This window comes from Solanum stenotomum, chromosome 3 (genome assembly GCF_019186545.1).
Source record: "Solanum stenotomum isolate F172 chromosome 3, ASM1918654v1, whole genome shotgun sequence".
Classification (NCBI taxonomy): Eukaryota; Viridiplantae; Streptophyta; class Magnoliopsida; order Solanales; family Solanaceae; genus Solanum; species Solanum stenotomum.
In genome coordinates, this window is record NC_064284.1 from 3,152,757 (window position 1) to 3,224,845 (window position 72,089).

A 72,089-nucleotide genomic window follows, 5' to 3' on the forward strand; every position below is an offset into this window, starting at 1 on the left:
ATTTTAGATGATAAATTTTTTTAAAAAAAATTGTATCAAGGTAAATAATACTACATAAATTAAAACGGGGAGAGTATCGTGTTTCAGTTAGTGGCCAAGATATGCAGATCGACAGTTGAAAATCATTAGCATCAAAGGGCTATAATTGCCCATCCAATTACAATTGTATCATAGTTGAAAATCAATTCATTATGGACCCACGTAAATTATAGTTATACCATTGTTGGATAAGATCTTCTTCTTTATTTTTAAATAGGATCTTTTCAATTGACACTTCTCTTAATAAATAAAAATAGTATATATATATATTTCAATTTACACGGCCAACACACCTGAGTGGACCTCCATGAATTATATTGAAAAAATCAGGTACAAATTTTAATGGTTGAGACACATGAAGTCAATGAGTATATATCATTATTAGAACCAATTAGAGACGCTAGTGCTTACAAAAAGTGTAAAATGTCATTTCCATTTATAAGTCAAAGAAACAGTTTCACAACCACCATATTGTTGTATGTTGAAAATATAGACTATAGTATAGCCCACAATATTTAAGTTAGAAAAAGGTCACAATTTTAGCCCACTTACCCTTTAACCACTCAACACCCTCACAAGAAAACATCCACATACATTAATCTTTGTACAACCACTACATTTGATATTAGGGTGTGTTTAGTATGATACAAGTAATTCTCGAAAAAAAAAGTCCTTTTTTTTGGGTGAGAGGCAGTCCGATGTACTAAAGCTTCCGCTATGCGCTGGGTTTGGGGAAGAATCTAATCACAAGGGCCTATTAATAGGTAGCCTTATAACAATATTAGGCAAACTTGATAGAGTTTCGATAAAATATTTAGTAATACAGATCGCAATAGTAATGTTTAAGAGTTCATTAAGAATTAAGATAATATAATTGTGAAGAAAATGACTTTCGGTGAATAGTTGGAAGTTACTTTTCCTATTTAATTTGGGGTAAATGTATTGAGGAAACTATTTCATGTCAATCTAACATTATATTAGAGAGAACTTGATTATTGAAAAAGATAATTTAGAAAATATTTTCTATATTACCAAATACACCATCAATCGTCAAATATATTGAATAGGGTAAAACTAAAGCATTTATGAATGGTGTTTGAATTATGATCACTAGAAGACAAGTATGTAACTTTACATACAAACTAAACCAAATAAATACTAATTAATTATCAATCAAATGAGACCGTATGATCTTGAGACCAGTTGCATGCTTTATGGATCATTTGGTGTATGTTTGCAATCAAATACTATTCATGATCTCATCATAAACTAACCAAAATAGTAGAAGGAAAGGGAAAAAAGGAAGCATTTAAAAAATAATGAAAGCGAAAAGGAGGAGTCTAACATTATTAATTTACAAAATCAAATTACAAAAAACCAAAAACAAATGGAGTCTAGTATTATTAGTACTTACCCTGAATTCGGACATATAATCTTTTAGGTTTTCGAAAAATAATTTATATCCACCCACTCTCTGTCAGATTATTTGACTCATGTTAACTTGACATAATGCTTAATTTTTTTTTTATTAAAAATGTATTTTACCAAACTAATCTTATTAATGATACATTAAAACTCAAAGTGAACAAATAAAAAATAAATGAAATATTTTTAATATAGCCATCAAGTAAAATGAAACAGAGAAAATACATAAAAAGTATCAGAAATCACAAGAAATAACAATTTAAAATATGTAAAAAGCATACGAATAAATTGCTATCAATTTTTTTCTATTCAACTTTAAATCAAAATCTGAACTATATCATATAAATTGAGATGAAATAATAATAGTAGAATAAATGTCACAAAGTCAACCACACTTTCTAAGCATGTCTTTGGTTATATATCTGTATCTAGTAATTTCAAGTTTCCCATCATAACCCACCACCCTCACACACAAAATAATAATAATATAATGACAACACATTGTACATACCAGTTGTAGTGCCATCATTTCTCAACCCCTAACTTGCCGTGCCGTCACAAACAGACTAATTTTAACATCCCAATGACAATTAATATAATTATATTTATCACCCTTTCCATGATTTTCCATGATCCAAAGTTTTTATTAATCATATTAATAAAAAGAATGATTAGTGCTAACAATTTCAGAGCAAAACAGCTAGCTAGCTAGACCAGCATTAATCCACATGAAAGTCTGATCAATATATCGAAAACTATGAAATAAATCAAATAATTTGAAGATGAAAAAAAGAAAATTGATATGATCTGGAACTTTTCTCATATAATACAAAAATTATGCGTCGTCGTGCTTGGTACTTAACAACAGATTACAAATTGTACTGATGATGAATATATTATAAATGCACGGACTATAAAATTAAACCTCAATGGTGAAGCGGATTTGGGCCCGTAGGAACTAGGCGTTTTTCGACACCGTAAACCGGATCGATCTCAGTTTCAGGCGACGGAGACAGGTGTTTCCGGTGATGATGACGTGGCATAAAAGGCGTGAAATCAAATTTGGTTGCAATCAATTCTCTTCTGCTGCTCAAAATCACATTATCGGAGTAATTACACCATCCATGAATAAGACAGAAGACGATAGCAATCGAAAGAATGAGACACTTCTTAGTAACAATTTTGAATATTACTGCCATAATAATAACGGGAGAGAAAAGGGAGCATGGAGATCAGAAAGCATATGACAGTATATAGAAGAAAAAGTAGTATTAATATGGGAATTTTAGATCTTGAAGTTGAAGTTGAAGAGTGAAAGAAGCAATTAGAAATAGAGTTGTTGTTACATAAGCTGCAGGTTGACATGGGAGCAATGTTTTTGCTTCCATGAGACTTTACTTGATCACCAAAACTAATTAAGCTTTGATCATCAAATTCAACTTTTCTATTTTGTTTATATATATAGTAACTAATTGCTTACACCGTTCAACAATAGTTGTCCACTATTAACTTGACACATGAATTAAAAAACAATAAATGATAGGGATAACTTTACCAAACCACGCTTGCTTATTAAATATAAGTCATCATGATAAATTATTTATTGATTTTATAAATTAGATAATTATTATTGCATATTCTAAAATAATATAATGCATAAGTAAAAATGGACGAAGAAAATAATATAGTGCATAAGTAAAAATGGAGAGAGAAAAAGAGAGAAATGGAGGTCCAAATAATACGGAGAGGGAGGCAAAGTTTGTCGACATTTAATTTTCCTCCAATAAAAACTTGCTTTGCGTTCACGTTAGAGTGGCCATTAAAGTTTCTTAGTCAAACCTTATATTATTTTCATTTTAATTAATGGAAAATGCATGGCCCCTATTATTTAACTTTGAAAAATAAGAAACCTATATAATTAGTTAATTATACATTGACACGAAACATAAAAAAAAAATTGACACGGTAAAGTGATCATTAAATTCAATAGGAAGTACTTTAATTAAGTTTGTTTTTTTTTCATGAAGGAAACGTAGATAAATTCAAGAGTCGCACTTTATAAAATTCTAGCTTAAAAATTTACAACCTATTCGACTTATTGTGTTTGAAATTGAAATTTATTCTTATATATTTGATTAATGTTTCAAGTCATATATAAGTTTGAGCTAAAGTTGTGAATTGGATGAACGAGTTCGACTATATTTGGATTCGTGTAGGGTTTTATTTGGGAGGAAGCGCTCTCGATCAAGAATTTTTTCATTCACAACATTTGAATCCGTTTGATTAAGGTAGGAACAACTCCATCCTCCACACTACATTCTTTGGTGGTCCTATTTTCCAAGTTACTAACTCCTTATCATAATCAAGTAATCAACTATATCTAGCTAGTCGTTTTTTAAGATGATCTGATAATCATAAATTTAGTTATTTTTTAATACTGACAATATATATAACTTACATTGTTACTTTAGAAAAATGATACTACGAATGTACGAAGTGTAACCTATAGTAGCATGGTTCGAAATTACTATACGAAGAATAGTGAAGAAGCCCATTGCACATCATGACTCTTCATTTGAGCCATTGAATATACATGTAGCAAACAAGACAAGAAAGAGCCATTGAACTAATTCCTTATTGAAATATTTTTGGACTTTCTTCTTATTTTTGCTCTTTATTGTAATTCATATTTATTTACTTATTTAATCACGGAAGAAAGAAAATTAAAATCTAGTAGAATCTACTAAAACCTTTTTATCAAAGGCTCAAAGCAGAAATCATTGATTTATTCTTGCTTACTATACAAATTGATCAATTACTAGTGAAACTCAAGATTAGTGTATTTATTTTTAAGTTAATTTTATTCTTTTTAATTTTCATGTGCAATTTCTTTTTACAGAGTCAACAAAAATCATTACAAAATGGAGGAGAATATTTTGGTCAAGATGTGCTAGAAATTAACAATATCAACTTTAATTACCACTAATTAAAGAGAGAACATTAATTCTCTGATAATTTTCCATTTTAGAAGTGAGGTCCATGGACAATGAGCACTTTTTTTTTATTATTCTTTTGTAATATAAATAGTTTTATTATTAATTAAATGCAATTTCTTAGTGCAAGATCCCCATTTATCTCCCCAAAATTACTATAGTCAAAGGTTAGGTATTTCAACTTTCAAGTAGTACAATGAAAGGAAGTTAAATTTAATTTTGGACTTTGATGCGCGTGCTGTAGTCCAGTTATGTTCAAGCACTTTGTATTCTAGAAAATACCTTTTATTATAGGAATTCACTTTTGAACAATATAAATAATCAAAACTTTTATGATTTATCTCATTATAACAAGTCATCACTCTAATTTTAGGTCGTTACCATATATGACTTGATAGAAAGTGTTACTTAACGTAGGCCAACGTTATTTCAACATACAATTTTACTTTCGTACATTAATAAAGTATTCTTCAATATGTATTACAATTTGTTGTTTTATTTGTCTTGTGCCTGACTATTTTGTTGTCATGTGATTTCTTTTTTTTGGGTCATTCTGCTTCAAAAATTTCTCTTTTGATCTGAGTATCTATAAGAAATAATCTTTCTACTTATAAAGGTTGGGAAACAAATCTCATTTGTGAAGGACTACACTGAACATATTATTGTAGATGTTCATTAATAGCACGAAAATTAAAGTGATGAGAGAATAGGGGACAAACCTTCTTTCCTATTGTGTTAGGAGCAGGTGAAGACAATAGACCTCAGCGGCTTGAGGCCTTTTCTTTCGGAAGTGGCAATCGACTTTGAATTTTTTTGAATGCCTTAATATAACTACTATAATGTAATAACTCTTGTCGGTTTCACCTTAATTTCATCGACCCTATTACTATGTTTTTTTCCAAAAAACATCGATTCTCCATAAATTTATGTGGTTTATACAACAATTAGTCATTTGAAAGTAGTAGGTGAAATTTGGACAATCATCCAGCTTGCTAGTAGTGGAGTTGTGTTTTTTCTTGCCTCAAAAATTGGCTAGCATGAGTGAGTTGTGTGCGCGCAAAAATAAAGTCTCATATTGATAGTTGAAAAGAAAAAGAAGTCTTATGTGATGAATACTTTGAATGAATATTTTGTAAATTATATCACTCTTATTATTAAAAACTAGTATAAGTGTCCACGCGTTGCGTTGCGTAGATAATTTAAAATGTGATAATTTTATAATTAAAAATAACTAATCACGTGGTTTTTTGTGATGCATGTAGATTTTTAATTAATATTTAATATTTAATTTTTTTATTTTATTAGTATAATATTTTTGAAAAAAACACAAACTTAATTGATAATACTTTTATTTAAATCTCTCAACTTTCACTCAGAAAACTAATATCGAACCACTGATTTGGCAGGATAAGTATGAAGATGGTGGAGTGTGGCATGAGGCTCGGGTTAGTGTATTTGCCTGTCTATGGGCCAGTTTACGACATTTGCCCCTAGCTTTGAAGATTGTTCGTCACATTGGAGGTGTTCAATATACTTAATGGTATGAGATCTTTTAGGAAAAATTTGATCCTAAGTGGATAATATCACGTTATATTAAGAGTATTCTTGAACCGTTTTAGCCCAATAGAGTCTTCTGATCCATTCCTTGGTACTAAATTTATCAATCTCTTCTCAACCCCTTTTGAACCTCCTATGAAGAGGCCATCATATGACAACGTTTTAATCAAATACTAAACCAAATAATTGTTCTTTGGACTATTTAAGACGCACAATCTAGGCTAATATCTCCAACACATATTTTCATATCATGTTGCTTATTTGTTCCATTAAATTCAATAACTTATCGAATGAACCTTAAACTTTATTAACATACTCATTGATACATATATCTTGTCATTACAACATAAATATTAATTCACATTTATCTAACCTGTAGAACTAGTCAAGTTATAGAGTTGATCTGGTCTTTGAGTTCACCAGAAATCTTTTTAAAAAATTGTGTTTCCTAGTGACTAATTGCCATTTGTTGCATTGAATGTATATAAGGGGCAACAGAATGTCTACAATATCCAAATTATATTGATCACATCATTCTGAAAACAACATATACATTTGGAGGCGTCTGCATTAGCACATAGTACAACTATATAAAATCGTCCATGTCTTGCCATAATTCGTTCATATTTTATGATTTTCAGTCGATAGAACCAACATGGCCTGCAACAATCATTCTGTGTTTATAATTTTATATACAGAGGAATATCATTTTCCTCTAGTCCATTTGTGACAATTCAAAGATACCTTCTCCATTTTATACCTTCAGCAGTTCAAGACACCAAGCTTAGAGACAGACTACCTTACCATGAACTTTTGATTCCAATTTCAACCAAACATATTCAATAATGAAGCCACCAGCACCTCAGCCAAGTGACGGTATTAGAACACGAAGAAAACCATCATCAAGGGGCCATCCAAGATTTGTTGGTGTTCGCCAAAGGCCATCAGGAAGATGGGTTGCAGAGATCAAAGATTCTTTACAAAAGGTGAGGCTATGGCTTGGTACTTTTGACACTGCTGAGGATGCTGCAAGGGCATATGATCAAGCTGCTCGAACATTAAGAGGGGCTAATGCTCGTACTAATTTTGAACTACCCGCGTCTGATTCCCACCAAGGTAGTAGTATTCTTGAAAATTCTGAGTCTTTTAACTTTGAAGAAGCCTGCAGAACAGAGGAAACTGAAAATAGTCTTGTTGGTGCACTTAAAGCTAAACTCTTTAACAGCAAGAATTCAAGATCTTTCATTCAAGCTTATGCCTCTAATTCAACTTCTCAATTAGCATCCAAAGTTAAACCATCACTACCTTGTATTGAAATCAAGAAAACATCCTCACAAACTGAGAAATTACCTAAAATTGACAATTATTCTGATGACTTGTTCAGGGGAAATCACAATCTTGATTACATAAGCCTCTTGACGAACGATTATCAGCCCATAATCTCATCCTCACAATGTCAAGATAACCAGTGGTATAGTGGGACAAATTCAGCGATAATGTGGGCTAACGAGCAAGGACGATTACCATGGGGAGAACCACAAATGAGTCGAGTCCAAGACGAGGTTTCATTTAGTACAACTATAAATAATAACATTAACACTAACATTTTTGGTGGTGGTAATAGTACTACTTCTACTTGTACATGGCCAGTTTCAGTTAGTGAACCAATGGTTGATTTGTCTACATTTGGGGAAGTAGATGTTTTAAATGGGTCAATAATGATGCCCGATATGAATGGATTAACACAAATAGCTTCAGTTCCAACTGAACAACAGTTCCTGCAGTTTGAAAATGGGCTTTGGGGTGCTGGTGACAATGCAGTTTGGGATCCCTTCCTTTTATCATCTGTGTGAGAAGAGTTTCAGATTTATGCTTTGATAGACATCAGAGTTGATAGTATTCTTTATTCTTTTTAGAGTTCTTTTATGTCGTCTTCTTCTTTTTCACCTCTCCCACTCTTGTTGCTCCATTGGAGAGTCAAACCCAAAAACGTCAGGTTGGAGGCGGAGAGTGTTTATCATCCAAGCAACCCCTCTTGTCGCTTCTTTAATGTCTCGTTTTGTTACTATTTTATGATATTACTTATTACCAATAACAAAGCCTCACAGAGACTTATGGGATGATTTGTGTTTAATGCTTTCTTACTGTATTTCTCTGGACTTTAAAATTAAATCAATGCTCCCACTAAAAATATTGTTGAAACTTGAAAGTGGAAACAAGGTAGATATAGAGAGTGTTATGGGAGGATTTATGTGTACCTGAGTCCTAAAGTGAGCATTACATTGCTAACGCCTAAATCCATCATATATTATAAACTATACCTGATATAATATGGAATAACAATACATAGGTTAAACATCAAAAGACAAAATCACTCCATCTTTTCCTCAAATCCATCATCAGTACTCTTTAAATTCTATTAAATTTAAAAAAGTAAACCCAAATTTTGAATTTTACCTTGTATATCCCATTTCTAGTGCCAAAAAAAAACACTCAATAAAAATAATGCGTTATTAGTCCTTGTATTACACAATTCCTACATAGCTTAGTTTCTTTTAACCAAACGACCCCCATGTCAGGATGAAGATGGTACTCTCTTCACGAAGCTACAAACATGCATGCAGACTTCAGGCAGTCTGCATTTTTATTTTGCAGCTTAAAAATTACTTTGACCATCAACCTTCTTCCCAGTCTATGTCATCTTCTTCATCGTTGTCATCTTCAGAAGCATCTGCTTGAACATTCAAGTCTACCTTGAGATTTCCAGTTGTAGTATTACCTGAAAACATACCCAATGTGAACATGATAGTTGAACTTCAAAACTAAGCAAATCAAACACGACCTATAAATTGAAAGTGAAAATGAAGAAGCAGGACTCGGGAGAAAAGGAAAGAAGAATCAGAGCCTAAAGAATTGGGAGAAGACAAAATTTAGCAGTGATCATCACCTATAAAACTCTAATCAAGCAAGCAGAACAAAGTAACACATCATACTAACTATAAGAAGTTAGAAGATCCTCTCTAACTGGTCGCTAAGTTTCACCTACACACCTGAACTGAACTTCGTGGGAAAATCATTACACCTTCTCCTTATCCAAAGTGTATCTACTGCCACTCTTAATAGTCTAAGACTACTACTTCCTAGGAAGTGCGAAGTGCACGACACATGTTGCTCAGTTTACAGGCCCAACTTCTATAAACTATGCAGAGATTGCATGGCATTTGCAATCGATTTCTGTTATTGAGTAACAAGACTTTGAAAGACCATTACATTCTAGAAAGTCAAGGCTCGAGTAACTCTGGAACCTTAAGTATTCTCAAACAGAATTATCCATATCTCTCCTCTCTTGCATGGATTCCCACATGGCCATATATTTCAGTTCTCAGCTTTCGTAGACTAGTTGTTTTATTCAAACAGGACAGAAAATTGTGTATGTAATCACTTTCTTGGCATCTCTATGATATATAAGTGTATAAATTGAGTATGTTATTCAGAACTATAGGTGCTGTGCGTATGTGCCTAAGCTCTTTCAGATTAATTCGTGAAAGATGTGAAGAGTTGTTAGCATACTTTGACAAGTTGCATTTTCTTCAATGTTCTAGATGTTCCTTTTATTTTTAAAAATCTTTGGATACCCAAAAAATCTCCCTTGTGTTAGCTTGTCCCAACCCCAGTGTGTCCAAAGGTTCAGAATATTGGCCAACCCCTCTACCCTGCTCCCTTTTAAATACCACAGTTTGTGTTAGCGGTAATTTTTCAGAATAATATTTAACAATTAGGAGAAGAAGTGTTGTCCTCGCAGTTAAAGTAGACATAGAGGAGGAAACTTTGGAATTTGCGGGAAACCAAAAAAAAAATGGCCAACACTTAAAGCAGCTAAACCCCAGAGGTTCTGATCAGCACAAAGTATATCATTTTGATCCATTTGTTCCATTTATGGTCTCTCTCCATTTTATAAGGACTCAAGAAAGAATTTGCATAATAGTATCTTTTTTACGGTTGCACCATGAATGGCTCATAGCAAAGCAGTACACAGTTGACAGTACAACACCAGCAACTCCCATCAACAAACAAGGTAAGGAGCTGAACCTCATGATGTAGCAAGCTAATAACTTCAATCACTAGCACCTCCATTATCAACTTCTTTGAACAGTCCTCCTATCCTCAACCACTTAAGAGATTGAAGTATATGAACAATATAAAATTACCTGCAGGTGGGGCCTCCTCCCATTCAACATCCTCTCCTTCGTCCTCCTCTTCACGTTTGGATTTCATGCCAACTTGGCGCTCAGTAGAGGTGTTATACACTCCATCTGTAGTTGATGTTTCCGGTAATATTTTGGTAGCTTCTTCTTGCTCTTTTTGCCGCTTGAATAGTGCCTCATAATATGCCTTAATATATTCATCCTACCAAAACCAAGAAGAAAAAAAGGCATTAAAGCATCAATATACAGCATATGGAGAACTCAAGCAAGAAAGGACAGGGCAGAATAAGAGAAGGGCAGGAAGAGGTAATGAACCATACAAAAGGCAATGACCTTAACCTGTATATTTTTAACATCTTCAAATCCTATGGACTTCTTGTCATCAGATAATCCTGCTGCAGCAGAAGTACCCTCCATATTTGATTCTTGCTTGACCTCTCCACGCTGCTCTTTTGTAAGATTCATTCCCTCCTTTATCATCCATGGAGGCAAAACTTTCATTGGTGTAACTGAAACATCAGATTTGATATCTCCTTTTTCTTCAAGACCAGAGAAAGCAACTTCAACCTGCAATCAACAGCAAAAAGTGGTTTAAATTCATGACACGATAGTTTCAGGGTGTATTTCACTCAATCAACATCTTACATAACTTGGGCACTATTATCTCCATCAAATTCATAAGGAAAGACAGAGATATTTTATTGAAAGCATTCAGAGCAATTGCTACATAATGTATTATTGAGAAAAAACAGTTGCTAAAGGATAAATATAGACTCAAGTTATCAGTGAGAAAGGAAACAGAAGTTTGTATATAGAATAAACAAATAACCAAGATGTTCACAGGTACAAAAGGGAGAAAACTTCCAATGTTGCAATAAAAGGAGGGGGGTTAAAATGGTTGTTTTCAAGATTTGATCAGAAGACTACCTAACACAGAGCAAAAGCTATGTTGTGCAACCTCATTGTATGGACTAGTGCATTAAAATCCAGTTCAGATGTGTGATTGTGTGTTGGAAAAATTCATGTACATGCAAGTCGCAACTAAGATGCATGAGCATGAATATACACCAAAATCACTGCATTGCATTTCCAAGAAGCATCAGAAGCAACTAGAAACACATAATGATGAGCTTCCAAGTAAAAGACTGTAACAACAGTATTTCTTTTTTCCTTTTCCAGTTGGGCAAAAGAACCTTTGTCTCCCCTACAAACGGCATCGGTGTTCCACCAAATCCAAGCCCTTGTCCTGACTTTGAGTCATTTGCATTATCTCCATTTGCACCACGGGCCACAGCATTGGCTCGCACTTCCCATGCTTGAAGGCTTCCAAACTCGGGAGCAGGTAAATCTTTTACTCTGGCAAGTTGATCCATCAGTGGTTTGAGTTGTGCCTACAATTCTTTTAGTTCTCAGTAAACTGACCCAGATGCACAGGAAAGAGATGGTAACAAGTCAACTGTTCTCAGATATCCAGGGTTACAATAAAATAAAAAGGAAAGGAGGAAAAGGTTTTTTATAATTCACCAATTGTTATAGAGATCAAAACAACAAGGGGCTATAGCTCATCCAAAAGAAAATTAAATAATCCAAGAGAAGTAGTAATACTAAAATAGACGCTGTCAAAATTGTCCCAACTAGTTCACAGATTGAGGAATAGTTCATTGATTTCGTAGTAGAAAATCTCTTTTCAAACTAGATGACAAGACACGATCTCTCCTTAAAAAATTCAGCCTATACAAGTTAAAGAAATTCTTTCAAAGCTACCCAAAAAATCATGCTCTATTAAACTGAAAGATAAAATCGAATTCCTTCAGGCCAAAAGAAAGATATAGAGAAGCATGCAATTTGGCAGATACAGAAAGGGAGAAACAGAGAGGGACTCCACCAATTTTCAACCAAAACGAGAACAGAACTTCATAGATTTGTCTTATGACACTCTCTTTTCTACCAAGTAATCAGATTATATACTTTTTTTAATCAAGTAAAGTAATCAGATTACATACTTTAAAAAAGAGCACAAAATGCCCTTATCTCATTTAGAACAAAGAAGCATGATCGTATTAAAATTTAAGCATGAAGTTTACCTAAAATACAAAGCAACTATAGGTCTTGGTCAAGTCAATCTTACAACACCCAATCTTCAATGCTTCTAGAGTTCTAGAGATTTCATGGGTGCACCAAAAAGAGATAAGGGAAAAGAGGCGGTGTATATAAATCCCTCCACTAACAGTGATAGCAAAAAGAATAGATAGCTTCAAATTGCACTCACTCCAAAAAAAAATTAATGAAGTAGAGTGATTTCATTAAAATAGGAAAGTCTCCTGTATGCAGGTACACCAAAAGAAAAAAGTAGAGAACCTACACAACAATATGGTGTTCTATCTCATTTTTCTATCCCAGTGATCTCATGGGTGCACCAAGGCTTTAAGAAAGAAAAACGTTTGACACATACCAACCGTACACTTAAAAAACTTTTTGATAAAGAAAAAGTACATTTCAAACATCCCATGCCATTAAGCATGCCATTAAGGGTAGAATTAGAAGTTTTAAGTTAAAAGAGTTCCCAATTATGGAAAGTGCCATTTTTTAACAAACTAAAGAAGCACTGAGTGCCATATAAAATGGAACATCGGGAGTATATCATAATTGTGAGAACAAAATTGGTTTTTTGACATGGGAAACAGCAAGCACAATTCTTTGTTCAAAAGAAGTTCAGAATCAAAGAGAACACATCTATTGATGTAGTTAGTAATAGGTGTGCCAAAAAATTGAGTAGAGAGGATACCCCTGAACGGGAGAATATCCATTAGGAATCAATATGCAGGTCAAACTCCCATATTATATACCTAAGGACTCTCTGTTACCAACCAAACAAAGAATATAAAAAGCTGAAAGCTGATGTTTTAAGTCAACATATAAATTATTAAGTCCACATTGATCTTGAAAACATGCAAGACAACAAAACAATTAACATATTTAAATGAAAAGTGTAAGATGAACATAAGTTTCTTTAAGATAAACATAAGCTTTTTATAGATGAACATAAGTTAAAGCAAACAGCATAATTTAGTAACTGTGGACATTGAAAATGTATGAAGTAAATAGAGCAAACTAGAAAAGATGTATAGATTCAAATGCCAAAACAGTTCACTGTCTTCTTTTTGTGTATATGTGTATATATCCACCTAAGGACCTGGAGCAATAAGACGCTTAAAAACCCACTGCACTATAGAGTTCGTTGTAGCTGCTCTCTCAGTCTCGCTCTTGCTCTTGCTTCATTTATCACGTTCTGAACACTAAACACCCCAACCCAAGAGCCAGCAGTATGACATGACCAAATGAGATGAATATAATTTAAAAGAGAGAGCACCTTAAATATCAACCTCCAACGAGAAAAAAAATAGAACACCCTAAAACATAACACAGAAAGAAGACAAACCTCCACCCTATGAAGCATGTCTTCCAACTTTTCCCGGCGGCGTCTCCTATCATTGTCATCCCCATCGGTGGTCCCTTGAGAAGCTAGCTTGTCGCTCTCTGCCACTAGTTCCCCATTGCAACTTTCACAGTGGAAGTACTCATCCACAGGAGAGATCAGCCGCAACGCATCCAACGCAGTATATCTGAATTCGCATATTTAAGGTAAATCCTGAGTTTGTCATGAGATGCATACCTATCAAAACGCCAAAATCTAGCAGCAGTATTGAAGGCAGAACCTTTTCCCACAGTTGGGACAAATATACTCCTGCACTGTGTTTTTGTTATCCAGCTCATCTCTTAACTTTTTCTTCATTCGGTGCAGTCTGTACCTCACGACATCATATATCTGCAAAATTTGAAATGCCCCTTGAATCTTTAACTTCCATGAAAGTACCAATTTAGTTAAATATCAATGATACAAGATGAATGAGAAGTTATCCCTGCTCAACAATCAATGCTTGTGCTAGTACCATAATAAGCAAAAGTGTTTGTTACTATAGATTACTTAAGTCTCTCATGTCTCTTGGTTGTTTGTCTATCAGTCAAGTTGGGAAATGCTATGACTAGAAGTATCAGAATACTTCAATAAATCTACACGAAGTTGGTAAATAAGGGATTTGGGGTGGGAACCTGTGCATAGTCCAGGCAGCAATAAGAATGAGTATGCATCTTTATTTTGTCATCTCCTTCTTTCCCATTCTGCAGGCCATCAACAGTAGCTGCAACTGCAGAATTGTATACTTTAGCACCCTTTGCTCCCTGTAACAGAAGATTGTTAAAGAACGAATGACAGATTATTTAGCACAGAAATTGCAGGCAAAATCTGATGTTAGTAGTCTGTGATAATAACAGACGAATATACAATTGAATCGCCCCCTTCTCACCCATCAGTTTTTGGCACAGAAGGAGGGTATACTTGGTTGCACATTAGCAACTAGTTAATAAGGGCAGGCAGGGGGGCAGGGAGAATATGCTGCCAAATCACCCCCTTCCACCCACCATCTTTTGTAAAAGGAGGAGGATATGTAAGCATTCATTAAAACGCCATTAGTTTGTCCCACAATACAATTAAGTTAATGAGGGCTGAGGTTAAAAAAATATGAGCACACACAGAAGACAAAATGCTGCTACTTTGTATTTGTAACTGAAAACTTTCCTATTCCTTGTTGTCATAATGCATTTGCCTAACAGGTCTCAATGTTTTGAACCATGGACCATGGTACCAAAGAAGAAATAGAATTTCCTAGAAAAATCAACTTGAAAGAGTATTCTCATGTAGAAGAACGTACTAATGCATAAGGTAATTACAAAATAGGATTCATCTTTTTAATGGTTCATAATAACAAAATGTGAATTTTTTTTTGGCTAGATTAAGCAAATAGATGAGCTACGTAAGACTGAGCTTCACCCTTGGTTTCCTTATTGTTTGTTTGTGTTGGTAGGTAACCAAAGAAAATTATGTAACAATTTCATATTTTTTAGATAAGATATTGTTTGAATTAATTACATCAAAGATCTACCATATTTTCAAAATGGAATAAAGAGACACAGCTTAGTGTGCACCTTACAGCCATGTGGTTACCAAACAGCAAATTTCTCACATCTTCCTCTTTACTTAGGAGGAATTTGTATAAAAGGGAGCCAATTGCTAAGTTAAGGAAACAGATGAAGCTGCTTCAGATATCTAAAGACTGGAACACTCTCGATGTTGAAACTAAACCTTCTTAAAGTTAGCAAGAGAGCTAAATCTTCCAAAATAATATCCTAGGTAAATGAACAAGGGCAGCGGGTATCATCTTTATGCAATAGAGCATAAAACCAACCTCCTTCCTATGGTCCCGTGTGATGAGCTTTTCTTCTTCAAAGAACCGCAAGGTGCGGCGTAATTGTTTCGTGTGCAACTTCAAGTCCTTTGCCAAGTCTTCTTCCCTCACCCATTGCCGCCTGAAATAATGATTTTTAAGCATGCAATTCTTGAAAATACAATGAAGTTTGTGGGTGTGTTAGTGAATTGTGAACAAACTACGCATGCAATATTTTTTGAAAATACAATGCAGTTTGTGGGTGTGTGGGTGAATTGTGCACAAACTAAGCAAGCAATTCTTGAAAATACAATGCAGTTTGTGGGTGTGTGGGAATTTTTCATGAACTAAACATGCAATTCTTGAAATACAATGCAGTTTGTGGGTGTGTGGGTGAATTGTGCACAAACTATGCATGCAATTCTTGAAAATATCTAAATAAAGTTTCTAAGTTAAAAACAGACTGAAGAAGTAAGAAATAACTACACAAATAAACTATGCAATTTTTTTTAAAATACAATGCAATTTGTGGGTGTGTAGGTGAATTGTGCACAAACTAAGCAAGCAATTCTTGAAAATACAATGCAGTTTGTGGTGTGTGGGTGAATTGTTCATGAACTAAACATGCAATTCTTGAAATACAATGCAGTTTGTTTGTGTGTGGGTGAATTGTGCACAAACTAAGCAAGCAACTCTTGAAAATACAACGCAGTTTGTGGGTATGTGGGTGAATTGTTCATGAACTAAACATGCAATTTTTGAAAATACAATGCAGTTTGTGGGTTTGTGGGTGAATTGTGCACAAACTAAGCAAGCAATTCTTGAAAATACAATGCAGTTTGTGGGTGTGTGGGTGAATTGTTCATGAACTAAACATGCAAGTCTTGAAATACAATGCAGTTTGTGGGTGTGGGTGAATTGTGCACAACTAAGCAAGCAACTCTTGAAAATACAATGCAGTTTGTGGGTGTGTGGGTGAATTGTTCATGAACTAAACATGCAATTTTTGAAAATACAATGCAGTTTGTGGGTGTGTGGGTGAATTGTGCACAAACTAAGCAAGCAAATCTTGAAAATACAATGCAGTTTGTGGGTGTGTGGGTGAATTGTTCATGAACTAAACATGCAATTCTTGAAATACAATGAGGTTGTGGATGTGTGGGTGAATTGTGCACAAACTATGCATGTAATTCTTGAAAATATCTAAATAAAGTTTCTAAGTTAAAAACAGACTGAAGAAGTAAGAAATAACTACACAAATAACATCGTATCTTTTCCTCTGATAACCTTGTGAGTGCGTCAAGAATCACCACTGCAATTCCTCGATTGTCACTTCTGCCAGACTTGGGCTGATTGTCGCCTTTAGTTGTAATGTCATCATAGAAAGCTCTTGCCGCAAGTTTCACCAACCTATCCAATAAATAAATCCACATAACAAGAAACCGAAAATGAACAAATAGGGAAGACAATGAAAAACTTCAGATGCATCTTGCTACACTCATGCAACAACAACAGCAGATTTCAATAAGTCAAAATACACATGTATATATACTTATTTAGAATATATAAATGAATTTAGAACTATTCAAATGTATAATTTAAGTATATATTGTTTAATTTTGTTGAGATAGTTGAATTTAAGTATATATTGTTTAATTTTGTTGAGATAGTTGAAGCAAAGTCTGATAAAGAAAAAATAGTTCCAGGAAAATTCTTGGAATTAGGTCGAAGTGGTGACGAACTATCTAGTAATTCCCATTCTTCATCAGAAGAAGAAAGAACAGTTTCTAAATCACCTCGTAATCGCAACAATATTGAAGTTACCCCAGGCATAATACGAAGTTTACCTATTGAATGGCTCAATACTCATCTGGCTGAATTAAATCCGAACTTTCATACAGTGAGACGTGAAAATTTGATCCTCGAATCCCTAAATTATCGCCAAGATTTGTACGTGAAAATTAGTGCGGATGAGATCGGCGCCGGAGAGAGGAGATGGTGGAATGCTGTAAAATCCATCTTTGGGGGGATTTGGTGTAGTATTTATAAAGATTGCCGAACCCCCAATTATTTCCCTCTATCTCCGCGTGCCCTGACCCGATTTCCAAATTTTCACTTCTCACCCTAATTTCTTTCTTTTCGAGTAGTGATTTTGTATAACGTTTAATATATTTAAGTAAAATACTATAATAAAAACGAGTATTGATTTTGTTTATGGTTAAAAATTTATATTATATATAATTACTATGCATAATTACAAAAATATTCATAATTAATCTAGTAGAAAATGATTCATAATATGCCTTGTCTATTAGTATACGAAGTTTTCAACACAAGACACTCAAATTTTCACAACTCTATTTCTAGATAACAAAATTCAAGAAAATATAAGTATACTATAAATTACAAACTCGAATAACAAGAAAAGAATTAAAAAAATATAGACATAATTTGAGTGTATAAGTAGAAATTCAAAATTTTTAAAAAGAAAATAAGTTAGTTGGCTTAGAACGATCAAAATGAATTGTACTTGTTCTCTTATCATACTTATATACTAGAGTTTAACGCGCTTTTTTAAAAACTAATAGTAATTGTTTTCTCTTTTTTTTTTACAGAAAAGAATTATAAGAAATGTTTCGCCTTCTACTTCTACCTTCATATATGCTTAATTTTAAAGAAATAATTCTAAAAATGTCAATATATATATATATATATATATATATATTCAAAACTAGAATCCTTTTGTATGGCTCACTTTCTAATTAGACTTCTCGCTATGATAAGAAATGTGCAAGGTCTAACATATATAAAATAAAAATAAAAGAAAGTATTGATTTTATTTTTTGGAAGTAACAGCAACAAGCTAAAATAAACATAAAAAGTAGTAGTAGCAGCAGCAAGCTTTGTGATAAAACATAGGAAATAACAGCAAGAAGTTAAAATGTGATTTTTATTTTTTTATTTTTAAAAAAAAAAACTACCCGAACTCGCAAAGTCGAAAAGATTTGGCAGAATCTTGATCCCACTTTATCATTGAACCAAGCCTTTAACTTATGTTGAGGGGGTCATTGTTAAACATATACACATAAATCAATAAATCGATCTTATATATACAATGTAATTTTTCGACAAAGGGGTTCGAACATGAGCTTCATGTAGCCCTCCCAATTGAAGTCCGATTAAATTTGAATTCACGTTGAAAAAATCTATATTGTGGTAAAACCTTCTTAACAAATGCCAAGAAGATTTGAACCAAAGACATATGGTTAAAGATGAAAGAGTACTTACCATTCCACCACAATCATTATTAGTAAAAGTGATTTGATTTTGTATGTCTCTTTCTAACGAGTCTATACCGCTACGGACTACGATAAGAAGTGTGCAAAGTCTAATTTATATAAATTGTAAATAAAAGAAAGTGTTGATTTTATATTTGGTTTAAAATATATATTATATATACTTAATAACCATAATCACAAAAAAGCAATAAAATTATACTACATGTCATAATTAATCTAGCAAAAAAAAAAACTCATAATATGCCTTGTGCATTGATATTAATTTCTAGTTATACAATAAAGTTTTCAACACAAGACACTCAATTCATACAACTTTATTCATAGTTGACAAAATTTAAGAAAATACAAGTATGTTATAAATTACAAACTCGAATAACAAGAAGAAAAAAAAGAGTTGAAAAACATAGACATAATTTGGTGTATAAGTAAAAATTCAAAACGTGAAATAAGAAGAAAGAAAATTACTTCGCTTAGAATGAACAAAGTGAACTGTACTTGTTCTCGTTACCACACTTATATACTAGAGTTTGACGCGTTTTTTTTTAAAAAATTAGTTACTTTTTGCTCCTTTTCATATTGGAAAGAATGTTTTACCCTGTACCTCTATATTTACTGATTTTTTTTCTTCTAAAATTATATAATTAAAACTAAAATCCTTCAAAATGTGAAATAAGAAGAAAGAAAGTTCCGTCGCTTAGAATGACAAAGTGAATTGTACTTGTTCTAGTTACCACACTTATATACTAGAGTTTGACGCGCTTTTTTTATTTTATAAATTAGTTATTTTTTTCTCCTTTTCATACCAAAAAAGAATATTTTACCTTGTACCTCTATATTTACCGAAAAAAAATACTAAAACTACGTAGTTAAAACTTAAAACTAAAATCCTTGTGAGTCCATGCTCTCTCGCAATCATAGATTTTCTTACTTTTTCAAGGTAAAGATGGAATCTAACGGTAAATAGATGAAGGCAATATAACGCGGACGGCCAAGATTAAAAATTAGAATCTAGGGCACGGATCCGACCAAAGAGAGAGAGCTCCTCTTCTCCGATTTCAGCTCTATAAATCGGCCCTTGTCAAGTCTCTGTGTTGTTCGCTTAAGCCCAATTAAGTGAAGAAAGCAGTAGGTTTATGTGTGTTGAAGAATGGCGAAGGCTCGCAAAGGGAAGAGCGAAGAACAGAAAGGGGATAATTCTGAAGCAGTCGTTCGTCATCAGAAACTATGTCTCTCAATTGACATGGACAAGCGTCGAATTTACGGGTAGATTTCAAGAAAACATCAAAGATTTTAAAGATGTTTTGAAATTTCTTGAAAAATACCCATTCCAGTAAATTTCTTGAAAAAATATCCACTCTTGTTGAAACCTACTATGTCCCAACTGTTTCCCACCCAATGTAAAATTTCAAGAAATTATGAATTTTAGAAAGATACAAGGATTAGATTGTGATTATTTACCCCAGCTGATTCATGCTAGAGACTCACTTGGTTTTCTTGGAAAATCAAAGTTAGGGCTTCAAACCTGAAGTGAAATTCTGTTTTTGTTTATAGTTTTTCTTAATTACCGTGTCATTTTCGGTATCAGGATTGTTCTTAGCACTCTGGATATCAATACTAACGCGGGTGTTTAATTTTTGGCTTTTCAGTTACACAGAGCTTGATGTAGTTGTACCAGAAAATGGAATTTTGGGCTTGCACGCGGATAATTTGGTGATAGACAGTGTTACAGTTGATGGGGAGCCTACAGAATTTGAAGTTTTTCCGCACTATTTAGCATTGGAAAATGGGGATAGATGGTGCTCTGTATCATCAGCTACTTCAGCTGCTGATGCGGCTGGTTCAGTTTACTTGTCACATCTAGATAGAGAATTGCTATCAAATTTGCTGATCATGTGCAAAAAACCCGCGGAGCATGATATTGAAAGACAGGAAATGCATTTAGAGAATGGAGTGAACTCTTCAGCTGAAAACAATCAGGTTTTTGAGTATTGCTTTAGTGCTACTGCCTATATCTTTGATTCATAGGTGTTGTGAATGGTATTGCACGCGGTTGCATGTTTGTGATGGAAAATGACTTATTGGGAAGAGAACATTTTCCTGTATTTAGTTAACCTGGAATTTGGGTAATGTTTTCTCCATGGATATATTTTCAAGCAAAGGTGAAAATGAGTTTTGTCACTGACGAATGGAAGTCATTCTTCTGTTTTGAAAAACTTTTCTTCTGAGGAAGAATTTTCCTTCACATGGTGAAAATGAGTTGCATCAATTATGGGCTGAGATCAATTGTCTTTAGAAGAATCTCTACATAAAATATTTGGGTCTGGAGGAAATTGTTTCTCTAGAAAAGTAGGTGAGAATATAGTATCATCATTTTGTGTGGAAAATGATATCAGTCATCGTTCAGTGTTTGGTTGGGTATAAACATAGGTGAGATTAGTAATCCTACAAGGCATAGGATAGGATGGGTCTGAGCATAGTGTTCTATTGTTCCTATTGGGTATTAAAGGTTGATAACAATACCAAGTGTTTAAATGTTAACTAGTGCAAGTGAGATCAAATAAGAATTGAAATATTTGTGAAGGATAAAGATGTCGTCATTTTGGGGGAAAACATTTTTCAGGTCTCCTTGAGCATAACATTTTCCATTATACCAAGTAAACCCTATTTCATATCACTTGCTTCATTCATTATTTAGACAGGTTTGTCTGGTATTGAGAAATGTTTTCCATGGAAAATATTTTACCTTGTGAGGTCATTTCTAGTGTTTTGTCGGGTATAAAGTAGGTGAAATATGATAAATACTAGAAGAAGTATAGTTTATAAGGATAACAATTTGGTGATGATTTAAAAGTTGGTTATGGTGTGTAAATGTTGATTGAAGTATGCATCTTCTCTTCCCATCTATGAATGCACCTATTTCACATGAGAGCAAACGAACCCGAAAATATTATTCCAGAACTTTCGGCTCATCCACAATATCAAAACTTTAGTCACATAATTTTCAAATGAGTTGGCTTGAAATGTAAAATCTTTGTCCACACATGAATTTAACTTTCTTCCAGCAAAACTGATTCGTTGCCTTACTGTGCAAAAAAAGTATTTCTCTAAAATTTAAGAACCATTATCAGGTTGAACTTTGCTAATTTGGCACGTCTTGACAATATTATACTCGAAAGGAAATTTTCTCTCAAAATTAAAGGGTCCTGGTCAGATTAGAAGTGCTATATAATTGAAGAAAAATTGCCTATGGCTACTGTAATCTATGTAGAGATTTTTCTGTCTTATAACTTTGATCAGATTTCATTTAGGATATTTAAGTAATGAGGTTTACACTTCTGTGACTTATGTAGGTTATGTTGGATGCAGAATGTTAAGAAGGTCCGTATTGATTATTGGGTAGAGAAAGCTGAAACTGGAATCCACTTTGATGGTGATGTTTTACATACTGACAGCCAAATTCGGCGTGCACGATGTTGGTTTCCCTGCATGGATGACAATCTACAATGTTGTTGGTAAGAGCAAGACTTGTTGAACTTGGTTGCTGTTTGAATTCAAGTTTACTATTTTCATTTTTGTTGCTCCTTCTGCAGCTATGATTTGGAATTTACAGTGGCCAGTAATCTTGTGGCTGTTAGTACTGGAAGCTTACTTTATCAGGTTGGTGGATAAGTTACATCTCTTCTGCTGAGCTATCTAGTGAGGTGAAAATCATGGTGAGGAAATGAGGGGTTCTCATAGAGGTTTTCATGGATTGTAGAGTATACTAACATTAAAATCAGTGAGCTTTTGATCCTTATAAGTCCATTAGACGTTACCTCTATGATGACAAGAATGAGTATCAGTTGGTTATTTGATGACAGCTATATTGATGATTTTTAAGTAGCTGTTTTTTCTTGATAAATATATTCTTGATAACTATTTAGTAAAATGGTAATTCCTGCATCCTTGGTTACAAATTTCTAATCTAATTTTGTTGCAAAATCTCAACTTCTAAAGGCTTCTTCTAGCTGTTTCTGGAAACTTTCCCTGCATAGAACAGTTGCTTTAGTTTCCAGTTCCTTTGTGAGGAGTGAAAACCAAGAGTTGGACTAACAGGTAAAAGATGATGCCTCTCAATAGTTGTTTCATTACTAGTTATCTTTTAGTAAAATTATAGTTTGTTAGCTAGTGAGGTTGTATATAACAGGTCAATTACTATAAAATGTGATGTCTGCTTCAATTTGGAACGAAGGGACAGCTCCACGGTAAAAACGGTGCTTAAAATTAAAGTAAGTTCTTGGCCTGATACAATATGTCTTCAGGAAAAGTTTTGGGAAAAGAAGATGTAGTTTTCATGCCTTATTATTGTGCTGGTTGTGATTTTCTTCTTGCCAGAATGCCATAAGAAATTCCTCGGTGAGCTAATGTTGTCAAACTGCTAGGTCTTTCTTTGTCTGAGGTTTTCTGCTGAGCTGGTCATGGCGTAAGAGCAACTCTTTCACCCCTTTTATAATCTCCCCCTTTGTGTGAAGGGATGTTTTTTGGATGGATCATGAATCTATGAATCAACTAGATTTTTTGTTCAATGATGGTAAAGAGAGAAATGTGAAAGAGCGAGACATGATTGTTTTTATTTTAACATTGTGCAGTTTAAAATTCCTTCTAGAGTAACCTTGAATTCATTTTTGTCTTTGTTTGCTTTTCTTTTTCCCAATGAGTTGTCCAGACTCCAGAGATGCAGGATCAAATTTAGGGAGCTGACATCTAACTCCGTTTTCCTTTTCTTTCTTTTCCCCTGTCAGATCTGGACCAAGGATGTTCCTGCACGTAAAACTTTTGTCTACAGACTAAGTACTCCTGTTAATGCTAGATGGATATCCTTGGCAGTCGCACCATTTGAAATTCTTCCCGACTCCAATATTACTCATCTCTCACATATTTGTCTACCTGCTGACTTAACAAAGCTGCGGCACACTGTAGGATTTTTTCACAGTGCTTTTAGGTATGTAACGACTCCTCATGGAATCATCATTAATTAGGCTTCTTTCCGTTTGTCCTCCCTGCCCAACCCCCATTGTTACTCATATTCAATCTGTGGACCTCAATGTAAATCTCTTCATTGGTTTTGAACAGCTACTATGAGGACTACCTTTCTGCATCATTTCCATTTGGGTCATACACACAAGTTTTTATTCCTCCTGAGATAGCAATATCCTCAGCGAGTATAGGAGCCTCCTTGAGCATCTTCAGCTCTCAATTCCTATTCGATGGGAAGGTCATTAATAAGGTATGCTTGTATAATGAATTGGGAAAGTAATATACTGTAAATTTTGGATTTTGACCTTCAAAAATGGAGAAAAAGCAAGCAAACAGTCAAAAGAAAATATACAGCAGTTTCTTGTGCTTTCCTCTGCTTCAAATTTTGCCATCTCTTTTGCTCCCATTCAGGCTTACCTATTATTCTGTTGCCCTTTGGTGTTCTGGTCCCCAAAAGGATGTAGGTGATTAGTGTCTTGCATTAACAATTGGTTGTCAAGAGAATATCTTGGTCATTTTACCTTCCTTGTTATTTATTTTGATCGGTTCAGATTTATTTAACAGACCATAGATACAAGGATTAAACTTGCTTATGCCCTTGCAAGACAATGGTTTGGAGTGTATATCACCCCAGAAGCGCCAAATGATGGTAAGCTCAATTGCTTGATATGGAATACGATCAACTCTAAATGTTGGACAAGTTAACATTTGATAATATATAACTTGTGTATCTTAACTATGCGTCATTGATGATCTCAGATTGGTTGTTGGATGGTCTTGCTGGTTTCTTGACTGATATGTTCATCAAGAGATTCCTTGGCAATAATGAAGCACGCTATAGGAGATACAAGGTTTGCTTCTGCTTTATGGTCTTACTTTTTTTTCCTTTTCTAAATGATGGTGTTCAAGCTAGTTTGCACGCACCTCGATTATCCTCCTATGAACACTGGTACTGAGTAACTCTGCCATCTATGCTTAGGTAGATGAGAAGAAATCACCTATGTTTTTGTCTTAAAAGCCAGGCGTTGAACTTGAGATATCACGGTTAATCCTCCCATTTCATTGATCACTAGACCACACTCTTCTATTTTATGGGTCTGCCTGCGCAAGCAACAAGTCTATTTTTGCATTTTATTTATTGTTCCATCAGCTATCTATAGATGGAAGCTTGCAGCTCTTTTAGGCTCATTATGTCACAGTGCCTATTCATGTGTCAAGGCAGAGTAGGTACATGATAGAAGTAAGAATGAAGTTTTTAGGTTCATCAGTTGTATTAATTTTTTTTAATTTTTTTTCGATAGCCATGGTGTCCAGGCCAGTTTCGCACATGTGTGTGTGTATTTAAGTATCTCTGTGTGCAAGTGTGTTCTTCTTTCTTGATCTTACTTTCCCCATGATTTGCAGGCTAATATTGCTGTTTGCAGAGCAGATGATAGCGGTGCAACTGCCTTAAGTGCTGTTGCTGCTTCAAAGAATTTGTATGGCACCCAGTGCATTGGTTTATTTGGAAAAATAAGATCTTGGAAGTCTGTAAGTGATATGTTGCCCTTCATTGTAGTTAAAAAATATAGTGTACCCATCAGTCTGATCTTGGAAGTCTGTATTTGTCTTAATAGGTTGCGATTCTCCAAATGTTAGAAAAACAGATGGGACCTGAGTCATTTCGCAAGGTATGGGCCTCATAGCAACTTACCACTTTTATTCTCGGAAAATACATCTTATCTTATGGCTTCTCTATTTTATTTCTGATAAATTAGCTTAGCTTAGGTGAATATTGTATAAACGATATTTTAGTAAAAGACATACACATTTGTATATCCTTTCTGGCTGATACAATCCTAAATCTCAGGTTCCTTCCACGTATAGATGAAAAGTATACCAACCAAATTATAGCTCATCAGCTCGTCAATCTGATCAAAAAGTTATTACAGTTCATCAACTCCTCAGCTATTCAATAATATTTGCTTTAGAAAAGAGTATGAGACCCCCCATTTGATCAGTACCAGGTTTTCCATTGATTCATCTATGACAGTGAAGTTTCTTGTGTCTTAATAAAAAATAAAATATTTCCAGTGTACTAGAAGTTGTATTAGAAAAGGAGATGTTTGGGGTATGGAAGAACAGATCTTAAGTACTCAAATTATTAGCTGGGTCTGCTATAATTTATGAAGTACATATGCTTGTGACAACAAACAAAATGCTATTTGAATTTTTTAGAACTAAATATTATAAAGTGAATTGTGATACACAAGTCAAATTAACTTTGTAAAATCTGTACCTGGTAAAATGATGTCACTTGAAGTAGGATGGATAGTATATGAACTTCGGTGGTTCTGCGGTTTTCAATTACTAGAAAAATGATTTTGACTTTTTTGATAATTGCTTCATTGGGTTGCCTATTGTAATCCCCATCTTTCTAAAAAATGCTGGTTACGTAGCTGACATTTCGTTTGCCCATTCCTTTCTACCGGTCTGAATATGCATATGGATAGAAGAAAAGTAATGACTATAGAGCTACAACACCACTTGCATTCTTGCTCTCTTGTAACTCGTCCACGGTCTCACTCCTTTTCGTTGTTTGGAATCAGTTCTATCTCCATTCGCTATGCATCCCTTGTTGCAGCTTCAATTTTATTGGAGTTATTGCATAAGATTCGTTGATGCAGTTGCAATGATGCATAGTAACTTCCCGAATCAATCGTGTTAAGGGGGACACAGTATTTTGTTTTTCTGTTGTGTTGGGGAATGTGATGTTCAAAGCTTTGTTCGGTGGTATTATGATCTTTCCCGGGCACTTGCGCTCCTGTTTGGTAGTAAAGGAAATGCTAGGGATGCAAATATTTTCAAGGTTGTTCTGTATGTATTTATTGGTAAGAGAGAACCTTAACTGAAGAATATGATAATACTACTGACATAATACGTTGCTGTTTAAATTACAGAAAATTTGTCATGGACCGTCTTTGTATAATTTCTTTTATGGAATAAACATCATCATTAATGGGCATCATAAGATGCAAATAGTGCAGAGCTATTACAAAAGACACCAAGTACAAAAGTGAATCTGTAACTCCATACCTTAAAGCCTATGCTAAGGATAGGTATTAACAAAACCCAAGGTGTCAGTAGGGTCTTTTGTATGTTTATAGTAGTAGTATTTAATGATTCTACTTTCTTATCCTTGATTTTTGCAGATTCTTCAGCAAATTGTTTCCAGGGCTCAAGATGTAAATCGATTGTTGAGAACCCTTAGCACAAAAGAGGTTTTTCTTTCTCTAATTCGGTTCTTGAAACCATTTTGGAATAGTTTCTCTCTATCTAACAAAGTAAGAAATCAGCTATTAGATACAGTTTCCTGAATTTCACATGAAGCATGCGCCTTCAAGCAGTTATCTGCCAAAATGCATTCAGGACCAATTCAGTGATTGTGCTAACTTTGCCTAACCGTTGATGTCATGTTCATTATTTTTTAGTGCTAGTAATGCTAATTAAGTGGACCACATTTGCATCTTCATCACCTTTTGACATTAGTGTGACTTTTCTGATCTGATTTTGCACTACAATTGCAGTTCCGGCACCTTGCCAACAAGGTTGGTAATCTTGAGCGCCCATTTCTTAAAGAATTCTTTCCACGTTGGGTCGGATCATGTGGCTGTCCGGTGCTGAAGTACGATTTCTCCTGAATGCTTTTGTGCATACTTTGAGTTAGGCATTGAATTGTTTAACTGACATCTGTTTGGTCTTTTGTCTTTGGTGCCTGAACAAGGATGGGATTCTCCTATAACAAAAGAAAGAATATGGTCGAGTTAGCAATATTGAGGGAATGCACAGCTAGATTCGACTCAAGTGATACTATGAGTAATGGTAAGCCTGATTCGGAAAAGCAAGAAGGTGATGGATGGCCTGGCATGATGAGCATACGGGTGCATGAGCTTGATGGCATGTATGACCATCCAATTCTGCCTATGACTGGAGAACCCTGGCAGCTGCTTGAATTTCAGTGTCATTCTAGACTTGCAGCAAAACGGTTTCAAAAAACCAAAAAGAGTTCTAAACCGGATGGTTCAGATGATAATGGTGACACTGTGGCTAATGTAGATATGCGTGCAACGTATGTTTGATTATTTATGTCTTACATTCTCTTCTCTTTAATCGTGAACATTTTTTTGTTTCTTCAGCATTTAGTGTATCTGGAAATTTATTCTTACTGTGGATTTACAGCTCTGATTCCCCATTGCTGTGGCTCCGGGCAGATCCTGAATTGGAGTATCTTGCTGAAATTCATTTAAATCAACCGGTCCAGATGTGGGTAAGTATAAACCTGTCTTTTTCATGAAGTGCTGTTTGTATTTTAATGTTCCCAGCTTAAATTTTCATTTTTTATGTTTTAAAAAAGTTAATCCTTATGACAACTTTTCGATTATTCCAAAGATAAATCAGTTGGAGAAGGACAGAGATGTGGTCGCTCAGGTGCAGGCTATAGCAACATTAGAAGCATTACCACATCTTTCTTTTTCAGTTGTTAATGCTCTCAACAACTTCCTTGGTGACTCTAAGGTGTGCTTTCATCATTAGCCACTACTGAAAAGCTAACATCTCTCCCCCGGCCTTGTTTCCCCATGCTTTTATGCTAAGCCTGGTAAAATCATTATTTACCTTCTATTTTGTTTTCTAATACTTGGGGATGGCTCAGGCCTTTTGGAGGAATCGAATAGAGGCGGCGTTTGCTTTGGCCGGTACAGCATCAGAGGTAAAGGTCTTTTCTCTTATTTATTGAGACTAGTAGTTTACTTTTCAACAAGAGCAGTTTCAGTCTTTTCGGCTACCATGTTGTCTTCTTTTTTTTCAGTACCCTTCTAAGCACTGTGTTCATTGATGCTTCTGATTTTGTGTTGCTATTGGATATTTGGATTATAAGATCTCTCTGTTCTCTCTACCTGCAAACCACGATTGCTCCATTTGTTATGAAATGTGAAATTTATGTATTCTGAATCATAATATTAGTGTGATCTAACTGACTTGAGACTTCATTTACATGACTTTGAATTCTGGTACATTAGTTGACCTTGATATAGATATCTAAATGAAGAAGGGGAAGTAAACAGTAAACACTACATCATTTCTTCATGATATTTCTTTTCATATGGTAAACCCAGCCCTCAAAAAAAAACTCTCCCATACACTGATGTCTGACAGTGGCACGTTCTCGCTTTTGCTCCCTTGGTGATTTGAATCCCTTAACTTTTTGGTTGAAGGTGGGCAGTTCTTAACACTCAGTTATCCCCTTTTTTTCATCCATTCATTGTGATTAAAGAACTTGCAACTCATCTATGAACCAAACCCTTTTGTCTTTGTGATGGTATTCCTCATGTTCTGGCGTTGTTTGACATCTATATTCATGTTCAATAGTTTCAATTTAGATGTCAACCATAGAGAAGGATGTCAATTGACGCAGAATAATCGGTGTTAAATTGACTTAGAATTAGTTTCCATTTCGTGAATTGGACGTCTCACTGGCACATTTAAAGCTATTTGAAGTCTCCTGGATAAAGATGTAAAAGTAAAGTTATTTCCCTCGAGTATGTCGTCATCAGAGATTGATTAATGAATTGCTCACCTTAATGCATGAGGTGTCAATTGTGTTAGTGATTCTCATATTCTTTGACTAGGTCAGATGGCTCTAAGCAACAATGTTCATTTTGTACTTCCTTGATTTGTGGTTTTCTTTTCTTAACCTATCAAGATTATATTGGTGTGCCTGCTTCACGTTAAACAGTATTTTAATTTCATGGTCAGGAAACTGATTGGGCTGGCTTGACTCATCTTGTTGCATTTTATAAAACTCGAAGATTTGATGCCAATATTGGACTTCCCAAGTGAGCTTTGCATATCTTTTTGCTATCATCTTCACCAATTTTCAGTAATTTGGAATTCACATGTTTTTTCCCTTTTCCTTTTTAGGCCAAATGACTTCCGTGATTTCCAGGAGTACTTTGTACTTGAGGTAATGCAATGAGGTAGGATGTGAATTGTATGCATATAGTTGTGAATTAGTGTTCTGGTTAATCTTAAATTAGACATTATTAATTGGTTTTCGATCTTTTGATAGCTGGAAGCTGGAGGTTTGGAACGGTTTTATCTTTGTCTACATTCCTTCACTCTGCATACTTGAGATGTCTCTCTTCATGTCCTTGTTCTTTAATTTCTATCACTATATCACACACATGGTGCTGTCATACACTCATGCTTAATGTGCACTTAAGGTGTTTATACCCTTGAGATAGCTATTCTCATTGTACCTTGGAAATATCGTGTATAACTTAGATCATTCATGTCCACAAAAAAGGACCTCTGTGGTCTAACTTTTGAAAAAGCTATTTTTGGGTCCATTTGGTCATTTTTGGTGCTGCACTATTGCCATATTTTGTTTTTCTATAAGTACAAAGAGTTTATAAATCTATTTTTGCAATCCCTCTATTGTGTGTAATTCCGTCTGTATATCATGTGCAGTAACCAGATTGCACCAAAAAGCTAAAAAAAAACATCAAGGCTCTGTATGTTTCTCTTCCTTGAAAAATTATATTGCTTCTTTCAAGCCAAGATAGTCCACCAAATGACCTGAGGTTGAATTCTTTTTCTTCCTATCAATCAGAATTCCTGTTCATTTCTTGATTCCCTCTTCCTTCCAAACACATTATGTACAATTGAGCTACCGCAAATTTATTAGATTTGACAAATACCATTTTTTCCCTTAATTTGGGTATCTTAATAGTTTTATTGATACTGAAAGGGGAAACTCTGTACTTTACTGGATCAAAACAAAAACGCTGTACAGTATACCAGAAAGTAGAGAACTACACCGAAATATGGTTTCACTCTACGGGAGACACTTAACTGTATTTGATAATGATATCCTTGTGAGTGCAATAAAAGTTATATAGCCAATAGAAATACTGTAATCTGTACAAAGTTGTATTCAATCACTTCAAAACCTCTCATATTCATTTCCTTTCAAAGTTCTTACATAAGTTGCAGTGTTACTTCCAGGCTCTATATCTCATCCTTCTCATTCCAAATGCCAACTGTTCATCACATTATTACTACATGTCCATCACATTACAAAATGTTCAGGGTTACAAATATCTGATGCACAACCTCAACTTAAGCAGTGCACTTAGTTGTTAACATTTTTTTACTTGCTCTGGAAACACTTCAGGGTTACTAATATCTAAGGGACATTTCTGCCAAGTAGAAGTATCAAAATGGTCACTTGGAGAGTAAGGTGTCAGACTGCAGTTGGTGACAATTTTAAGTGTCCTAGCTATGTATGGCCTGGAATTTTAATTAATAATTTATAGAAATGCTATGTTATTTGAATTACTCCCTCAATCTTGATTAGATGCCTTCTCCTTTTCTAGCTTGTTTAGGGAAGATTGACCAACTTCACTGCGCTAGAGTTTGGGTTGATGTGAATTTATCTTTTATTTTTTCATCTTAATGTGATTTCCTTTCCAATAAGAGTCTCCATGAGAGCCCAGCCTTTTCAGCACAATTTGTTCACAAGCATAAGGTCTTAGGCAACTCGCTGGGTGTCAACTTGTGTTTTGAAGTTGATTTACCTGACATAATTGATTTAGGTGTCACCGAAGTCTCCACCATTTAGTGACATTTACGAAGACTTGCTTGCAATCTATTCTTGAATCTCCAGGCTTGCTTAATTCATTGCTGTCCATGGAAGATGCTCATATTGATGATCATTCAACTCTCTCTAAAATGGCTTTTTATGCTTTTATATGTTCTTTCAACTTTAACTACTCTTTGTGGTGTTTGTTTTTAATTCAGGCTATTCCACATGCTATAGCTATGGTTCGAGCAGCTGACCAGAAAAGCCCTAGGGAAGCTGTTGAATTTATTCTACAACTTCTGAAGGTGGTCATTATAATGATTCTACCTGCATATGCTAGTGCTTATGTTATGCATTTTACATATCTGTTGTTTTGGCTTCATGCAGTACAATGACAACAGTGGAAACCCCTACTCTGATGTCTTTTGGCTTGCTGCGTTAGTTCGGTCCATTGGTGAGCTTGAATTTGGACAGCAGGTATATTTGTCACTTTCACGAACCCTTGCCAATCTGCCTGATGAATTGCCTGCATTTTTCTCTTCTATTCAGATTTTTTCTTTCTCTTATCCTTTTCTCTGAGGTTTTTAATGAAGGAGTTGAACATAAATTTGGTAGGAGCGTTTTTGTTTTTCTTCTGTTCATTCACTTCTACCACATTTCACTATGTTTCCTGGATGCCAGTTACATTGGGTTTCAGGGCTGTTTCCTTCCCAAGTTAGCTTTCTTATTACTTAAACAGAGATCACCTTTTTGATTATTGTCAACCTGTTGGCATGTTGCAGAGCATTGTGTATTTATCATCCCTTCTCAAGCGAGTTGATCGGCTCTTGCAATTTGACAGGTGCATTATTTTCTGAATTATTGGATAGGGTAGACTAAGTCAACTAGCGTTTATCACCGACTAATAAAAATAGTAAACTAGCGTTTATCAATGATTTGAGAATGATGTTACAGGTTGATGCCAAGTTACAATGGTATTTTGACAATTAGCTGCATCCGGTCTTTGACCCAAATTGCACTAAAGCTGTCAGAGTTTGTTCCTCTTGTAAGTAATTTCCCTTTCATCTGGTATCCCCTCTAGAAACTGGCATATGTAGATTATCATTATTGGTGGTTACAGGATCGTGTCATTGAGCTCATTAATCCATTCCGAACTTCTAAGACACTCTGGAAAGTTCGGGTTGAAGCAAGCAGATCACTTCTTGATCTTGAATTCCAACGCAATGGGATTGATGCTGCATTGGCATTGTTTATTAGATATTTGGATGAAGAGCCAACTTTAAGAGGTTCTGTGCAGTTAATAATTTTGTCGGCCAAATCATTTTATTTGTTGAGGAAATACAGCCTAGTAGTTCAGATTTACCACGTTGATTTCTGTTTATTTGTTGGATAGAGGTGCAGCAAGTAAATAATTTCTGTTCCTGATCACAGGTCAAGTGAAGTTAGGTGTGCATGCCATGCGTTTATGTCAGATTAGAAATGAATCTGATTTTGACAGTGATGTGAAGGGTGAAACTCTTGTTTCTTTATTGCGCCTGCTGGAGAGCTCAATCTCGTTTAACAATGTTTTTCTTCGTCATTACTTGTTCTGCATCTTACAAGTCCTTGCTCGAAGGTGCTTATTCCTTCATTACCTGTTAATTTGATGGATTTCTGGTACTTCAATCTGTTCTGCTATCTGCTGGAGATGGCAAGTAAACATGTTTACTTGCTCCCTTTGGTTTTATAGAATTCTAATTGAAGTGTCTTATGTTCCTTCAAATAATTGCTTAGTGTATGAAATCATTTTGCCAGTGTGATTTACCTTTTGCATGATAGGTAAGATTTGCATATTACAACACATTTATCACACACACACATTTTGCCAGTGTGATTTACAAACACGTTAGAGCATTGTTGTGTTTACTTTTTCAGACCTATTGCACTTTGAAGTTTTTCCATCAGTCTGTTCTATTGGAACAGTAACTTTTCTGGTATGCAGTTAGGTAAGATTTTTATGGTTTATGGTTAAAAATTTATCTATTTATCTTCTTTCAGAGCGCCGACACTGTATGGAGTGCCAAAAGATGAAACTTTGAGGATGGGGCATGCTGCATTTTGCAGCAATCTTAAGAATATTTTCGCTGATCTTGTCAAACAATCTAAACCTCCTGAATGTCCTCTGGAGAACCTTGAAGATATACTTGATGATTCAGCCATTGCAGATGCTCTTCCGGGCAATGAAAATGCAAAAGGTGCTACTATCTCAGTACCTGATAGTTTATTTGTATCAGAGGTCCAGAAAGACACGGAGGATGCTCTATTGAGTAGTGAAATTATAAACACTGCTACTGGTGCTATACCTGATAGTTTGGTTGTTACAGAGCTCCAGAATGAGACAGATTTGCTGAATTATAGGCATGGAGTAATGCATCCGGTGGGTGACCTCCCACTGCCTAGCTCTGCGGATCCTTGTAGAGAAGAACCTGTCTTACCTGACAATGAGCAAACAAAGCCAATGGTGAGCCTGTTGCATGAGACTGGAGGTATGTCCATGGGCCCCCCAACAACCGATAACCTTGGATGCCGTGATCAAGGGCAACCATTAATCAATCTTGGACGAGATAATCCAGGAATTTCTGAACCTATCATAGAACCTGATACTGTTTCTGCAAGTCTTGAAAGAAAGAAGCCTGTTTTCAAGATTAAAGTGAGAAAAACTGTCACATCTTCTCGAGCTGAGGATAATGAAAATGTAACGATGGACAAATCTCAAGATGGTTTTCGTGATGTTGACCGTGGGGCAAGTAGCTCTGTTTCTGTTGATGCACCTCAAAGAAATGTTGTTGAATTATTGAGCAGTGGTGGAAACCAGTTCCCTGAGGATGTTAACTCTTGTCATGATGTTGGATCTCATGTTACTGCCAGCATTGGAAGTGCCAAAGTTGCAGTTGAAGTTGAAGAGCTAACAAAGGAGTTGCAATGCACTGCTGAGTCGAGCAAAGTTTCTTTGGTGCCACAACTTGATGATCACTTATTAGCGGGTATCACGAGAGTTGATGACCCTGAGGCTGAACCACATAAATATGCAAGTTTGCATTCGCTGACTATGCCTAACCTTCCAGTTCACGGCAAAGTGAAGGAAAAGAAGAAAGACAGAGGAAAGAAACGAAAGCAGGAGGGGCGCAAAGATGACCCAGAGTACTTGGAGCGGAAAAGGTTAAAGAAGGAGAAGAAAAGGAAGGAGAAGGAGTTAACAAAGATTTTGAAAGACGAGGCAAAGGCTTCAACGTCCTTGGAGAGTCAGAGGAAGAATGAGCAGGGAGGCACCAAAGCAGAGACAATCAGGAATGATCATAAGACAATTTTAGTAGAGCAAGAAAGTAGAAAAGATGAAGCTGAACCCAGACAAGTGGTGAATGGTGCAGAAGCAAAGGCAACCTCTTCGGGCTTGTCTGGTAGAAACGAGGATATCGGGGCTAAAGGAGCAAGCATGCAATTGAAACCTGGGGGATCTAATGGGGTGAAGTTAAACGTAGATAGAGGCGATGCGAGTGTAAATGCTGCGCCACCTACTTCTTCACATAAGTTCAAAATCAGGATTAAAAACCGAACGCTTGGTAAATCATGATTTGTGTAGTAAATAAATTTCCTTGTAGAAATTGGTAATTTGTTTTCTATATGTTCTATTCATGTGTAGCTTTTGTATCATGCAAGAAATTTACTTGTACGGAGTCTTAATTAATTACATGTACTAATAAAAAGGTGTGCATTTTTTTTTGTCTCTAGTTGTGTCAAAGCTGTTGGGGTTGTGTATTTTGCATTATCATTTTTATCACATATGAAGTGATTACTGATTAAGATCAGTAACGAGGGATAAAATAATTATTAGAACCTGTGATGTACATATAGGTTGTACAATTCAACTTTTTAACTATGATTAATTTTATATTTGAATAAAAAACAGTAATGTTTTGGTCAAGATCTCAGCATTTACAGTACAAATTAAAGCAGCCTACAAGTTCATAAAGAGGATTGATTGCTGGGACTTGGGAGTATTAACTGAATCTACTTTTTCTCCTGTTCTTTTCTTGCCAATAACTATGGACTGTCAAACGATGAGGATTTGTTTCTCTTATTGCCAATAATTACTTGTCCATTTTGACAAATTAAAAAAAGACAAATTCTTTTTACATATTATATCCTCAATTAAATGACTAATTATTTTTAAAAATGTAGAATTTTTCATCCACTTGATAATTAATAGGGGTAAAATGGTAAACCCACTATGTCATTAATTATTTTCTTAATAGGTGTGTCAATTCAAAAGTGGACAAGTAATTAGGGAGAGAGGGAGTACTTATGTGCCAACTTAGCTCATAACGAGGCTACATCAAAGTTTTCTATTTTAAGGTTAGGTTGATCGGCCGGATATGATTTGAACTCAGATTGATTTAAAAATGAAATTTTATTCTATTATGTAATTTGACTTTTTTTTAAATTGTACTTTTTAAAAAAATAAACATAATGACCCACAATTTGTGAACTATCAAAACTCTCAAATTTTAATACAATCTTATCAAATTATAGTTCATAAATAAGGTATCGAAATATCGAAGGTATTGTGTTAAATGTTAATAATCATATGTCTGCATAATCTTTTATATATATAAATGTTTGCGATCAAGTGTCATTGTAAATTCACATATACATAATTTTACAAAGATTCACTAGTTACATTTTTTTATTAATAATAATAATTAGTTATTCTTTAATATATTATTTCCATGTGTTCATGTCGAATTTTGAACCATGATTTAGAATTTGAAAACCTGTTTTTTTTTATAAAAAAAATAATAATATATTGGAATTTGAAAATTCCAAAAAAAAACAAACTTGAAACTGCGTTCTTAACTTCTATAGCCAAATTCCTATTTAAATTCAATAGCTTATCTCAGAGTGTCGTGTTACATAATACATTATGATCTGGAACATGGTCGGCCATGCGTGAGCTAACTCTACCGTCGTTTCAAATTATGGATCGTTTGATCGGTGGTATAAGAATAACAAATACTTAGGATAAAAGGTAAAAATAATATGATTTTATAGAACATGACAACTATTTTTTTTAAATAATTAGTTCTGAGATTATTTTATTCTATTATATATTAAAAATGATGAAATTAATTATATCATATATATATATATATAAAACACGACAATTAATTTCATGAAATATAATATCCTTATCTGTCCAATCCCGTGCAACAAAAACGTCCCCTTACATTTTGTTATAAAGCTGTAATATTAATACTTCCTCCGTCCCATTTTATATGTTATCTCTTTCTATAAATAGTTGGTCCATAATACTTGTCATTTCATAAAATCAATGCATAATAAATTACCATATTGTTCCTTTCTTACCCTTGTGAGTTATTAGCCTTGAAAATATACATTTGATCAACTTAGAAAAGCTAAGTAAATGATTCATGTTCATTAATTAATCAAAATAAATTAATTCATATTCATTGATTGAAAACTTGAATTTCAAAAAAAATAAATAAGGGTAGAAAGGTATTACATCATTTCTTATTGCAAGTATAAAATTAAAAAAATGACATATAAAATAAGACGGAGGAAGTACTGTATATCAATCTTATCCCCTAGAGGTACAACCTAAAATTTAATAGCAGTTATAGGGTGATTGATTTATGCAATCTTTCTTTTAGGGATTTGTTGGAAAAATAGTCCCGTCATATTACGTGCCGTTATCGACTTTCATTAATGCTACAGTAAACACTTCTTTATTTTTATAAGAAGTTTCTTACTTTAGCTGTATTTCATTGGTACCACCTAAATATATGAGTATTTCTTTTAATGGTCCTCTTTAAATTTTGGGACCTTAGACACGTGTCGCTTTCTCTACTCTTTAAAATCGGCCCTGGTTTGAAGGTGTCGTGCATCTATTTATAAAAATAAGAAGAATGAGTGATTTTGTTCGAACCCTAAGGTATAATGGCCTAACTACTTGATTCTCGATGGCTAACGGCTCAAGCAAAGCTATAAGGTAGAGGTTTTTGAATTTGAAAGAATAAGAATATGGAATCTCATGATGCTAATTAATGTTTTCATTTTTTTTTCCTCTCAAAATCATCATATATAATATGTAATAAGTGGTAAGTACTTGTTAATGACATTTTTTTTTATCAGCTAGAAATTGTACAAAATATGAAAGAAATGAAGATGGAATATTATTAGGGCATGGTTTCAGGTCAGTTTCAATCACTTCTCATTCTTCTTCTAGAACTATTTATTTTCTACTTTTTTAGCTAAAACTAGCATTTTTTTGTATACTAAAATAAAGTTGTGCCTTGGGTGTTGTTGTATTGTGAAGTGAAAATAACAAAAATAGTTGATATGAGATAAAATAATTCTTGTTTTTGTTTTTATGTTTTTTAAAAATAAATTTAATAAAATGGTGAGGTTTTTATTTCTTCAAATTGAGTTACAAAAAGAGTAGAAATTGCAAGGATTTTAGTTTTTATTTTTATTTTTTAAACTAGGATTTTTTTAGTCTTCTACAGACAAAATATAAGATTAACACAAAATAAAATATATATTAAATACCTTGATCTTGTTATCAAACTGTGTTTGCAACAGTAAATCAAAAAAAAAAAAAAGACCTTTAATATGAGGTAAGAGATCTTTGAATTTATAATCAATGAAAGAGTTAGATAAAGAGGTGCAATTCAAAATATGTCTTTTTTCTCATTTATTTACACCTTAAAAATCCCAATATTTATAACTATCTACTACCAAAAAAAATAAATAAAAATTAGTTACAAACTTTCCCTCCAAACTTAGCAAGGCTTCCTAGTGCTTCTGCCATGTTATTGTTGTTATTATTTTTATAATGTATATCAGGAGATTTAGTAAACATTTTATAAATGGTTTAATTGTAAAACTTTATTTGCATATTCATGCATAGATTAAAACTCAGAGTAAATATGGTTATGATCCAGAAATGCAGATGTCATTTGAATAAAACACTTTGTCCTGAATGAGGCTGTAACTTTGCAACTATCAGCGTGTATTTGGTACGAAAGAAAAATATTTCTATACAAAAATATTTTGTATGAAAATATATTTTCTAAGCATATCATAATTACTACCTTAAACTCAATGGCAGAGCCACCTTATAGTTAGGGGGTCATTTTCAAATCTCTTTTAACAGAAGATTATATTATTTATACATGATTAAAATAATTTTTTAAGTATATATTATAGATATCGAACCTCTTTTAACTATTTTGTGTCTATTTTTTCAGATTCTAAACTCCTAATTATAAATTCTGGCTCCGCTACTGTCTAGACTAGACTGGGCACCCATGTGGGTAAACCGAAATGGAGTAATTAGTTATATATATTTTTGAATTAGGGATTAAAAAAACAAAAAGACGCAATGATTAGGACATTCCTTAAATTGTTTTGTCGTTTTACGATATTAAAAAGAGGAGTGTGTGGAACTCCAGGCTTCATTCTCTGCTACAAAAAGGAAACACAGAAAAAAGTGTCTTCTTCCCTTTAGATTTATACAGTGTAGTTTTTTTTTGTCTTCATACTAGTAAAACAAATTTCATAATCCTATTACAAATACTAATAGAAGCAAAGATTTTTCTCATCATGAATCAATTGAAAATTTATGTTCTAAAATATAATGTTTTCATTCATTTTCCATTGAATCAGCTCACCGGAAAACGTATAGTAGGAAATAGTTTCTCCAGTGAAAAAAATTCTAATTTTTTGTACGAAAACAATACTATTTTATCTTTTCTTACAAATGCAATTAAAATATCTACGATAAATTTTCTGTCCCCATTTATATGACTCACATTTCTTTATAGTCCATTGTAAAAAAATGACACACCTTTATATTTTGTAACAATTTAATTTTAAAACATTTATTTTTTACTCTTTAATGAAATGATTTATAGCCACACAAACATCTATGACATTTTTTAGACCACAAAATTCAAAAGTCTTTCTTTCTTTTTTAAACTCTATGTCGCAAGCAGTGGCGGAGCTAGGATTTATATAAGGGGGTTCAAAATCTGAAGAACTAAACACACGAACTAACTGAAAGAGGTTCAACATCTACTATATATATATAAAAAAAAAATAAAAAAATTAAACCACATATAAATAGTAATATTTTCCGCCGAACGAACCCCTAAGTCAAACTAATTCATATAAATTGAGACATAGTTTTTTAACAGTGACATTGTGTGTGTTTTAAATTCTTCACTTTCTATCAAGCAAAAAAAAAAAGTTTGTTGTTGCTAATAGAGGGAAAAGTAGTGATGATAATGTAGATTGGGTAATCATTCTAGAAAAGTTAAAGAGGGATCAGGCCCATATTTGGGCTTTTAAGAAGTTTGCTAAATGAAGTAAAAGTATGTCCTTAAGTAAGTAAACCTAATAGTCCAACTGAGAACAACAGGCCCCTGGCCCATTTATATTGTTCACTCCAGCTTTTTGGGGATTTCCCCGTACTCCTACTATTTTATCCTTGAAGCTATATAAAATATTATTTGACCTTTGAACAATATTTAGTTGAAGTTGAAACAAAAAAAGAAAGAGGATAGAAGTTGACGTTTTAAAAAAGTTTGTAGTTAAAGTTGAAAAAAAAGAAAAAAATGATATGTGTATCTCAAATAAATATGGATCAAATTAGGTGTAATTTATTTCATATACACTCTCTAAGTGTGATTTGCATGTATATGAGAATCTCATGACTCTCTCGCTCGCCTAAATGTGTTTGGTATCAAAGATACATGTATTGAGGGAGAAATTTGAAGGAGACACATATTTAATCTGGTACAAAATTATTAATTAGTGAATTAATATATAGTTATATCATAGGTACATGGATTACGTTATGCGAAATGTAGAAGAATGTTCACATGAAATGTGGCAGAATCTAATTCAACCTGCCAAATCAATCCAAACCACTTTAAGTTTGGGTAAAATCAAACTTTGATTCATTTATTATCTTTAACCCATTATGACCCGTTCAAATTTGACACAACCCGCTCCAATTGCCACCTCTAGAATAGCCCAAGTGAAATGACCATAGAGGCATTAGAGCTGTTGAGCAGTATCCGGCCCACAGTGACCCTTAAGGCCCATCAGTACGGCGATATCTCATGGGTAGATATGGCTTGTAAAGAATATCAATTCTCATGATTCTCACTCAATTCCTATGCTACCTACTTTATACACATTTCAATATTCTTTATATGATTATTTTGACGTCTAGGATTTAATAATATTTTTGGTATATGATATTTGTGCAAAATCAACATAGAAGAAAAATATTCTCTAAACAATACAAACATGAGACATTAACATTAGTTTGTCAATTACGCATAATTAAGTCAAATATACAATGCACATGATATTTTTTTCTTTTTGGAAAAAATATATACTTTTGGGTTGGGCCACAAAGAATAGCAAGTGCTTGAGTTTGCTCCGGGAGAGGGTTCCATTTAGATGTTTCAAATATTTTTATTTGTTTATGAAACAATCGGAATATCTTAGTCGTTCAATTGATTTGCTTAGGAATTTTCACTCCCGAAAGTCCGATTTTGATCCTCTTTCCCTTTTTTTCCTTCCCCCTACCCCAATTTTTTACTTTAAAAAAAAAAGTGGAAAATGTTGACCAAAATTTCTTAGCAATATTTTTTCTTCATGTATTGGCTTTCTTTGTTCATGCCAGTTGCCAAGTATGTAGGAGATAAAATAATTCTTAAAAGCATGAAATATGATACTCTCTATTGTATAGGAGTGCAGTTTTGATGCAGAACAATGCAAGTAATGAAAACAATTAATAAACAGGTAATTACGATATGTATTCGTATTTGATATTTACACTAATTAAATCAATAATTGCGAGACATATTTTGTATTCTCACATTTGGGGTTTTACAATGATTAAGTGATGTATATTTTCATAATAATATTGAGGAGAGGTGATTAGGCATGACATGACATACCTGTAACTTTACTAATTAAGTATGTGACCCTAGATAAGAGTATGTAGGTCAAAGATTATGATAGAAGGTTACTAGATAGTCTAACGTTGTCTAAATTTCATTATCAGTATTCTTTTCACCATAACTTTTATCATTACTTCTTCACTATTACTATTACTATTCCCTTTTCATACAATTCTTTACTTGATTTGAGAATCCATCATAAACAACCTCTTTTAACTTCACAAGATCATAGGTGTAAGATTTGAATACAAACTATCAACTAAAATTATTGTTGTTTGACAAATAAACGAGCACATGCTAGAATCAAAAGAAAGAATTCCCCCCTTATTTCTTTTATCTATATATTTTTAAATTCCACTTCTCCTTTCTATTCTAAACAAAGTAACAATAGTTTCCACTCAAATAGCTATACTATTAGAACAATAATGAGAAACAGATTATCATAAGATACCAATAATTAGTGATGGGACTTAGAACAATACTTAATTTTAGCATATTAATGTTACTAAGAATTATGTTAAAGCTGCCTATTGACAGGCTATGTTGTAGGCTAAAAGATGCCAACCGAATATTGACATCAATGTCTGCAATAGTACTGGAGTAATAGTAAGTAATACAAAATGACACTTGTAAACATGATAATCATACTCAAAATTTTAAATTTATCAGTTCTGAATTCTTAAAAAAGATAGTTTACTCTGTTCTGAATCAATTTATACATATTAAGTGAATCTCTTTAACACATGTAGATGATTTTATCGAATTCGTAACTAGAACTCTAGTTCCGTCTTGGAAACAAAGAGATAATGAACAAGTGATGAAGACATCATCAACGTTATGTATATAAAAAAAATCTTGTATTGTTAATTTTTGCTTTTGAGAATGTTGACATCTCTCCTTATAATAAAGTCCTATATATCCTTTAGTATTCGTCTTGTAGCTAGTACTGATGCAGAAGGGGGGGAATAAGGGGGTCCTTTAGGATTAGACAACATTTGACACAAGCTTTTTGTTCAATTATTTTGCTTGGCGCTATATAATGTGCGTTACACTAAACCACATGAAGGGGAAGTAGGGAAAAAAAAGAATGTACTTGACATCTCTATTGAGTATAAAAGTAATGAAGTGATTGATCCTTTAATTTGACCCATGCGTGACCTTTAGCCTTCTTATTATTGGTGGTGTGCATATAATTTGACCCTTGACAAGCTTCTACAATCGTGTCGTCCTTTGATTTTATCTCAATTAGGTCATTTGGTACGATCAAAGTTATTTTATTAAATGTATATTAAAGACTTGTAATGTGGAAAATAATTTTTGAAATCAAGGTATATTATAAACTATACTTCAGTGGAACACCTTAATTCCTACTAAACTAGAGCACTTAAATCTCATCAACTGCATACGCTATAACAAAAGATATATGTAGTAGCAACAATTTTTTCTTTTAGCGGTAATATTTATTGTTACAAAAATATTTAACGACAATGAAATTATTATTACTTCATTCAACTAAAGGCTTTAGGTATTTTTATAGAGAGTGACCGATAACTTAAGAAGCACTGTGTGATGAATGAATGATTTTTTTCAATTTTAATTAAAATTTTGAGTTCATTTTTCTAAAATTAAAGATTTTAAGTTGGAGTGAATGATTTTTTCTTTTCTTTTTAAGGGAACGCTTCACTTTTTACTAAGTCTTAGCCTCTTAAGCGGTGGCCAGTTAATTCTAGACACGTAATGGTGTAAAAAAAGGAATGACAAGCTGTTTGGTTTTGCAGCCGAGCCGGTCTATTTTGTATGTAGCCTCTCCCCAGGCGCGGCGCTCTCTCAGGTTAGGGTTCTTCAGGCGGCTTCAAATTAGCAGAACCAAAAAATGGTAATTAATTAATTAGATAAACTTATCTATCCTCTGTAGCATAGTTTAGCATCTGATTCTTTCTTGTTTTTTTCTCATCACATCAGAAAAATACATCCAAATTAAATTCTATAGGCATATATTTTCAGGGTTCTTTTTTTCTCCAATTACAGTTTCAGATGCTCCTCCTTTACAATTTACGCCAGTGTCTAATTTGTATTGGAGCGAGATAGATTCAATTTTAAATTTTGGATCTCGATCAATTATTCCATCACAACTCATGTCAGTGTCAAACGGATCTGAAATGCTTTAGGCATTTATTCCATTTTCACCCTTCCCCATGGAATCTGAGCCCTAGTTTTATCTTTCTTCTAGGGTTAGAAGAAAATATCAGAGAAGTTCATGGTACAAAGAGGGTGCAGGTAGAGCACGTGTATATACAGAAACCCTAGTGGGGAAGAAGCAATATGATAGGTCAAAAACCCTAAATTTGTGCTGTAGGTGCCTGCAGCTAAGCTAATTCCACCTTATAGGATGGGGGACCAAATATGGTGTGCCCGGGCCACCATAGGTTCAAAATTTTGTCGCCGTCGGTCGAATAGTACACTGAGAAACATACACTCCTCTTCTTTCCCACAATTCATTAATTTTGACTGCAAATATGCTCTGTACTCTGTACTATGGTCATTTACCACTTGGGTTTTGAAGAGGCGGATCCAAAATTTAAAGATAATTAGACATAGCTAAAAACAGATGCACGTTAGTTGAAGATGCTTGTATGAAGATTTTATTAAGGTACCCATAGAACTGATGTATACTAACATAAAAATTTAAATAGAAGGGCATAATTGGATGAAGCTCACTTAGAGGACGCGTGGTTTGAGCATCACTTTGCATACGTTAGGTTGTCTGTATAAAATCACAACTTGGGTTGCGTGCCCTTGAGGGAGCTTTTTTGTTGAAGTTAATTGGTACATGTGCTTCTTCTATGTGGGTCTGCCTCTAAATGCGACACTATCATGCTTCTTACTTTTAATTCAATTTTTTTCTAAATCAAAAAGTAAACTTAGTATCATATATATGTTCACTTTATTTATTTTTTTAAATCTAAGTATTGAGAAATTGCAATCTTCACTAATGCCTCCTTTAAAGAAGGTGAATTTTATTGGGATTTAAAAAAATAAAATTAATAGTAATTTCCAACTCCAGCTAATTAAACCAAGTAATTGAATTTTAGAATCCATATCATGTCTGTAAAGTTCTTCCAAGTCAAATATTACTGCTATTACTAGGATTTACTTTACCATATTTAGGTCGGTGGAAAGTACAACGGTAGAAGTATATTCAAAATTCAAAATTCAAAATAATATGAAATTAAAATATCATAATAAGCATACTATTTAAATTAAAGTTATTACATTCGATCTAAATTTGTATTTTCCACGAGGAGAGCAAGACGAAGTGCATAAGCAGAGAGGGGCCTGCAATAGTAACATATATCATTATTTATAAAAATAAGTTTCACATCGATAATATTAATCAATAGACGGTTGTGTTTGAGACTCTGAGTCTTTGGTCACTTGGACTCAACCTGGATTCTTTCCAAGTGTCATGTGTGGGTTGTAGAACACTCATCATATGTTTTGATTGGTGAAAATTATATAATGTAATAAAAGACATGTCTCTTTCAGTTTTTCTTTTTTACAGTCCATTTAAAAAAAAAACTAATTAATTTGATTACTTTTGAATTTCAATATTTTATGTGACATGTGTTTATGATAATAAGTTTAAAATACATTTTGATATATTATGTATCTTTAGTTTAAAAATATTAAATTTGAAAAAACTTCTTTACTTCCTTAATTTTTGTATTCAGTTAAATTAAGATAAATAAACTAAAAACGAGGGTGTAATATTTGACTATTTATACACTTATAAAGAAGAAAGGAAGAGAGTATTTGTAAACAAAATTTAACTCAACAAATCTTATGTTGCAACTAAAATATATGATGATTGACATGAATTTGATAATTGTAATATAAAAACCCATGAAACAAAAAAAATCTATGTAAAATTATATGCAATAATCATTTAAAATAAATATCTACTGTCTTACATATAATAACAAGTTGTAAATAATGAAAATTTAACTTTTCTCTTGTCTCCACATCCGCAAATCAAAACTTAACTATAAAGGAAATAAAGGTGGATGGGAAATATATAGAACTCTCTCAATGACTTAAATTAAATCACTTGGTTTATATATATGCGATCATTTAAGTAAATTGATACTCTTGCTGTCTTAAAATAAGTGTCTCGTTAATAAAATAATTTTGTCCCGAAAGAAGTTTTATCTTAAAAATTTAAGAAAAAAATAGTATTTTTTTTCAACTATATTTTTAAATTTCATATCCTTAAAAATGTTCAACTTTCAAAAAAAACATTTATTAAATCCGAATAGTGTTATAAACTACACATTATAGTTATTAAGTTCTTAATAAACATGATTTTTGCTAAGATAACATTTATTTTGGTAGAGAGAAGCACTCCTCAAGATCCAAATGCTAATGCTTTGTATATTTGTTGTAACATGCTTTATATAGATTATATATAGAGATATATAGTATAATTGCAATTAGGTTAGATTAATTATTTGTTTATATATAATTAAAATCAATCCTGATTTTTAGTTTATGTAAGTACTTTTTTTTTTTTTTGCTTTTTCATTCCGTGGTCAATACTCATAATGAAACTCGAATCTGGGTAAGGTCGAATCGAGGGTAGCACTCTCTACCTGGAATTCTTTCATATCTAGGGCTTGAAACCGAAACATTTATTTGATGGAGGAGCAACCTTATCCACCGCATCACATCCTCTTTTGGTGATATATCTAGTGTACTTAATTACATTAGTAAACTAAAGAAACCTTGCAATTTTAACAAAGCTACAAGAAGATGTGACAAATTAAGATCCTAATCAATTCTCTTCAGATCTAATTATATGCATATTTTCTACATATTTGAGGAGAAACTTAATTAGGAATAAAAAAATGTTGGTCACAAAAAAATAAAAGATAAATCATTTGGGAATGTCACCTATGAGGATATGGTTTTATTTAATTTCTTGTTCCCCACTTTTGTGCTTCTCCTTTTTTGGTTCATTTAACCTATCCATTACCTTTCTCCTTTTATTTCTTAGTAACTTTCTTCTTTTAACCTTTTATGCTCATTAAGGAATCATTTTCAGGTACTATATATAAGTCACTACCTTTATTTCTTGGTTCTCAAGGCCACCCATATGTTTATCCTCATCTATTAATAACCTTTTATGAGTGCTATATTAACCGGAGGTGGTGTGGGGGTTTGACATGACTCCTATCCATCCCAAAGTCCATGTACGGAGGAGGACATAAACCGTTCATGTTAATCGATTTAAACTATGATATTAAGAAAATTGGAGAAATTATTCCAATTTGATGCCTTTAATTTCTCTAACATCTTGTTTTGCCTAGATTTGTCAATGACATAATTGATTCAATAGTATACAACTATACATCCTATATCAATGAACACTACAATAAAAAGTAAAAACAACTTTTAACGATAATAAATATACACATTAACAAAGAGTATTAAAATTTTTACCTGCATTAGTTAATTGTCATTGGATTCAATGTCCCTATAGGCTTCAGGGACATTTACAAAGAGTACATATTTAACGACAATTAAACTATTATCGTTAATTAATTATCTTTAAGGGTCATTTTTTATGTAATGAAACACCCCTTATTTCTCATACTCTTTATATTGCGCGTATTTATGGGAGATCAGTAGCCTTCATGCATCTAATGAATAAAAAACTAATGTTGGGAAATTCTTTCTTGAAAGTAAATCATTTGGTACTAGTAAATCATAATTATTGAAGTAGTCGGCATATCTTAGTTATTTGTCTTGTACCTGAAATTTAAATTACGTCTTGAAATAGTGGAAAAGTTACTATTAGGACATTAATTGGTGTGTCACTGATCAGATCAGATGTGACTTGTTATTAGTAAAGATCAAATACTGTGAATGTAACCTAGTAAATCATCCCTCAATATTACAACATTATCCTCTTCTCTGACTTTTTTTGACTAAACCTTAATTTTGTAGAATTGAAAAGTTTTGTCAATCAGGGGTTACGTTGTTTGGCGTGAAGGAAAAAAATAAATAATCCAGGGATAAAATTTTGATGTCATGTTTGAGATAATTTATCCCACCATTTATATCATAGTGTAACGGTATAAGTTAGCACATATACATGGTGGGTTAAGTTATCCAAGATAGCTAACCCCAGAATAATTAATCCTAGGATAACTTGTTCCCAAACAAACGACCCTGAAAATATTTAAAACCGTTTCACATCGGATGAAAAAGGGATCCCTTATATGGTCTAGGGCAACCTAGGTTGAGTTAGACTTAAGATCCATTTCTTTTTCATAGTATTAAAGCAGGACCGATCTCCCTTGTTATTTACCGATGTTGGGAAGTGGGGTGTTGAAGATTCACATGCATGTCGGATGAAAATGGGATGGGCGTGCGGTCTCTTTATACAGTCTTGGACAATCTCTCCCTAATCACGAGCTAACTTTTAGGGTTGAAATAGGTCCAAGATTGATTTCTTTTATTAGAAAACTCAGAATTAATGCACAAGTACTAAAACAAGAGAATCTCTTGGCACTCAAATCAGTGTAGAGGGATATGCTATGCTAGGATCATAGTAATGATTCTGGAAACGATGCTCATATTTATGACCATTCATCTCAAACTACTTTGATACACCTAATAAATTTGTCTTTTCATCCACTTAGGTTAATGGAATGATATAACTAATTAAATAGTGCTATAATAGTTACCAGTATCATTTTATTCCTTTTGATTTGCCATACAAAGGCAAGAAACAAGGAATAACTAATGAAGGATTAAGATGACTGATGATTTAAAATTCCTGCACTAACATACATCAGATGTTGATATGGAGAATTATTTGATTGATTTCATGAAAACAAGATCTTTTAAGGCCTCTATTTTCTACGCCAACTCTCAATGAATTACGTTAATATTAAACTATAGACTTTGTTAAATCTGTATGATGTTATGCCTAAGTTTCAAATAAGTTGAGATAGGCCATATGAACTCTTACTATATATGTATGTCGCTTCATTTAAGCTCATCTGATCAATTCAATGTTATAAAACTTAGTTTACTAGCTGTAGAAGTTCTCTTCACTATTACTAACATATACATAACTAACAAGTCTAGTAGACTCATATATATAGAGCAAATATTGGACTTAGTATACTAACATGACTAGAACTAATTAATTCCAACTATTTGGTATCGCCTATATATAGAGATATTTCTCTCCTATTATCTTTCTTTCACTATTATGGATTCAAAGAGATTGTAGGTCTTTCAAGACTAATACCTTCAATGTGATTTAGTTCTACCTCGTCCTCTTTAACACTCTCACACTTTCAGGCTCATCTCAAGCGATCTTCTCATTTTATCTTATGTGTACTAGCTAGCTACTTGCACCTTCTATCTAATGTGGTTTGATCACCTTTTATTTTGTCCAATCTTCTATGACAATACATCCATCACAGAAATCATATTGATCTATGATATGCTAATTTTATGGATATGTTTGACTTTAGAGGCCAAGCATTAACTCCTATATATACAATTTTGTTGATTTTAATGCTATTGTATGTAGAGCTTGACTTTCATCACTTTGGTAAGATACCACTTCTATCACATAACACACCAGTAGGACTTCTCTTGTTTTGTTTCAGTCATCCTTACTATTTTGATTTTATGTGTCATATTTTTTTTATCTATTATATCATTCTCCTTGAACATTAAGCCTAGTTATCTGAATCATTCGTAGTTCAATATTATCATTGTCACTATTACAGATGTACTAGGTCGAGTAGTTTCTTGGTTACTTCTGGCAACTAAATTCCGTCTAATCTCACCTCAAGCTCATTTTCCCTATGTTTCCGCTAATTAATACATGCGGTTTCTCGTTAATATTAAGATTTAATAAAGAAGTTACAATTTTTGATTGTATAATATTTTCGAATCTTAATTTTTACTACTGCAATTGCAAGACGCTAAATATATTAATTTGTTCTCTATATGTGTGGCATCTTATCATGCAAATAATAGTTTTGGAATCCTTTTGAAACTTCATGATCAGAATATATATATATATATATATATATATATATATATATATATTATTATTATATATATGAGTGGACAGTTATCCAAACATTATCTATAGAAGAATTTTGACTTTATGAAATTAAGTTAATTATACGTTGAATATATATGAGATGTTTAGAATCAATAAGATATAAGAGAAACCTTAGTTAACAATATCTTTGTTCTTTTTTCTTAGTTAGGCATATATGTTTTGGTGTTGTATTTCATCAAAAGTATAGGTAGGTTATACGAGGGGATCGAACCTTACCTCCAAAATACTACAAAGATATTGTGTGATCTAGGACTTTTATAAGAAGTCTTCACTTTATGATGATAATATTTGGATTTTGACATAAAGTCAATTTGATGATTAAATGGTAATACTTGTCAATTAGTGGATTAACGGACATAAGTCTAGTTTCCTTTTGTTATTGAAAATGACTTGAAAGAAAAAGATGAGCTTATTTATAAGAAAAATACAAGTTGTTTTTCATGGAATACACTCAATAATAAAATAGACAAATTCATTTTACATTACCAACATGACCAAATAGCCTTCTTCTGAAGTTGCACTAAATCAACAAGCTTGCTTAAGTAGAACTTCCTTGCCCTAATTAAGCTTCCCATAACTTGCCAGAATACTGGAAGTTTGTCAATTGATGCTGCAACAGAAAAATAAAAATAAAAATAATTAAATACTTGGCGATCGGATTAATAATAATAAAAAAATAATAATAATAATAAATTAATACTATACATACCTCCTGAGAAATTTCAGTATTGATTTGGTGATAGTTGAACATAAATGGGCTCCAATTGCTAGTATCCACCAAATTAAAGTTATCAACAGCATTCATAATATTGTTAGTATTATTATAGGCTTGAATACCTGATTGATGATCTTCAAATGTAGTACTCCAAGATCCTAATGATCTTGTTAAATCCTCATCAGGCGCCATGGATTGATCACCATTATTTAGGCTTTTCTTTATTTTTGTTCTTTCCCTTGCCCTTGCTCTTGCTTCTTTCCTTGATTCCTTTGCAACAACTGGATGAAATATTGCCCTACGAATCGACTTAACTACTTTTTTCTTCTGTTGCTTGTTAGTATTATTATTAGTTGCTGCTGATTCGTCGATTACTCCAGATATAACTTCACATGACTCGGAGGGAGATGATACAACACCACCAATATTAGGATTTGTACTAGCACTGCATTTTTCTTTGTTAATTTTCTGAACGAGATCGTTTACAGCTGATTTTGACTTTGTGAGTAGCCATTCTACAGTTTTGCTAGCCTTATCGAACCCAAGCAAGTCTTGCAAATTGAAGAATTTTCTAGCAATTTCAAGTGAAAGTCTCATTCTTCGGTCTCTTGGGCCATGTGCCGTGTTTATTTTGCTGTGTCTATCTTTCTTCGAAGGTCCTACACCAGCACCAGTAGTAACTCTCTTGTTGTTTTTTCTACGAATAGTACTAGTAGTGGTACTAGTACTCTCATCCTTCTTGTTTTTTATGATCAATTCATCTTCTTCCATCTTATGATCACCTTCTTCTGCCGTAATATCCAAATTATTCTGATCGTAAGCTGCAGGTTGGATGAATTGAAAGTCATGGAAATATTGGATGAATTCCGGTTCATATTGCATAGAAGGAGATGGAATATTAATGTGAAAGAAAGATGAAGAGCTGGAAATATTGGGGCTCGAAGGGTACATCTTTGATAACGACAACCTTCTATTCAACTTGAAAGAACCACAAACATCACCTTCTTCAGTTTGTCACTTTTAATAAGCTAGCTAGCTAGCTTCATCAACAAAACAAAAAAATAAACGTTATAAATTAATTTAAAAACTTTTTTTGAGAGAGACTCTTCATAATTATCTTGAATATATAAATTTAAGATAGCACATAGAGAAAGTGGGGAAGGATATGTGATTTTTTTATTTTAATATAATGATGATAACATAGCTTTTTGGTTGAGAAGGACAGGTGAAATGTGTGGTTTTACATGTATGTTGCTTGGTGTGTGCTTAATTATGATAATAATAATAATAATAATAATAGCTAGGTATAGGTATATATTAGTGGCTATTTTTGTGTTCGTGCGAGTTTGAGCACCATGTATTTAAGCTAGCTAGCTGGAATATATTAGCTAGTGAGAAAGACAGCCATGGTGGTGTATGTTCTTGTTGACAAAGAAAGAAAGATGAAGATAAAGAGCAGTCATGTTATGTTATTGCCTGCAAACAGACAAAGAGAGGTGTAACCGTACTTCCATTTTACAAAGGTCCCCTATCTGATATAAAGATAAAGAAGGCTTCGCTTGCACCAAGCGTTGGTGTGACTTGGTGGTACTAGTTACTGAAGTGAATAATTAGGGATCATGAGGTTTCACGTTTAAATTTTAATAGAAAAAAAAAAAAAAAGTATCAAGTATTTTCATTTATGTTGCTAGTAAGTGATGACAAGTATTCTATAAAATTAATCAAAATATGTGTAAGTTGGTGCAAATACCACAAAATTTTATTTGAAAAAAAACATTCTCTAGCTTTCTCATGTGGGAGTTTTAAAGTATGAAAGGGAATTTGGGGGAAAAAAGAGTGGAGGGGACACTCTACTACTTGTATAGTTATAACTGATTTTTTATTGAAATAATATATAGATGTGTCATTTAAGTTTGTTTTTGCTTGGCATTTATACCTTTTAATTTTGAGTATAAATAAATAAATATTTAAAATTGTATAAGTAAACATATGTATCATTATATGACATAATACATGTAAGACACAACATTGTTAGATAGAACAAATGTGTCTATTTGTTTAAATTTTATATTAATTTAAGTGTATATTCGTGCACAATCAAAGTTAAAAGATATAACTGTCAGTTAAAGCTAAGTTAAATATCATGTTCATGTATTATGAATTTTTATACGAGTGAAGTGAATGGTAATCATAGCTAAAGACTTCTCTAAGAACCCGTTTGGATTGACTTAAAAAAAATAGTTTTTAAGTCAGAAATAAAAAGTTAAACTGAAATGACTTTTAATTCAAAAAAAAAGAGTAAGTGGAGACCTACTTTTGACTTATTTTAAGTCATTTTTTATCTTATCAAACACTTTCTAACTTATTTTAAGTTATTTTTTACTTATTTTAAATTATTTTTTATATTTGTCAAACACTTTCAAAAAAAAAAAATTGACTTAAAAATATATTTGATCAACTTTTAAGTCAATCCAAACGCCTCTAAATGTGCCCCTTAGCTTCAAGTTCACGTGACAGCACTGACACATACTTTGACAAAAAAAAATATACCCTTGAATCCCCTCTTTCCTAGCTCCATCATCCACCATCTCTTTCACCTTCATCTTCTCCGTAAAATAAGAACAAAAAGGAGAAAAGGAAAAAGTGATCCCTAACAACTTGAAAAAAATATTGGGGTTGAGGGTTAGTTGACTTGTAATTTATCTGTTAATATGTAGTACTTAAGTCGAGGTTTTTCAAATACAACCTCTTTATTTTTATGTGGCAAGGTAGGTTCTATGTACATTCTATACTTTTCTTAAACGCTTCATAAATTTTTTTACTGAGTATATTGTTGTTGAGGACTAATCGGCTTTTGTGAATTATCTGCTTCCCACAGTTGAGATGAAGGGGTTCAGACTCTATCAGTAGAGTAAAATAATGTGAAAAAAAAAAAAACTAAAATAAACAAGAGAGTAATTATTTGCTTCTTAGCTTTTGCCTTTAGTCTCAACTCAAAAGATGAAAAATTATTGTCCTTTTAATTTCCCTCTTTTTTGTTCCACAAGAGTTTAATTTCCCTCTTTTAACTTGGAGTCTATAGACTGTGTTTGCCTGTTTAGTACGAAAGAAAAACATTTTATTTTCTAAAACATATTTTCCAATTATTTCATTTTTGGTTGATTCCATGTTTTAGTTTTCATTTTTTAAATTAAAAAAAATGACTTCTTTAATCAAAGTAGAAAAAACAAGCTAGAAAAGTAATATTGTAAGGGGTCGTTAGGTGTGAAAGATAACTTAAAATTGTCCTGAGATTAAATTATAGTGCCACTTAATTTTTTGTTTGGTTGGCAAGTCCAAGATAACTTATCCCGCGATTAATAGTTAGTATCGGGATAAGTTATCCCTTTCCATGGGTGGTATCGTAATCCCGGGATAAAATGACTAAATGACAAAAATGTCCCTTTAACACTTTTTATACATTATTTTTCACATTCATAAATGGTATTTTTGTAAACTTATATGCTCTTAAGATTTATTATTTTGAATACAACAAACCAAACACTCAGTAAAAAAATAATTTTAGCATAACTTATCCCATCATAACTAATCTCATCATAACTTATCTCATCATAATTAATCCCATCATAACTTGAATTCAAACCAAACGACTCCTAAGTTCATTATTTCTTTCCAACACTACCACGCCCTCCTTAATTTGACCATCCCAACAGTACCCCACCTCCTCCTTTGACCATCTCAACCTCCGCCACCCCCGAACCATCACTNATTAAATTATAGTGCCACTTAATTTTTTGTTTGGTTGGCAAGTCCGAAATAACTTATCCCGGGATTAATAATTAGTATCGGAATAAGTTATCCCTTCCCATGGGTGGTATAGTAATCCCGGGATAAAATGACTAAATGACAAAAATGTCCCTTTAAACACTTTTTATACATTACTTTTCACATCCATAAATGATATTTTTGTAAACTTGTATGTTCTTAAGATTTATTGTTTTGAATACAACAAACCAAACACTCAATAAACAATAATTTTAGCATAACTTATCCCATCATAACTTATCCTATCATAACTAATCTCATCATAATTTGAATTCAAACCAAACGACTCCTAAGTTCATTATTTCTTTCCAACACTACCACCCCCTCCTTAATTTGACCATCCCAACAGTACCCCACCTCCTCCTTTGACCATCTCAACCTCCGCCACCCCCGAACCATCACCACTCCTCTCCCATCCCGTTCACATAGTAAACACTAAAAAATAAGTAAGAAATTTACTTATTATTCAATAAAACCCACCCTACATCTCACACAAAAGACCTTTTCTATATCTATTTTCTTGTATTTAGTTGTTTGCTCAATTCACAAAGCATCCTTCTAAATCCTTTCGAGTTCAACACTCTAGTAAAGGAATTAATAAAGTTAATTATACTATACATGGCCAATTCCAAAGTCGACAAATAAAAGTATTTCAAAGTAACAAAACATATTACTACCTCAGATTTTTGAGGTAATATATTACAACAGTAAGGGTTGCGTTGCGTGAGCAGAAGCTACGATGGCCTCTTCCTCAGGAGTAGTCAGCCAGTCTATAGAAAATGTTTGTGAAGGCAAAAGCAACTTTTGACCAGGATGCTCAGAACAAAAATGTCACTTTCCATAAAAAGAGTAGATACCTATCTCTTCCATAATTTAAAAAAAACACCACCATCACCCCCTCTTTCTAATTACCCCACTTTTTTTTTCTTCATCAGCATGACTTTCTACCAAGTTTAGATAGTGATAAGGATATGAATAATTAGAGCCAAATATCATACTAGTATTAGTGTAGCACACACTCATTAGAAAAAAGAAAAATTCTACTTGTACTTTCTACTCATGATGTTTATAAGACTTCCCTTATAAACCCTACCCATTGAGCCATTATTGTCCATCTACTTTTAGTTGGGTTTTTTTTCTTTTTTCTTTTTTCTACCAGCATTTAGAATGCAAAATTTACTGATTTGATTAATTTGGATATATAGGATGTCTTATTAATTAAAGAGTAAGTAAAGGATTTCTTATTAAGTACTCCTATTTATTTTTTTTCATTCGCATAACTAGGTGTACTCTAGTAATTCCCAATCATCACACAGTGTATACCTTGATTTGGTAATTATGCTTTGTACTACTTGTTATCGATGTTCGCAAGACCTCTTCTAAATGTTAAAGAAGGACCGAAGTCGCACATTGTTGGTTAATAAAATGGGTGGATTTCTTATATTCTTTGAGCTGATTTTTGTGATTTGAGTTAGGTTCGAGACTTAATTTTACATGATACAACAGCAAGACTCATTTCACTTTTTTAATTAAAAAATGACAAATTAAAAGTCCCGCATTGATCTTGTCCTATCACTTTTAACAATTTTATGGAGTAAGTTCACAATAGAATAAAACATTTTCTGTTAAACAATTTTGTATTCACAAAATTCAAACTCAATCAGGAATATTTAATCACGTCATCACATTTTTATAAATAGTATTTCTCTTTGTGTTTTGCTTATGATGTTCACAAGACCTCCCTTAAAACCCTAGCCATTAATTGAGTCCACTAGTCCATCTTCTTTCCACTTTTACTTCATTTTTAACCATCTAACTTCTTCTTCATTGTTAAGCCCTTTTCCACAATTGATAGGATATTCATCTTTGCAAGCCACTAATAACTTAATTCTTCCTTTCCATATATACATGCCGCCGCCTTTGCAAATACCTACACATTATATTGCATATATATATATATCCTCAACTTCAAGTCCTAAAAAGTATAGTGGGGGTGGGGAATATTAATATATATGTGGATTGTCCTGTTTAAGAATTTTAGACTGTCTGGCATTATTATTATTAGGAGAACCACAATAAATGGTCTACCTGAAGGGGTTGTCCTGGAAGTTGCTTTCACAAGTCTAGATAACTATGAACAAAAAAGGGATGATGTATAATGTACCATTTATGGTTGGGTGACAATGAGAGCTTATATTTCCCTATACTTCTAGTGCTTTCATTATTTCCTTTGATAAAGAAGGAAAAGGGGTGGGGAGAAGGTCTTATTCTTTCATCTACTAAGGGGCGGACCCACGTAGAGTCCGTCGGGTGCTCGAGCACCCATTATCCTCATCTCGGAATATATATATATATATATATATATATATATAGAAATTAAGAGGTATTTGTATAAAATTAACATAGATCCAACACCTAATGAACAAATGATCCGATTGATCCATTAGCTCTTGGGTGGGTGTTTAAGACTCTTTTAATGTTGTTGAGTCCGGGTTTAAATCTCACTGTTAACATGTTTTTTTATATTTTTGACTCTGCCACTTTCAGAGCACCCATAACCTTAAAATTCTAGATCTGCCAATAACTACTACCACTCCTTTTTGTACCATATGATACCTAGATTAATTTAAATTTGCATTATATAAGGTCTATTCAAGCTAAGGGAGAAACGCTTGTAAACATATTCATGTGAAACATTAGCTTTTACACATGCTTTGTATAAATATTAAAAAAAACATTAAGTACTTATAGATATTTGATCGTAAGTACAATTATTATTATATATAAACTAATTGAGGTCACCATAAGAAGTTATACACTTCAAATCTGGGTCCCCCTCCAACTCCTACCAAAGGTTCTGCATTCTCATGGGCTTAACCTCGAGATCTTTTAGAGTGAATGAATTTTATTTATCCCCAACTCAAGGGCGGAGCTAGAAAATTTCTATTAGAAATTAAGATTTTTCGCTATGCGAATCAATGAAAAATTTGTATGATAAAATATAATTTTTTTCTCATTCATTTCTCACTGATAATATATTCTCATTGAAATACTGAACAACTTTCTATTTTTTCCCTCTAAAAATACTATTTATTATTTTTTTCTCACCAATTCAATCAAAATATTTATAAAAATAGACATACATTTTTCAATAAGAAATTTGAATGGTAAAATAATGACTTTTTTGTAGTGGGTCATCTACGAGTTTGACCTAAGAGTCCAAACTCTGTATTTGTTTTACTAAAATAACAATAATATCACCAAACATGCACAAAACCTAAATCAATATCTTATTACTAACGCTTGATATTACTATAGTAAAATTTAAAATCTATAAAAATTCAGATTCTGACTGCGTAACATACATTTTCTTGTGTAGCTTTTTTATTTTCTTTTGGAATTTCAGGATAACTCGCAGTCGTTATAACTTCTGTCCTTCAAGCGAGCATTTTGTGCGCGTTGGGTAAACCCCACTGTATAATAGCCTGTAAATCACACAGGAAATGCAAACTGCACTAGACAATCCCTATGCGATGGATTCGACTCAGAAGACATTGAGGGGGATCGATCACAGTCCACCCTCCAAATTAAGTGAACCATCCCGAAGGACAACTCTTTGATTTATTTGTACATAATTCAGAATTCTTAAAAAAAAAAAAAAAATAGTTATGGTGTACTGTTCCTTAATTTGTCTTACCTCTTACAGGCTGGATACAGTGCACCTTTGCACTGTGAAACTATAGCAGATGAACCAATTTCTATTCCTAGTAAAAATCTGTAACGGGATTGGTTTTCAGGACAATGATTTCTTACTTTGTCTCCTCATATAATTTTTTTTAAAAAAAAATCTTTTTTTCTTCGAAGTTATATATTATTGATCCCTCATCTTCACAAAAATCAAGTTTCTTTATTTTTTTATATATATGTAGACGTATGTACTTGTTTTTACAGTGCAACTAGCCAATGTCCATGTTACTTTCCACGCGCATGCTAATGCTATCTTGTCGTCTTGACTCTTTAATTTCAATCTCAAATCCAAAAAAATTAACGACCAAAAAGTTGTCGACTCTAAAAAGATGAGTAAAATTTGAGTATATTTTATTTTTCTAAATTTTACTTATAAAATCATACTGAATATGTTATTACGTTAAGAATGAACAATGACATTTAATTTGGATCTGATTTATTTTAGGTTTGTTTACTGGGAAACAATTTCGTATATTTCCTTGGAAGAGTAGTTTTACAAAACAGTTGTGCTTGGATTTAGTTTTCTTTTCAAAATCAATCGTGTTATAAATTTAACTCAATCTTATGGCGGTTTATTAATAAAAAATACTTGAATTTTCGTTAGAAATGAAAATTCTTGACTTTTTAAAAAAGAATAAAAAAAATATGTGATATTTTCTAGTAATAAATTTTACTCCTGCTATAACATTTCAACTTATAGATTACAAAATTATTATGAAATTTTTATAGATAAAATTTTAAAAACTAAACTTTTTTAATAAAGAGAAAAATGAATAGTCGACTAGTCCTATAGACAATTAGACATAAAAGAAGTTTTAAGCTTTGAGGGGTGGTTTGGGGTGAAGTATAAGGTATAATAGTCCCAAAGTAGAATTATTTTATCATGCGTTTGGTTGGAGGTATATATTAGGCAGTCCTTTATCCCATATACATGATGGAATAACTTACCCCAGAATAATTTATGCCAAAATAGTAAATTCTAAAATAACTTTTTCCTAACCAAACGACCTCGAATTAGCCACATTAGTTTTCTTACCATAGGAGCAATTTTTCTTATCGCTGCTTTTAATTAAGGTTTGAGTTTTTCACTAGTAGTATCTTCGTTCTGCCAACATAGAAGTCATTTCTTACTATATTTTTCATTTCCTCCCTACCCAGCCGAGCCGCCTCTCTTCACTATTTAACGTTCCACCTCGGAAATCAATTACGACGTTAATTTTGGTGAAGGTTTCGTCAGTTGAGCTAGTTTTCTCAAGCAATTTGATTTAATCTAACTCAACTGACTCACATGAATTTTAATATTAATTATCAAGATGATTGGTTGATACAAATTATTTTTATTTGAAACTAACATTTCTGTTTTGTTTTCTTGTGCTATGGTACGATTGAACTGAAGAAGAAGGACCACTTTGCACAAAAATATTACAAATACAGCTATGGTTGTGATAATTTTGCAGCATAATGGACAAACTGAAGTTTAATCATTGTTACCTTAGCTTTTCCCTTTATACAGTAATTTTTTGTTTCTTCTTTTGCTTTTGTTTGGACGTCTAAATAGCAAACCATATGCTTTGACCAAAAAAAATAATGTTCTGATCACTTGAGAGCTTTTAAAACGACATTACTTATTGGGGGATAACTTTTACTTTCAAAAACGTTTTTTTTTTTTTGTTTTCCATCCAATGTTCGGAGCTCACATTAGAGCTTCGATTAAATTCGGATCGCGCACTTCATGGCCCATTCGGGGGTGGCGCTCCCAACAGGATTTTCTCCATATCCAAGGTACGAACTCGAGACCTCTGGTTAAGGGTAAAACACTCCTACCAGTGCACCACAACCCATGTTGGTCTTTCAAAAACGGTTAATATCTATATATATATATATAATACAATATAATTTGATTTCTCCATCGTTTGATTATTTAATAAAAATTTGTGGGCTAAAGTGTTTTTTTTTGAGTAACTTTCACATATAGCAAACAAAAAAATCATATTTGTATGCTATAGCAAAGTTTGCATAATTGCGCTCCATAGCAAACATATATATGTATAATTCGCTATACATATACAATTAAAAGCTGTCTATTTCGCTATACATATATAAAAAAAGAGCAATTGTATAATTCGTTGGCTCCTCTTCAGAATTGTATAATTTCATTATACAAACATAAAACTGGGCAGGGGAATATTTTTATTATATAATTATAAGTGTATAGGACGAATATATATGTATTTGCATGTGTATATACAATTTTCTCTCGCTTTATACAAACAGAAACGCAATTTATACACTTCTGTGTATAAAGCGAGAGAGGAGAACACAGAGGGAGTGAGCGAGAGAGGAGAGTGGCGAGCGAGAGTTTGAGGGAGAGAGACGCTGGCAAACAGTTTGCTACAGGACACAATTAAATCAAAGTGTGGTTATACCATTTAATTTGAATTATTAGTTTGCCATTATATACAATTTTCCCTTTTTTTTTTTCATTCTAATTTTGTAAGATATAAGTTTAGAGAACTCTTTCCTTGTCCAACATAAATCCGGTAAGAATTACATCATCTAACGTAAATTGTGTTAATTTAGGTATATATGGCATAACTTGTGATTTCTGAACTTAATTTATGTCTTTGTTTGTATAAGAGTCCATTTGAATTGGCTTAAAAAAAAAGTAGAAAGTCAAACTTAAATGCTTTTAAGTAAAAAAAAAAGGGAGATCCATTTTTGTTTTTTAACCTTTTTAAAGTCATTTAAAACTTATTTTAAGTTATTTCTAACATTATCAAACATTTTCAAAAATTAAAAATGACTTAAAAATAGATTTGACCAACTTTTAAATCAATCTAAACATACTCTGAGCTATGTTGGAATTAAATGGCCCAACTTATTATGCCTCGTAAGATATAAACTTGTGTCATATTATGATACATAAATATAAATTTATGTCAACTGATTTTTATTTTTTTGCTATAAGAATATTTTCGACCACTTTTTTGTTACTTAAACTACTTTGAGGAAAAAAATAATTAAAAACCGCAAATAATAACAAAATTAAATTAAATATTACCCCAAAATATGAGCATTCATGCAAATGACTCATCCATTTCCTCCATGTCTAACAATAGCAATCAGTGCCAGGTCTGCAATGCTAGTCCAGTCTATTAATTCGGCCCATGTTGAATGTAATGGGCCAATAGATAGGTAATAGGCCCAAAAGAGAAGTGATGGAAATATGTGAAACAATTTCATTTTCCTCGTGAGAACAGGGAGCTCACATAAGGAGGTAAATTTTCGTGAATTGCTCGTAAATATTTAGGAAAAATTATCTAAATGCATATCTTATTTTATCATAATCTCTAAAATTTCCTATCATTTTAAAAAAAATACAAAATCTTCTCTCGGATACATTACTCTCCTCTCACTGATACATTCATATCCCACTCTCAAATACACTCCTCCCTTCTCTGATACATCCCTCTCCTCTCGTATACATTTCTCACCTATGTATCTGGATGTCTGTTGATGTATTCGAAAGTCCAGTGATGTATTTGGATGTCTTCTCCCATCTCTGATACTCCCTCCCCTCTCGGATACATCTCTCACCTATGTATCTGGGATGTCTGTTGATGTATTCGAAAGTTCAGTGATGTATCTAAATGTCATAAAACCTCTCTAATACGTTCCTCCCCTCTTAGATACGTCCCTACCTATATATTCGGATGTCTACTAATGTATATGGAAGTCCAATGATGTATCCGAAAGTTCAATAATGTATCCGTAAGTCCAATGATGTATCCAAAATCCATAAATTTTAAGAAATTTTTTAATGAAAAATAATGTAATTAATTTTTAACGCTATGCGATTTATGTAAATTATACAAATATTAATTAAGTTGAAATTAGAAAGTAGTAATTAACTGTGCAGAAACCATACTTACAGGTCAAAAGTAATAATGTTGTATCATAATATTATTATAACTAATTTGTTTCACCCATATGCTTATGTTATAAATTTAGTATTCGGCTTGATAAATATTACTGGTCAAACATCTATTTTTTAAAATTTACATGAAAACGTGTACCAAATAAGGTATTAGTAGTACACTCTATCAAATGACCTCTTAAAGTAAGTAAAAAGACAACAATTAAAAAAATTATTCGTCAGAAAACATTTCTGTTACACCAAACATATCCACCTCAATCACTTTTCTGATAACCATATCCAATTAGCATATCTGCAATATAATAATCTTCTTTTTACTATTTCTCATAATGTTTTTTTGTGAGTTTTTTTTTTTTAGGATAAACGTGTCACCCTAGTATTTAATATTTTTCAAAGGATTGAGATATTTAGGCTCAAATCAAGTAGAACATCTTCTCCAGATTCCTCCCACAAAAAAATCTAGATTTTAAATTCTTGGTGGAGACAGAAAAATGTCTTTTCTTGGAAAGTAGTAAGAATTATTTCTGAGGTGGATATGTTTTTGTTTACACACTTGGAAATAGGATGTAGACATCCTACTACATGCACACTAATATATTACTTGGGATCCCCACCCCCACTTCTCAGCCACTAGGAATTTCAAAAATACTTCTTTTTTTTTGCATTTGTTTCATATATATATATATATATATATATATATAAAATCATTCACTAACATGTAGACTCTAACTTGACATACAACAAAGACTAATACAAACTAAAGTAAACAACCTTCTATAATAGATTATTTTAATGATCCAAATATGTGATCTATAGGTTACAAATAGGAGTGGTATGGTAGGTATATGGTTCAATGAGGTTGAAGAAAGGTTCAAGTGGTTTCAAATCAATTTGCAACAAATTTGATGATAATGAGGATTTTTTTGTCAAGCTACATGTGGAGAAGAAGTTTCAACATATTTTCAACATTCCTGTTGCTGCAATTTTAAGAATAAAAATAAAATATTTTTAACCCATATATTTTAAACTTTATTTTTAACCATGGCAAGCAACAATGATGGAGATTTTGTGAAGAACAAGATTATCATGCAATGAAGAAGACAGATCAAGCTTTGTCAAGAAAATCCAGCCAAAAGGGGAGATTTGTTAGGGTTTTGCCCTGATTTTCTTACCATAATTTAAGATTTATTTTTCCTTAAAGAAAAGACAAAACATTACCATAAATGTTTTTACTTTTCTTGAAAGGAAAATACAATATTCTTTCATATTTGGTTTATTCTCTCCTTTTAGGACTCTTTTTCTACCGAATATCATATCGAAATATAATTTTTTTTATATTGTGGATATTATGGTATTTGGTATGACTTATAAATTTTTTGGTATTCGATACGATATTTGGTATTTATAAAATAAATATCGTATACCATACCAAAATCTTTTAGTTATATATATATTAATCATTCACTAACATGTAGACTCTAACTTGACAAACACTATGTCAAGTTAAATTCTACATGTTAATGAATGATTTTTGTGGTGTAAAATTATATAGGGTTATGCATAATTTTAGATAATGTTATTTAAACTTTGCATTTATGACTACTCGATTGTTATTGAAATGTTCTTTTTGTAAAATTATTAACAAAAGTACTTGTTGATCTAATATGATTGAGAATTGTACTTTTGAATTGATCATTTTCATGCTGATCATCGTATTGGTCTTGCAAGAATACTTGCTAACTTCTTTCCAAATGAATTGTATGGAGAGTTATAAATATATGTAAGTCAAAGTCAAACAAATTATGGTTATCAAATACCATATTATAAAACATCGAAATTAAAATTAAATATACCGAATCACACCAAATTAATTTGATATGATAATGATATTACTTTAGATACAAAATACCAAAATTGTGACATAAATTTTTTTTAAATACCGTACCATGCCACCCCTAATTACAAAGACAATTTTACTGTTTTAATTTGAGACTAATTATGATACGGTGTTTTAAGTGATTTGGATTGTTCATTAAGTTCTAAATTTCAATACTACCAAATACGGTTGCTATGAACAGTGCGCAAATACGTCACCTTGCTGGAATTGTTAATAATACAAGATTCCCTTTTTGTCTTATTTTATTTTGTTATTTAATAAAAAAAGTTAAAAAAATCTTATTCGACATCTGAAGAAAAAAATAAAACAAAAACAACGGAGCCTACTTAATTATCCGCACAGGGAATAAATACATACTCTAATATTTGGTCTTACAAGTTTATATTAAATAAAATATAGTTTAGGTAAAGAAGTCAAATTTAATCATGCATTATCCAAAAATTTACTTATTATGAGAAGAAGCATTTTGATTCAAATAATTTTTTTAAGGAGTATTTTTGGAAATCAAGCAAATGATGTTTGACAAATATATTATTTTATATAATTACTTATTGATATTAGAGAAACATGTGTGTTTGGTCAATATTCACTTTGCAATTAATATTATTTAAAAGGAAAATGTTCAAATTTGACCATATGCTATTGAAGGCATTATTGAGAATAATAATAATAAAATTATTTGTTATAAAAAAACAAAAATTAAAACCAACTGCAATTTTTTTTTCTTGTGTTAATCACATATTTTTAATTCTTCCTAACAATAAAATAATATGTCCAACTATTAGAATCAGTACCATCTCTGTTTTTATCATTTTCCTTTTTACAGACAAATTAAAAATTATAAATAAGAAGAGAATTTTACTTATTTATCTATTAATTTTTTTTGAGAATTTTATAAATAAATATAAATACTTTTAAAAAAGTTAATTACAAAAGTAATATAGGAAATTTTTAACTAATACTTTTTTGATTTAATAAGATGAATAATTAATATTGAATAGTTATTTTTAATAATATAATCAATTAATATGAGACAAAAGTAAATATTTTCTCCCAAACTTGATCAAACCTGATAACCATTTAAAGAAGAAATTTTAATATAAATGATTATAAGAGAAAATAATTGATTGTTGGACTGAATTACCAGTAAGGATAAGGTTTTGTCTTGTACTGAACTCTTTAAAATATAAATTATTTCATCCGTTTCAAAAAGAATGATCTCTTTTTTTTTTTAGTCTGTTTAAAAAAAATGACTTCTTTCTTTTTTTGGTAATATTTTAATTTCAATTTTTCACGTAACATGTTTAAGGCCACAAGATTAAATGACAATTTTATACCTTTGACGTAACTTTAATTTAAAACTATAAAATTAAAAAATCTTTTTTATTTTCTTAAATTCCGTAACAAGTAAAATTAGGCTTGAAACGGAGAAAGTATTTTTTTTTGATTCGACTGACGACAATACCAAATGCTATGACGTTATTTTAATGGCGTCCGACAAATAAGACTTCCCCTTTCCGTTTGGCTTCCTCTTCCCGCAACTGCCACTTCTCTCTCTCTCTCTCTCGCTTCTAATACTTCTCAATTCCACCTCTTCATCTAAAAACCTAATTATCTTCTCTGCAGGTTCACTCCAAATCCTTCAATTACCAAGTTTTTAGTTCGTATACAGCTTGATTTTCACTAGAAATCGTTTCAATTTCAGAGCAGTAGCTGTAATCAGTAGTGCGTGTGAACGGAAAACAACAATGAGCTGGAGGAGAGTCGGAAAGTCTTTTCAGGCACTTTCAGCACACTTTTTGCTTTTGTGTTTCACCGTTTTGCTTGTTGTCAAGCTCGATCACTTCGCTGATTTCTCCTGGTGGTGAGTTTTCTGTTTTCCCCAATTTTTTTTTTTTGAGTTTAATTGATGAATTCTGAATAATGATGTTATCATAGTAATTGTCACCATATGGGATCATACTGGGTATGTTGTTTTTGTTGAATGTCAGCATTAGTAGTTGTTTCTCATGCCTTTATTTCCTTGGATGCTGATGTTGATTGTTTAAACAATGAGTAATCTTGTCTAGGAAACTTATTTATTTATGGGTCGGTTAGGGGTGACAAAAACTAGGAATGACAAGGGTCTGTATATGGTAGTAAATAAGCTTGAATTTGGTTTATATGAGTGGTCAATATGAACACCCTTCTCATTGTTTATCGGTTGATTTTAACTTGTTGCACTGTGTAACCCCAAGGTTCATTGTTCCTTAAAATCGGGTTATGCAATCTATGGAGTAGGGGCAGTAAATTTTGCTAAGAGTGTTTTGAGGTTTAATAAATATGTATAAAAAGTAATATTTGACCTGCATACACATTATAATTTTTGGGCAAAGGGTGTGCAACTGATCACTCGTGAGCTTATGTAGCTAAGCTACTGAGTAGGGGACAAAGATAAAAGATGCGTGTTTATAACCCTCCAGTTCGAAACCCACTAGGTGCAAACAATTTCTGAGGGCCATCGGACTGGGTAAAACCTGAATTAACCGTGGTGCACTTGCGGGAAACTCCTTGCCGAGGGCCTGTGCACCCCCGGATTAGTCGGGGCTCAAAGAGACTCGGACACCCGGTGCAAATCAAAAAAAAAAAATAACCCTCCATTAGAGACAGAAAGATCTGTTTTATAGACAAAGGAGCTACTAGTATAGTGACCTTCAGATTTCCTTTCACCATGTTTAGATTTAGAGGTGTTTCACCATGACTTTGACTTGGATATGCAGGGTTGTATTCTTCCCTGTGTGGGTGTTTCATGCAGTTGTTGCCCGAGGAAGATTCTCTCTGCCTGCTCCATCAATTCCCTATGATCGCCATGTATGACTTTATGCAGTAACTTTTTTAAATTTTGATAAGAAAAAGGAAGTCTGTCCAAACAAAATTACTAATCAAATTTCACTTCTGCTTTTATATTCCATCTATTGTGGGTGTTGCCTCCATGTGGATAGTGGGCTCCATGTCATGCTGTTGTTGCGACACCTTTGCTTATTGCATTTGAACTACTTCTCTGTATATATCTCGAGAGCATATATGGTAAGAAAGAAAAACTCCACAATCGTTTGTGATATGATTCCTACAAGTTTTCTGTTTCTCGGTTTTATGCTACTAATTCATGGTGCGTCTAGGTCCCTATTAGTTTGTTAACCAGAATTGTCCTTTACTTACTCTTCTTTTCTTGTGTTTTTCTGCAGTCTACCATTCAGCGGCTGTGAATTTGAAATTTGTCTTTCTTCCCTTGTTAGCATTTGAAATAATTATTCTCATTGACAATTTCAGGTACTATGCTGACATGTTTTTTGTGGTTTTGACTAATTTGTTTGATTGCTTTACAATGAAAAAACAATCTAGTGGTTCTTGTAGTGCTAGAATTCTTAAAAGAATCTCCAAAATGCCGTTCCTCTTAGAACCTAGATTTTGTTTATAGCTTTTCATTGATATATTTATGTGTACAGATAAGCATCCATTTCTAAAGATATTTTAGAAAATCATACCATAAAGGCTTCAGAAGTGAACTCTTTGCCTTCTGATAGGGTTAGTGTTAACATTGCTTGCGCCTCCAAGTAGAACTATGTCATTTGTTCAACATATTGGTCACTTCTAATATTTCTTCCCTTTTAGTCCCTTTTCTGCAATATTAGCTGTTAAATCTTTGTGCATGACCTGCTGTATGGAAAGTAATGAAAATAAGGATAACCAATAATGGAATGGAAATAGTAATACACTCGCTTATATTTACTTATAAAAAAATTATGGGATTTGGATGATACATTCACCTTTCGTCTATATCCGTGTCTTACTGATGGATAAATAACTTTTAACATTTGGAGCAGAATGTGTAAGGCATTATTACCTGGAGATGAAGAAAGCATGAATGATGAGTTAATATGGGAAACACTTCCGGTAAGTTCATTTATTTGTCCTTGGTGATATAGTAATAGTATAGTTTAGGTTTTCATAGCTGAATTCGTACTTCTCTGATTTTCAATTTCTTGATTTTGTGAATTCATCTTATAGTTGATTTGTTCTAGTGGAGGATATGTATCCTGGTCGACCAATAGTTTAAATCATTTGAGATGTGTCTGTACTCCTAGTCATAGTAATCCAACCTATGTTTTAATCCCTTTAGTATCAATCTGAAGCATATAGAACTAAGATCTTTATAACATGAAGTCTCGTGAGATTGAAAGTGTTTTTTGTGAAAAAATTATCTAGCTAAGATTAACAAAATGCATAACTGACTAGTAACTGCATTGTTATTTTCCCTGCTTGTTGACGCCTAAAAGTGTTAGGGGTTGCTCTCAACTATGAGAGTGCATTATTCATCACTTAGTTACAAGGATCAGAAATGAAGAAGCTAAGATAGTGGAGTTTTTATTTAATAAATACAGGAATAACATACCTTTGATCTGTTTCTCTGATCCAATAATGATCATATAACTTATAGAAGTTAAATAAGAAGGCGGTTAATAGTTAAAAAATAAGGCCTTCAATAGTTATCGACACTTAATAAGCGATCGGAAGATTTGTATACCGTAGTTTGTTAATCCATCACAAAAAGTGGGCATACTATTCTCTTCTGTTCATTGCAAAAAAGACTCGACTTCTTTCTTTTGAAGCAAAATATTCCCTCCAGTAGTTCAAACTATAAACTAATTCTGTTCAAAGAGCTTACCTGTGAGCTAGTTAAATTTGGTCATGCCTTCTGAGTTGGAGGACTGTTATCAATGACTGCATATTGTAATTGATCTGGGTGTGGTTGAATGATTTTATGGTGTGTCATTGCAAAGTTTTATGGTTTGAAACAAGTAACTTAGTATTACTTATCAAAAAGAAAAATAAATTGATACCTATTGGAAAATAATTTGGTTATGGCTATTGAACCGTTGTTCTTGTTTTTTAATAATGTGGAGAATATAGAAGATGGCTTTACTAAATGACGATCTTATGCTTACTAGCATTTTTGGGTGGCAATCTCCATGGTCTTCTTTGTTGCTGCCACATTGTTCACCCTTCTCAAGTTGTGTGGTATGTACCTCTGTCTCTCTGTGGATTTTATTTATTCATTTTTGTTGGTTTGAAGGGTACAGCCCAAAGCATCTCCACTTCATGTTCTTTCCTTGACCTAGAGATCATCTATTCTTTGACGATTGGGGCTAAGATATACAGATGTACAATTGGATTCCTGGAAGTTTTATGCATTCATTTTGACAAAGAGTGGATGAATTATGTGTGTTTACCTTGAGTTACAGGATTACATTTTAACATGTCCTTAGTCATGTTTAGAGGGAAAGCAGGGGCTTGCAAAATAAACAAGTCGTATTTTTTGTGGTTGATTGCCAGTTTTTTCTAGAAGCCCATGTCAATTCCTCATTTACTCTGTTTAATTTTAAAGTAAATGTCATCAGAAAAATAGAGTAAATGAAGAAACTGAAAGAAACCCAAATACAGGCCAAGGTCACTCTGAAAGTGAAGTTACAAAATAATCTGAATGAAGCACCCATAATTTTTTAGCAGAATGGTACAAAGTCTTCTCAATGTTTAGTTGCTGAATTATTAAGACATCTTGAACACTTTTTTAAGGAGAAGCCTGAAGTAAGGTAAATATTTGAGGTCCACTTTTAATCGTTAGGGAGACACTATAATTTTCAGAGTTGTTACTATTGAACCCAATGTTCTTTCCATAAATGATATTTGCTCTGACAGACCAATTACCAAGATGCGTCAATCATTCTTGCTCCATTGCCTAGGCCTTCACGGGTTTACATTTCCGAAAAGCATAACTGGAGTACCTACTTTTAAGTGTATGATGTGATTAGGGATGCCAGGGAATCTTAAGTTGCCCAGGAGTTCTGTTGGATACAACAAATCTTCATCATCAGTGTCACGATTGCTTTACATACATTGCCTGAGCTAAAATATGTTCTTCCTTCACCTGGTATTGTTTTCATAGTTGTATCATTCAACTCATGCACCATTTCATTTTTGGCATTAGTATGCTCTTTCTTTCAAATATGCTGGGTCATTGTATGGATAAACTGCCTCGACAAATGATTCGATTGGATCGTTGAATGATTTGATGCATATATCAGTAGACAATTTAACAAACTCCCTGTAACATTAAGCGAAGTGAAACCCTCTGTTACATATTGCTGATTGATATTTTGATATTTTAGATGCTCGTTTTAGTTCATGATTTTCATTTAATTATGGCCAGTAATGGTCTTGAATCCACCAGGTATTTCTTGCATCATTTAGAAATTAGAACATATCCTACTGATATCTGGATACTGAATAGCAGAAATATCCTCTACGAAAAGCAAAGCATTAATAATGATCAGCGTTTTAGAACGGCGTGCTTTTTATGCGATAACTTTTAGGTCTGGCAGAATGTGCCCTAAAGAGGTCTCTGAATATTCATTGTCTATGACCATTTCATTGGTTGATGAAATATGACAATGGAATAGAGGAACTGGAAGACCCTATCATTCGTGTTCCTTCAAGGGCAGTTCTATATCATGCCTAAATGTTATCCAACATTTTGACTGTTTTATTTATAGTATGCAAGTCTTTTGCTACCTGTCCCTGTCTCTAATACCTATACCTATGCTAACACTATTTCTTTGTTCTAGAAGATGTCGGCGCTCTGGGCTGGTGGGATTTGTTTATCAATTTTGGGTAACTCCTGTTTGTGATGCTCTTAGTCATCCTCCTTCTGATTGGTACCAGCCTTCAGCTAGAACTAACAAAGATCAACATCTGTTTTGGCAGTATTGCTGAGTGCTTTGCATTTCTTGTTTGTACTAAGTGGTCAAATCCAACAATTCATAGAAGTTCTGATGCACGTGGAGCTAGTTCTTCATCTACTACTATCAGACAGCTTGATTGGAATAGTGGCTTAGTGGTTTCCTCAGAGGAAGAACCCCATAGTAGAATATGTGGGCTGCAAGACCTCGGTGGTCACATAATGAAAATTCCAATTATACTTTTCCAAGTCCTCCTCTGCATGCGCCTGGAGGTAAGTTACTCTATGATATAATTATGGCCTTGCTACTGGGCAGAGGAGATGCTTCCGATGTGTTTCTAACAATTGATGCTTCTGAATTTCAGGGAACACCTGCTGGTGCAAGACACATTTCTCTTCCAGTTATATTCTTACCCATATTCCTATTGCAAGGAGCTGGCGTCTTGTTTGCTACATTAAGATTTGTTGAGAAAACTGTTCTTTTATTGCGAAGTGGAGCTGCTGTTGGACAATACCATGTGATTTCTTCAAGAGTACATGACTGCTTTGCATTTATGCATCATGGTTCCAGGTAAAATCATAAGGAACCAACAAGAGACAGATAAATTATTAAAGGTTTCGTTTCGGTAAAACATGATATACAAAATGAAGGATCATAAAATTATGGGATAACACGATGACTCTTAACTGTTACATAAAAAGTGATTCTTGAAACTGCAATTAAGTGATGGTTGGTATGTGTTGGTATTTTCAATAAGCAGGCTACTTGGTTGGTGGTCCATTGATGAATCAAGTCGAGAGGAACAAGCTCGACTATACCATGATGGATTTCCTGGGTAAGAATGGTTTTTTCTTCTCCTCTGTTTGAGTTCTTTGCATTGTATTTCATTCCTATGAAGAAAGGATAATGTAAATGTAAATGTAAATGCACCAACCTCGCTGGAGATGGAAACATGAAAAGAACATTGATGAGTGCACAATGGTTTTCTTGGTTCCATTACTTTCACATTGTTCTCTAATTCAATAAAAGGTTTCAATTGATTTATCAATCTAGACAACACAAAGCATCATTAAAGATTAAATATGAAACAACAGAAAAAATTGACTTAAGAATACAAAAACTCCACAGCCTTCTTTTTTATGGTCTAAAACTTCTGATAAATGGATGACGACTGCAGACTGTGGACTAACAACAATTGACTTAATAACAAAAATATAAGTGACCATATTAAACGACTCGATAGCTGGTAAAATTTCCTCCCAACACAATTCCAAATTTAAGTATTCTATTTACCACCTCCCTGATAATTATGAGTTCAAGAACTCTTCTCCTCTTCCGGCTCTGGGAAACATTTAAGATCAAACTTGAGTAGCTCGGCCTGAAGAATATTTCTTGTCACTTTGTCCAATTGTAGCTTGATTGCCAGCTACTACTCCAAGTCTCCAACTTGTGTTTATCTAACGGTATTTCTGAGCCGGGGGTGCATGCTCTTATAAATTAATATTTGTTGTTTCTCTCTCTTATCCAATGCTTGTGATTCTTTACGGAGATCTTCAAATGCCT

General features: G+C 32.9%; 5 protein-coding genes and 1 long non-coding RNA gene across 9 annotated transcripts in view; 4 read left to right on the plus strand and 2 right to left on the minus strand.

Moving 5' to 3' along the window:
• The first annotated feature begins 6,859 nt into the window (after positions 1-6,859).
• Positions 6,860-7,867, plus strand: LOC125857735 (ethylene-responsive transcription factor ERF034-like). The gene has a single exon (XM_049537362.1). It carries the CDS (start codon positions 6,860-6,862, stop codon positions 7,865-7,867), a length of 1,008 nt encoding a protein of 335 aa, XP_049393319.1.
• Positions 7,868-8,449: 582 nt separating this feature from the next.
• Positions 8,450-17,628, minus strand: LOC125858538 (transcription initiation factor IIE subunit alpha-like). Its single transcript, XM_049538340.1, has 10 exons — positions 17,349-17,628; positions 16,789-16,911; positions 15,523-15,643; positions 14,330-14,458; positions 13,936-14,045; positions 13,659-13,842; positions 11,413-11,610; positions 10,559-10,786; positions 10,223-10,421; positions 8,450-8,793 (listed from the first exon to the last, which is right to left on the minus strand). The coding sequence occupies exons 1-10, from the start codon at positions 17,369-17,371 to the stop codon at positions 8,690-8,692; spliced, it is 1,419 nt and encodes a 472-aa protein (XP_049394297.1). The 5' UTR covers positions 17,372-17,628; the 3' UTR covers positions 8,450-8,689.
• A 2,259-nt stretch (positions 17,629-19,887) lies between these two features.
• LOC125858015 (transcription initiation factor TFIID subunit 2) lies at positions 19,888-35,196 on the plus strand. 2 transcript variants are annotated; one of them, XM_049537680.1, is made up of 25 exons: positions 19,888-20,063; positions 20,447-20,777; positions 22,167-22,312; positions 22,391-22,457; positions 23,582-23,781; positions 23,913-24,066; positions 24,381-24,465; positions 24,576-24,667; positions 25,221-25,346; positions 25,433-25,486; positions 27,008-27,076; positions 27,383-27,480; positions 27,580-27,924; positions 28,035-28,122; positions 28,245-28,370; positions 28,507-28,563; positions 29,610-29,689; positions 29,775-29,817; positions 31,656-31,742; positions 31,825-31,914; positions 32,220-32,278; positions 32,392-32,482; positions 32,558-32,723; positions 32,869-33,052; positions 33,475-35,196. In XM_049537680.1, exons 1-25 carry the CDS (start codon positions 19,948-19,950, stop codon positions 35,045-35,047), a joined length of 4,527 nt encoding a protein of 1,508 aa, XP_049393637.1. In that variant the 5' UTR covers positions 19,888-19,947; the 3' UTR covers positions 35,048-35,196. The 2 variants fall into 2 exon arrangements, with proteins under 2 accessions (XP_049393637.1, XP_049393638.1); XM_049537681.1 differs by lacking the exon at positions 19,888-20,063 and having other exon boundaries at positions 20,528-20,777; positions 22,151-22,312.
• Positions 35,197-37,394: 2,198 nt separating this feature from the next.
• LOC125858030 (uncharacterized) lies at positions 37,395-43,482 on the plus strand. The gene is made up of 4 exons (XR_007445711.1): positions 37,395-37,483; positions 37,627-37,687; positions 41,261-41,313; positions 43,253-43,482. It is a non-coding gene; the product is annotated as an uncharacterized LOC125858030 (long non-coding RNA).
• A 6,537-nt stretch (positions 43,483-50,019) lies between these two features.
• On the minus strand, positions 50,020-51,298 carry LOC125858026 (transcription factor CYCLOIDEA-like). 2 transcript variants are annotated; one of them, XM_049537701.1, is made up of 3 exons: positions 50,467-51,298; positions 50,339-50,396; positions 50,020-50,239 (listed from the first exon to the last, which is right to left on the minus strand). In XM_049537701.1, the coding sequence occupies exons 1-3, from the start codon at positions 51,293-51,295 to the stop codon at positions 50,230-50,232; spliced, it is 897 nt and encodes a 298-aa protein (XP_049393658.1). In that variant the 5' UTR covers positions 51,296-51,298; the 3' UTR covers positions 50,020-50,229. The 2 variants fall into 2 exon arrangements, with proteins under 2 accessions (XP_049393658.1, XP_049393657.1); XM_049537700.1 differs by having other exon boundaries at positions 50,339-51,298.
• Positions 51,299-65,211: 13,913 nt separating this feature from the next.
• The window catches only part of LOC125858022 (uncharacterized), a 14,595-nt gene continuing 7,717 nt past the window's right edge, over positions 65,212-72,089 (plus strand). The window contains exons 1-10 of one of the 2 annotated variants that reach the window (XM_049537696.1): positions 65,212-65,614; positions 66,510-66,600; positions 66,732-66,816; positions 66,975-67,059; positions 67,614-67,683; positions 68,739-68,808; positions 70,416-70,458; positions 70,552-70,798; positions 70,891-71,096; positions 71,287-71,361. In XM_049537696.1, coding sequence (XP_049393653.1) covers positions 65,499-65,614; positions 66,510-66,600; positions 66,732-66,816; positions 66,975-67,059; positions 67,614-67,683; positions 68,739-68,808; positions 70,416-70,458; positions 70,552-70,798; positions 70,891-71,096; positions 71,287-71,361 — 1,088 coding nt within the window. In that variant the 5' untranslated portion in view covers positions 65,212-65,498. Of the gene's footprint in view, positions 65,615-66,509; positions 66,601-66,731; positions 66,817-66,974; positions 67,060-67,613; positions 67,684-68,738; positions 68,809-70,412; positions 70,459-70,551; positions 70,799-70,890; positions 71,097-71,286; positions 71,362-72,089 lie in introns of both variants that reach the window. The other variant, XM_049537695.1, reaches the window with a different exon arrangement.

Bases quoted from the DNA above. Each gene is read 5' to 3' on its own strand.
- LOC125857735 (XM_049537362.1), top strand. From the start codon at position 6,860: ATGAAGCCACCAGCACCTCAGCCAAGTGACGGTATTAGAACACGAAGA.
- LOC125858538 (XM_049538340.1), bottom strand. From the start codon at position 17,371: ATGAGTATTGAGCCATTCAATAG. The intron at 16,912-17,348 runs GTAAACTTCGTA...TTTATTGGATAG, and splicing joins AGTATTGAGCCATTCAATAG to GTTGGTGAAACTTGCGGCAA. The intron at 15,644-16,788 runs GTTATCAGAGGA...TCATTATTTCAG, and splicing joins ATTCTTGACGCACTCACAAG to GCGGCAATGGGTGAGGGAAG.
- LOC125858015 (XM_049537680.1), top strand. From the start codon at position 19,948: ATGGCGAAGGCTCGCAAAGGGAAGAGCGAAGAACAGAAAGGGGATAAT. The intron at 20,064-20,446 runs GTAGATTTCAAG...TTGGCTTTTCAG, and splicing joins GACAAGCGTCGAATTTACGG to TTACACAGAGCTTGATGTAG. The intron at 22,313-22,390 runs GTAAGAGCAAGA...CTCCTTCTGCAG, and splicing joins GACAATCTACAATGTTGTTG to CTATGATTTGGAATTTACAG.
- LOC125858026 (XM_049537700.1), bottom strand. From the start codon at position 51,295: ATGTACCCTTCGAGCCCCAATATTTCCAGCTCTTCATCTTTCTTTCAC. The intron at 50,240-50,338 runs GTATGTATAGTA...TTTCTGTTGCAG, and splicing joins ATACTGAAATTTCTCAGGAG to CATCAATTGACAAACTTCCA.